We start from the raw sequence: 72,089 nt of genomic DNA on the forward strand, positions 1-72,089 counted from the left end.
CACATCTTTTGCTCATTCATTCACATTAGGATTAGGATTAGTTAGTTTTAGAGAGAGAAGCTCTCACTTCTCTCTAGGATTAGAATTAGGATTAGGTTTAGGTCAATAATCTTAGATCTAGGATTCAACTCATGCTTTCATCTTCTTCTACCTCTCAATTCCTTGTTGTTACATTCATCATTCTTATATTCTTTTGTTTTAATTTCCTTTATGTTGTTTCTGTGCTTTGTTGTAGATCTACTCTTGTTCCTTCTATTTTCTTTCAATTCAATTTGAGGTAATTCATAATAATTGTGTTCCTTTTGATTGTTGTTGTTAATTCTTTGTAATAATTATTGTTAGATTCTATTCTTGTTGTCAATTTGCTATGTTTTCCTTTTTGTGCCTTCCAAGTGTTTGATGAAATGCTTGGTTGGATTATAGTATAGATTTTTCTCCTCTTGGCCTAGGTAGAGTAATTAGTGACTCTTGAGTTATCTAATGCCTTTGTTGATTGAAGATTAGAAGTTGCTAGTTGATTTAAATGCCTCTAAAGCTAGTCTTTCCTTAGGAGTTGATTAGGACTTGAGGAATTAAATTGATTCATCCACTTGACTTTCCTCCATGGTTAGAGGTTAACTAAGTGGGAGCAATGGACAATTTGTCATCATAATTGATAAGGATAGCTAGGATAAGACTTCTAATTCTCATTCCTTGCCAAGAGCTTTTCTAGTTGTTAGTTTATTTTCATTGCCATCTACTTTTCTTGTTTCTTATTCCAAAAACCCCAAAACATACCTCATAACCAATAACAAGACACTTTATCGCAATTTCTAGGGAGAACGACTCGAGGTTTAAATACTTCGGTTTATAAGTTTAGGGGGTTTGTTTTAGTGACAAACAAATTTTTGTATGAAAGGATTATTGTTTGGTTTAGAAACTATACTTGCAACGAGAATTCATTTGTGAAATTCTAAACCGTCAAAAATCCATTCATCATCGCCCCTATTATCACTTAATCACTTCACTCACTAAAGCATCAGAAGCAATTCCTCAGCACATTCCCATAAAGAGAATTCTTTGTGTGTAGTTCTTTTTTTGCTTGGGAAAAGTAAGATTTAAGTTTGGTGTTGTGATGCGGGTGCATCATTGCCTGTTTTAGTTGTTATTTCAGTAGATTTTAGTTTAGTTTTCATACAAATTTTGTTAATAAATGAGTAATGGCATGAAGTATCATTGCATAAAACAAAATCTCAAGCATAGGTGAATTTTATCTAATATACAAGGGAAACATGATAAAATAGATCATACTAAGTGAACTTTTGATTTTTGAGTATTATTAGCACACTTAGTATATAAAGATGATCTTGTATATTACTTTGATGCATTTATTTGTTTGATGATAGGCAAAACAGAAGTAGAGGAAAGCGAGGAGGTAGAACCAACATTGGTGGCAAAATTGGAGAACTAATGTTGGTGGGAACATTGGTGAACGTTGGGGGTGAACCAACGTTGGTATGGAAAAATAATGAACCAACGTTGGTGGAAACGTTGGTGAACCAACGCTACCTCCAATGTGCTCGATAAAATGCATGGAAAAATCAGCAGCCACGCGTACGCATCACACACGCGTACGCTTGAGAAGTGAAAAATAACAATCCACGCGTGCGCGTCACCCACGTGTACGCGTTAGAAGTGAAAAATTGACAAGTCACGCGTACACGTCACCCACGCGTACGCGTGAGAAGTGAAAAATTGACAAGCCACGCATGCGCGTCACCCACGCGCACACGTGAGAAGAGCGTTGGCGCACCAACATTGTCTCCAATGCTCATACTAACACTAGCAACAAGGGTCACGCGTACGCGTTGTCCACGCGTACGCGTGACCGGGAAAACGTTGGTAGGAACGTTAGTGTGTTAACGCCAGCTCCAACGTTCCTTTCTTGGGAGCATTTTTCAACATGGGCAATACCATTAAAGGCCTTGATCATGCATTCACCTTTCAAGTAAGCAGATCCCATTAACATCAATCAATCCAAGGCACAAAAAGCATCCAGATTAGGAATTTTAATTCAATTATAATTTGCTCTTTTATTTCAGTTTATAAGGCTATATATAGGCATTAGTTTTCATAGAAAAAGGGGGGGGGATAATGAAGAATTGAAGGAAGGGGGAGAGAGTGAAGACCAATTTGAACTTCTATGAATTGGAACACTCCAAGGGGAGTGGGTTGATGCGTGAGCATCTTTCCTATCTTTTCCTGGTGAATTTGCATCTAATTTTTTGAGTTTAATAAAGAATTAATTATATTTTAGCCATATGGATGCTACTTTGAGTCTTTTGCAATTTTGTGTATTTTACGTAGCATTCGGCTGGATTTGATGGAGTTTCTGCAGCAAAAGAAGCAAAGGAGATGGCAGCGAGGAGCGACACTCATACGTGACTGACGCATTCGCGTGATTTAGAGCTTTCCATGGCGACGCATGCGCGTGACTGACGCGTACACATGATTTGAAGATTTGCTCAGCGACGCATGCGCGTGACCGACGCGTGCGCGTGACTCGCGAAAAGGACCATCGACACGTACGCGTGACTGATGCGTATGCGTGACATACGCTACGTGCAGAAAAATGCAGAAAACACTGGGGACGATTTCTGGGCTGTTTTGAACCAGTTTCCAGCCCTGAAAACACATATTAGAAGTTGCAGAATGGACAAAACAAGTGGTCCCCACCCATCAGCTAAAGACTTGTTAATTAATTCGAATTTAAATTCAAATCTTATTTTTAGGAAAAGATATTATTTTAGTTTTAGATATATTTTAAATTAATTAGGATTAGATATAAAAGGAATGCCAACAGGGTGATTCCAACACAACATTATTCCATTCCAATTTACAATCCTAGTTTTCTACTCTGAACCATGAGCAACTAAACCTCCATTGTTAAGGTTAGAAGCTCTGTCTATTTGTATGGATTGATTTTATTGCTTTTTCTATTTTAATTCATGTATGGATTTATGATTTAAGAATTGTTTTCACTCTTCATCTTATGAATTTGGGTGGAACGGAAGTATGACCCTCTTTCTATTTGAGTTCTTGTAAAACTTGGAAAAGCTCTTTACTTGAACAACAACTTGAAAACATATTCTCCTAAATTTTAATTATCTGGATATAACGGGATACGTGACATATAATCCTTTTATTTTTGGGTAATTAGAGTTTTTGTGGCATATAAACTGGAATTTGATCATGTAACTTCTAATTGGAATTAATTGACCAAGGAATTGGCAGTTAATAAATTTTAGAGGAGACTAGAAAGGTCTAAGGAATTAGGGTCTAGTCACATATAGTTTGCCATAAATTAAATCCTACATAATTAAAATAGTTAGTAAGAAAAGTAAATCCGAAAAAATAGATAACTCTGAAGCCTTAACTGCTTTCTCCATATTTTATTGCTTACCTATTCACCTGCCTGTCTTCAACTTTGAATTTACTTTTTAATGCTTTTGAACTTTCAAACACTATTTTCTGTTTGTCTAACTAAGACTATCACTCAATTATTGTTGCTTGATCCATCAATCCTCGTGGGATCAACCCTTACTCACGTAAGGTATTACTTGGTACGACCCGGTGCACTTGCCGGTAAGTTAGTGGGTTACAAACCCCGCACCAAGTTTTTGGTGCCGTTGCCGGGGATTGAAAGTGATTAACAACTATTAGTTGCTTGATTAATTAGATTAGGCATTTTAATTTTAATTTTTTTAATTCCTCCCTTATTATTTTTCGAATTTATTACTAGAATTTTTCCTAATTTCTGAAATTAAGTTTGGTGTCCCCTATTTGTTTTTATTTTAATTTTTCCTGTTTATTTTTCTTATTAATTTCAAATTTTTTTTGCTTTAATTCTACCTAAATTTTCGAAAATTATTTATTTATTTTATTTAGTATTTTTATTTTATTATTTTACACAAGTTACCTCACTGGGAGTTCTCTGCACTCTGATGTAGAGAATCCCATCTTTTCTTGCCTTCTGTCTGTTTATGAGCAGGAACAGAGACAAGAAACCTCTGTTAGACTTTGATCTTGAACCTAAAAGGACTTGTAGGCGATGTTTACAATAAGCAAGACTTTACAAGGCTACAGAGTCCACTATGCATAATAATAATGCTGTTAATGCCAATGTGGCAAATCCGAATGGGGATGATCAACAAAGGAGAGTGCTTGGCTCTTATTCTGCCCATACTACGGATCTTTATGAAAAAAGTATTGTGGTGCCTCCTATAGCTGCAAACAACTTTGAGTTGAAGCCACAACTGGTCACCCTGGTGCAACAAAATTGCCAGTATCATGTACTTCCTCATGAAGATACAAATCAATTTATATATGATTTTTTGCAGATTTGTGATACTGTGAAGACAAATGGAGTGAATCCTGAGGTGTACAGACTCATGCTTTTCCCGTTTTCTCTAAGGGATAAAGCAAAGTTATTGCTAGATTCTCAACCAAAGGAGAGTTTGAATACTTGGGAAAAGGTTGTTACTGAGTTTCTCACTAAATTTTTTCCCACCAAAGAAGCTGACTAAGCTTAGGTTGGAGGTTCAGACTTTTAGACAGAAGGAGGGTGAAACTCTTTATGAAGCTTGAGAGAGATACAAGCTACTGACTAGGCAATGCCCTCCGGACATGTTCTCCAAATGGACCAAACTAGATATCTTTTATAAAGGCTTAGGTGAGATGTCCAAGATGAGCTTAGATACTTCTGCAGGTGGTTCATTGCACAAGAAGAAGACACCAGAGGAGACTATTGAGCTTATTGAATTGGTGGCTAGCAACCAATATTTATACTCATCTAACAGGAATCCTGTGAACTCTGAGACCTCTCAGAAGAGAGGCGTGTTGGAAGTGGAAGCTGTTAATTCTCTTCTTGCTCAGAACAAGCTTATATCTCCGCAAATAAATCTACTTACTCAATAGATGGGTGGCATGCAAGTCTCAACTATCAACACACAAAACTCACCTCAAGAGATATCTTATGACATGACAGGTAATTTTGTGCAAAATGAAAATTATGATTATGCTCAACCCTCTTCTGAACAGGTCAATTACATGGGGAGTTCTCCTAGAAATCCCAATAATAATCCCTATTCTCAGACCTACAATCAAGGGTGGAGAAATCACCCAAATTTTAGGTGGAGAGACCAACCTCAGAGACCTCAGAACTTTAACAATAATTCTCAGGGCAGCTTCCAACAGAACAATTACAATAACCGTCAATTTTAGTCTCAGCAGCAACAACCACCTTCACAGGCAAATTCTAAATCCCAAGAAGATTCTAATTGGGAAATGATGAGGAGCTTTGTGCAGGAAACCAGAGCATCAATCAAGAATTTAGAGATTCATATGGGTCAAATAGCCACAAGAGTTAATGAAATTGATCAGAGGACCACTAATATCCTTCCTGGTAACACAATTCCAAATCCAAGAGAGGAATGCAAGGTTATCACCTTGATAAATGGACAAGTGGCAAGTATGGAAGCACAAATTAGTGAGGAGCCCGTTGAAAAAGAAGCTCCAGAAGAGAAGAAGGAAGAAGTAGAGCACGTCCCTCCAAAACATGCAGACAACCCGTTTCCTGACTCTCTTGACACTTATCCTACATTGCCAAAGGCTCCTGAGTACAAGCCTAAAATGCCATATCCTTAGAGACTTCAAAAGGAGACCAAGGACAAGCAGTTTTTAAAGTTCTTGGAAGTCTTCAGAAAGTTGCAAATCAATATTCCTTTTGCTGAGGTTTTGGAACAAATGCCTCTCTATGTCAAGTTCATGAAGGAGCTGTTGTCAAAGAAGAAGCCTTTAAAGGGAGATGAGACAGTGGTCCTGACTAAAGAATTTAGTGCCATAATTCAGAATAACTTGCCAAAGAAGATGTCAGATCCAAAGAGCTTTCAAATTCCATGCACCATTGGGAGCACAACTTTTGAGAAAGCCCTATGTGATCTGGGGGCAAGCATCAATTTGATGCCCTTGTCTGTGATGAAGAAGCTGCAAATCCAAGAGGCACAACCCACAAAGATAGCATTACAGATGGCAGACAAATCTATGAAGCCTACATACGGATTAGTGGAGAATATCTTGTTCAAAGTGGGTAAGTCCTTCCTCCCAGCAGATTTTGTGATTCTTGACACAAGAGAGGATGAGAATGCCTCTATAATTCTAGGAAGACCATTCCTAGCCACTGGAAGAGCTTTGATTGATGTAGAAGTGGGTGAATTAGTACTTAGAGTGCATGATGAGCAACTAGTCTTTCATGTCTTCAAGGATATACATTTAACAGGTGAAGAAGAGAGGTGCATGCAGACTAAGCTTATTGATCCAAACCTTTAAGAACCCCCTGATGACGCACAGCAGAAACTGCCGCTCAACCCTCCTTTGGTGACAATCAATAAAATTTCTCCTGACATCAAACCTAAGTTTGGTTTCAGGAATGCATCATCCACCAAGGAGGAAGTCCCCAAAAAGAAGAAAGTACCCAGGGGATGGAGAAACAAAAAGATCTCCACTAAAGGTTTCTCCCCAGGAATGAAGGTGGTGTTGACTAAGAATCCAGTATGGACTTATACATTAAATAGAATCCTCTCTCTGGAGCATATTGAACTACTTTATAGAGACACAGGAAAGAAGTTCAAAATAAGGGGTGAAGAGCTGAGCCCCTATGATTCTCCTCCTTAGAGGAGTTGACCGTCAAGCTAGTGACGATAAAGAAGCGCTTGTCGCGAGGCAACCTGATAATTTTGTATCCTTAGTTATTTTTTGTAGTCGTAGTTTTCTTAATTATTTGATTTTTATTGAGTTTTTACTATTTTTCAGATCGTCCAGCTATCTCAGAACAGAAGCCAGACACTATATATATATATATATATATATATATATAAAAGAGAGAAAGCACACGACGCGCAAGCGTTGCTGACGCGTACGCGTTAGATGGGTGTGTGTGAAAAATAAAAATGAATAGAGAGTTGCGCGGGAGTGGTGCAGGAATGATGCCTTTCGCACAAACAAGCCCACGCGTACATGTACCCTACGCGTGTGCGTCATTCGTAATTTTGGTATTCCACGCGTACGCGTCACTGACGCGTACGCGTGACCTTGAAAATCGGCGTAAATAGGTGTTTGGGCAGAGAATTGTGCTGGCTTGGGGCTGGAAATGTGCTTTTTACACAAAATTTGGTCACGCGTACGTGTCCACGACGCATGCGCGTCCTTTGCAGAAATGCCCTGCCACGCGTGCGCGTGCATGACGCGCACGCGTCACATGGGAATCTTAGTTCCCCAGACACGCCAACAGAAATTTGTGCGTGCGCGCGGCTGGCTTCGCACGAATCGCACAAAACCAAAGGCACGCGGACGCATGCCTGACGCTCACGCGTCATTAAGGAAAAATCGTGACTCACGCGTACGCGTGCTGTACGCGTACGTGTCGCCTGCGCCGCACAACTACACTACTTCACCGCCCAGTTTTAATTTTCTTTTTCTCTCTCCCAACTCCTAATCCTCTCTTGTTCTTTCATCCTTTTTTTCTTCTTTCATCTTACTATTTGTTCTTTTTATTTTCAGTTCTTCTTTGCTTGAGGACAATCAAACCTTTAAGTTTGGTGTTGACGCTTCGCTTAAGGGTTTTATATTTATTTTTATGGCACCAAAAGGGAGGCGAATCATCTTCACGAAGGAGCATAACCTAAAAAATAAAATGACCGTTAGGATAACTAAGGTGGTTGAATTCCTTTCATTCTACATTCCTTCCCGCTTTTACTATATTATGTTCCGGTTTTCTACTATTTTTCTTTATCTGTTGCATGATCTTTTATTAGTTAGAATCCTAGGTCTAGTTTAGTTTTCTCTTAATTGCTTTAAAAGATGTCTCATGTATTACTCACTGAGCTTGAATTCAAATAAAAAAAATACAAAAGTGATGTATTGCATGAGAAATTGAGTAAATTTTAAGAGTAGTCTTATTTACTTAGATGTGGTGGCAATACTTTTTGTTTTCTGAATGAATGATTGAACAGTGCATATTTTTTATAGTGAAGTTTATGAATGTTAAAATTGTTGGCTCTTGAAAGAATGATGAAAAAAGAGAAATGTTATTGATAATATGAAAAATCATTAAATTGATTCTTGAAGCAAGAAAAAGCAGTGAAAAACACAAAGCTTGCGAAAAAAAAGAGATGGCAAAGCAAGCAGAAAAAGCCAATAACCCTTTAAACTAAAAGGCAAAGGGTAAAAAGGATCCAAGCCTTTGAGCATTAATGGATAGAAGGGCCCAAAGGAATAAAATCCTGGCATAAGCGGCTTAATCAAGCTGTCCTTAACCATGTGCTTGTGGCGTGAAGGTGTCAAGTGAAAAGCTTGAGACTGAACAGCTAAAGTCGTGGTCCAAAGCAAAATGAGTGTGCTTAAGAACTCTGGGCACCTCTAACTGGGGACTCTAGCAAAGCTGAGTCACAATCTAAAAAGGTTCACCCAGTTATGTGTCTGTGGCATTTATGTATCCGGTGGTAATACTGGAAAACAAAATGCTTAGGGTCACGGCCAAGACTCATAAAGTAGCTGTGTTCAATAATCAACATACTGAACTAGGAGAATCAATAACAATATCTGAATTCTGAGTTCCTATAGATGCCAATCATTCTGAACTTCAAAGGATAAAGTGAGATGCCAAAACTATTCAGGATTGCAGTTGTAAACCCCACTATAAGAAGAGACATAAGCTTAATCGAACTCTCATTCTCATGCAAATTCACATCCTAAGCTTATATTAGTTCTGGTTGCTTGAGGACAAGCAACAATTCAAGTTTGGTGTTGTGATGCGTGAGCATCTTTCCTATCTTTTCCTAGTGAATTTGCATCTAATTTGTTGAGGTTAATAAAGAATTAATTATATTTTAGCCACTATGGATGCTACTTTGAGTCTTTTGCAATTTTGTGTATTTTAGGTAGTATTCAGCTGGATTTGATGGAGTTTCTGCAGCACAAGAAGCAAAGGAGATGGCAGTGAGGAGTGACGCGCACGCGTGACTGACGCGTGCGCGTGATTTAGAGCTTTCCATGACGACGCGTGCGCGTGACTGACGCGTACGCGTGATTTGAAGATTTGCTCAGCGACGCATGCGCGTGACCGACGCGTGCGCGTGACTCACGAAAAGGACCATCGACGCGTACACGTGACTGACGCGTACGCGTGACATACGCCACGTGCAGAAAAATGTAGAAAATGTTGGGGACAATTTCTGGGCTATTTTGACCCAGTTTCCAGCCCAGAAAACACAGATTAGAAGCTGCCGAATGGACAAAACAAGTGGTCCCCACCCATCAGCTGAAGACTTATTAATTAATTCGAATTTAAATTCAAATCTTATTTTTAGGAAAAGATATTATTTTAGTTTTAGATAGATTTTAAATTAATTAGGATTAGATATAAAAGGAATGCCAACAGGGTGATTTCAACACAACATTATTCCATTCCAATTTACAATCCTAGTTTTCTACTCTGAACCATGAGCAACTAAACCTCCATTGTTAAGGTTAGGAGCTCTGTCTATTTGTATGGATTGATTTTATTGCTTTTTCTATTTTAATTCATGTATGGATTTATGATTTAAGAGTTGTTTTCGCTCTTCATCTTATAAATTTGGGTGGAACGGAAGTATGACCCTCTTTCTATTTGAGTTCTTGTAAAACTTGGAAAAGCTCTTTACTTGAACAATAGCTTGAAAATATATTCTCCTAAATTTTAATTATCTGGATTTAACGGGATACGTGACATATAATCCTTTTATTTTTGGGTAATTAGAGTTTTTGTGGCATATAAACTGGAATTTGATCATGTAGCTTCTAATTGGAATTAATTGACCAAGAAATTGGCAGTTAATAAATTTTAGAGGAGACTAGAAAGGTCTAAGGAGTTAGGGTCTAGTCACATATAGTTTGCCATAAATTAAATCCTACATAATTAAAATAGTTAGTAAGAAAAGTAAATCCAGAAAAATAGATAACTCTGAAGCCTTAACTGCTTTCTCCATATTTTATTCCTCACCTATTCACCTGCCTATCTTCAACTTTGAATTTACTTTTTAATGCTTTTGAACTTCCAAACACTATTTTCTGTTTGTCTAACTAAGCCTATCACTCAATTATTGTTGCTAGATCCATCAATCCTCATGGGATCAACCCTTACTCACGTAAGGTATTACTTGGTACGACTCGGTGCACTTACCGGTAAGTTAGTGGGTTACAAACACCGCACCAAGGGTCTTTGGACCCCTCCCCTCATACACTCTTCTTCCTTTTCTCTTCTTTTCTTCCTTAGTAGTTGTTCAGTTTTTAGTTTGTAATTTTCATTTAAGAATTTTGATTTTTAAATTTCAGTTTGAATTCTAAATCTTTATCATTTTTTTCTGCACTTTAGTTTCATGCAATTTAGTTGTTATTTTGAGAGCTATGAACAACTAAACCTCTCTTCATTGGGTTAGGGAGCTCTGTTGTAATTCAATGGATCGATAATAGTTTTCATTTTTCTTCCTCTTTCTTTTCTCTTGATTTGCTTGAAAGCTTTTGATCTCTATCCAATTGAACAATTGTCTCGAAAGAGAAATTGTTTATGCTTGGATTTTCTCAGAACCTTGAAAGAGGAATGAGGAAATCATGCTAGAAATGCTTTCTCATTTTGGACTGGGTTGGGGGTTGGATGGATATAGTGACATGTAATCCTACCAATACTTTGATCTAGAAAAATATGTGGTATAATCAGTGATCGTACTTCATCTCTTCCTATGAGCAATTAGATCAAGACATTGGACAATTGTTCAAGCTTAGAGAGATTGGATTGCTAAGACATTGGGATCCAATCACCTAAGATTGCCAAGAGATCAATGAACATTGATTGAGGAAGAGATGAGAATGAACTTGATCCGGAGAATGCAATATCTTTTGATCCAAATGCTTATTTTATCTTTTATTTACTTTATGGTTATTTACACTTTCTGCACTTTACATTTCCAGCACTTTACATTCTTTTGATTTTACTTTTCTGCACTTTATTGCTTTCCTTTACTTTTATGTCATTTACTTTTCTTGTTGCTCATCATTATCACTCTAATATGAACCATCTAACTAGGATAATCAATTAACCATTGATTGCTTAATCCGTTAATCTCTGTGGGATTCGACCTCACTCTACTGTGAGTTATTAATTGACGACAATTCGGTATACTTACCAAGGGAAATTTGTTGAGAGATAGATTTCCGTGCATCAAGTTTTTGGCGCCGTTGCCGGGGATTAATTGTGATTGACAATCTACCGGTGGTTGATTACCTAGATTAGGCATTTTTTTCTGTTTTGGCTTGCTCATTTAATTGTTTTTGTTTTTTGTTTTCTATGCTCTTTGACTGTTTGTGTTAATGCCTCACCAAGAAGCCCCTGTTCGTGACACCTATGGCTCTTGGTGATTGTGTTATTAACACATACAACAGTTTCTTTTACTTAGCTTTCTTTCAAATAAAATTGGCATATGGTTACATTCTAAGTTTGGTGTTGCCCTGCAATAATCTGTTTTCAATCTTTCTGGATACTTGCATCAATTCCAAGAGAAAGTGTCACACTTGGTGTGCTACTTACTTTTCTATACAATGTATTTAGCAATACCACTTGTTTGTATAATCATAATGTCTTTGCTTCTTAGGCATGCAGTGTTATCTTTAACCAAGCTTGCTTAAATTCATGCATTACTTATATTGTGTTTCTTTTTGACATTCATGATTAATCACAATCCCAGCACCACTACTTCTACTTGTTGCTTGCTGGTAAAGCACACATTCTAAGATGGTGATTGGAGGGAGAAAATTTGCATGAAAGGATAACAAGGGTGAAGACAAGCTACAAAGGTTGTAAAGCTCTTTTTTTTCTCATTTACTCCCAGTATATTTAAATGCAATCATGAATGTCCTTTGCTTTGAAGTTCTCTGTTCTGTTCTATTTAGTTTCTTCTAGTAATAAGTATAATTCACTATTTATCATTGCACCTTCATCTTAAATCTGCTTGCACCCATTATACTTGAAGATGCATCAAAGAAATCATTCTTTTGAAAGAAAAGTGTTGAGGAATTTTATCAATTTTGAGGCAAGCTAAAGATTAAGAGAAATGGTCTGATTGTATGATTGAGCATTGAAGTTTCATGTTTGTGAAAACTTGTATGGGACCTCATAGACAGGAATTGAAGTTTGGAGAAGTATTATGGAAATTCTCAAAAATCTATTGATCCAAGAAGCAATAACAAAAGAAAACAAAAGAAAAAGAAAAACAAAGAATAAGTGCAAGGCTCTGAGCATCAATTACTAGGAAGAAAAAGGAGGATACAAAAACTCAAAGAGTTATTATCCTAGTTACATGCTTGTGGTGGATTTGTGTCAAAGAGAGAGGCCTGAGTGAGTAAATCCTAAGGGGTGCTTCATCACCCAATACCTTAACCCAACTGGGTTGGGAGTATTGATTGAAAACTTATCATAAAGGGCCGCTTTGAGACATGACACCTAGAGTCGAGGCCAAAATGAATAAGTGCTACTTCAAGGTGACAATCTATAAAGAGAACTCCATGATACCATCTGAATAACACACTTAAGATCTAAGACTTCCAATATGCAAGGACTAATGAGCGCTAGAACCCTTGCATAAGCATACAATTGGTGGTCGCACCCATTATCACTTAATTACTTCACTCACTAAGTGATGACTGGAATTCACTCACTAATAAATAAATTCGTTCCTTGGCAAGTGCACCAGAGTATCGTCAAGTAATAACCCACTAGGAGTGGGGTCGAATCCTATAGAGATTAAAGGATTAAGCAAACAATAGTTAATTGATTATCCTAGTTACACTTTTCAGATTGGAGTGAAGAGCAAACAGAAATATAAATGACATGAAAAGTAAAAGAAAGCAAATAAAGTACAGGAAAGTAAATAACAGAAATATAAAGTACAGGAAAGTAAAAGTGCTGGAAAGTAAAATGCAGAAAGTAAATAAAAGAAAGAAAAGATAAAATAAACATTGGGATCAAGAGATATTGCATTCTCCAGATTAATTGATTTCATCTCCTCTTCAATCATGCAACTCATTGACCTCTTGGCAATCATGATTGATTGAGCCTCAATCCCTTGGTGACTCAATCTCTCAAATCTTGATCAATAGCCAATTTCTTGGTCTAATTGCTCATGAGAAGAGATGAAGAATGGTCCCTAATTATACCACACACTTTCCTAGACCCAAATAATGGAGAGATTGTATGTCACTGTATCCCTTCCAAAACCCAAATCTATTCAAGTGTGAGAAAGAATTTCAAGCATGGTTTTATGTTTCCTCTTTCAAGGTTCCCATAAAACCCAATTACATTCAATCTCTTTTCCAAGATAATTGAATGCTAAGCTTGATGAACAAAATTCTTTCTAGTAAATCAAGAGAGATGAATAGAACAAGAAGAATAAAAGCAATTTAATCCATCAAATAACAATAGAGCTCTCTTTCCTAATGGAAAGAGTTAGTAATTCGTAACTAAAATATTTACAAAGTGAAAGTAAGAAAGAAAAGAAGAGAAGCTGATAGTGAACAGAGAGATCCGAAGACTCCCCCAATCCCCCATGACTAATTCTATGAAACTAAGGCCTTTATATAGGCAATCCTAAATTACAAACTTAAATGAAATTCAAAGCAAATTACAATTAAATAAAAATTAACTATTCTAGATGATTCTTGTGGCCTTTGATTGGTTGATAAATATGGGCTTGCTTGCTTGAGGTTTAAGTGGACTTGGAGTGAAAAAACATGATTCAAAATGAGGCTTCCAGGAGAGCATAGTGTTATTTTAGAGAACGGAGCGTTTTGGCACCCACGCGCACGCGTCACCCATGCGTGCGCGCCATCTTGCATTTTGGCACATGGTGCGGAATTTACAACCACAAACTAACTGACAAGTGCACCGGGTCGTACCAAGTAATACCTCAGGTGAGTGAGGGTTGATCCCACGAGGATTGAAGGACTAAGCAAAAATGGTTAAGTGATTCACTTAGTTAGACAAGCAGAAAATAGTGTTTGAGAGTTCAAAAGCATTAAACAGTAAATTCAGAATATCAAAAGACATGCAAGTAAATAAGTTGGGAATAAAATATGGAGAAAGAAGTTAAGGCTTCTGAGTTATCTATTTATCGGATTGACTTTTCTTATTAATTTATTTTAGTCATGCAAGATTTAATTCATGGAAAACTATATGTGACTAGACCCTAATTCCTTAGACCTTTCTAGTCTCCTCTAAATTTCATCAACTGCCAATTCCTTGATCAATTAATTCCAATTAGAGGGTGAAGTTTAATTCTAGTTATTATGCCACAAAAATCCTAATTATCCAAATATAACAGGATTATATGTCACGTATCCTGTTAACTCCAGATAATTAGAATTTAGGAGAAATTATTTTCAAGCTGTTGTTCAAGTAAAGAGCTTTTCCAAGTTATACAAGAACTCAATTAGAAAGAGGGTCATACTTCCGTTTCACCCAAATTCATAAGATAAATAATGAAAACAATTCTTAAATTATAAATCAGTACATGAATTAAAATAGAAAAATAATAGAATCAATCCATACAATAGACAGAGCTCCTAACCTTAACAGTGGAGATTTAGTTGCTCATGGTTCAGAGTGAAAAACTAGGATTGTAAATTGGGCTGAGGTGGAATGAAAAGTGGAATTCTCTTTTATATCTAATCCTAATAAATTTAAAATCTAATTTCTAAAAATAAAATAATATCTTTTCCTATCTTTTAAAAAACATAAAGTTTAAATCAGAATTAATTATAGCAATTAGCATGTCTTCAATTGACGGATGGGGACCACTTGCTTCGTAGGGTCCATGCCTAACTTGGGAAATAACGAAAAGTGTTCCACTGATTCCTTCATTCTTCAGCCTCTAATATGTATTTTCTGGGCCAAAAACTGGGTCAAAAACAGCCCAGAAATTGCCTCCAGCATTTTCTGTATTTTCTGCACGTGGCGCATGTCACGCGTATGCGTCAGGTACGCGCACGCGTCGCCGTGCGAATCTCCAAATCATGCGCTCGCGTCAGGTACGCGCACGCGTCGCTATGCAATTATCCAAACCACGCGCACGCGTCAGGTACACGCACGCGTCGCTCCTCGCTGGTCATCTCCTTTAATTCTTGTTCTGTAGAAACTCCATCAAATCCAGCCGAATACTACCTAAAATAAACAGAATTGCACACGACTCAAAGTAGCATCCATAGTGGCTAAAAGATAATTAATTCTTAACTAAACTCAACAAATTAGATGAAAATTCACTAGGAAAAGAAAGGAAAGATGCTCACGCATCATAACACCAAACTTGAATTGTTGCTTGTTGATGAGCGGATAATTTATACCCTTTTTGGCATTGTTTTTAGGTAGTTTTTAGTATGTTTTAGTTATTTTTATTACATTTCTGGACTTTACTATAAGTTTGTGTGTTTTTCTGTAATTTCAGGTATTTTCTGGCTGAAATTGAGGGACCTGAGCAAAAATCTAATTTGGAGGCTGAGAAAGGACTACAAATGCTTTTGGATTCTGACCCTCCTGCACTCGAAATAGATTGTCTAGAGTTACAGAAGCCCAATTGGTGCACTCTTAATTGCGTTGGAAAGTAGACATCTTGGGCTTTCCATCAATATATAATAGTCCATACTTTGCCAGATATTTGATGGCCCAAACTGGCGTTAAACGCCAGCCAGAGACCCTTTTCTAGAGTAAAACGCCAAAACTAGCACCAAAACTGGAGTTAAACGCCCAAACTGGCACCCAAGCTGGCGTTTAACTCCAAGAATGGCCTATGCACGTGAAAGCTTCAATGCTCAGCCCTAGCACACACCAAGTGGGCCCTAGAAGTGGATTTCTGCACTATCTGCACTTAGTTACTCATTTTCTGTAAACCTAAGTTACTAGTTTAGTATAAAAACTACTTTTAGAGATTCATTTTATAACTCATGACATTTTTTACATTTCATATTGTATCTTCTATGGCATGAGTCTCTAAACCCCATAGGTGGGGGTGAGGAGCTCTGCTATGTCTCAATGGATTAATGCAATTACTATTGTTTTCTATTCAATCACGCTTGACTCTGTTCTAAGACACTCACTCGTACTTCAATATAGAGAATATGATGATCCGTGACACTCATCATCATTCTCAAACTTATGAACGCATGTCTGACAACCACTCCCATTCTACTTGAGCTCAACGTAGTCATTGGGCGACATCTGGAGTGCGTATCTCTTGGGTCTCTAATCCACGGACCGAGTCCGTGGGATTAGAACCTTCGTGGTAGAGGCTAGAACCAATTGGCAGCATTTTTGAGATCCGGAAAGTCTAAACCTTGTCTGTGGTATTCCGAGTAGGATCTGGAAATGGATGACTGTGACGAGCTTGAAACTCACGAATGTTGGGCACAGTGACAGTGTGCAAAAGGATAGAGAGATCCTATTCCGACACAAGTGAGAACCGACATATGATTAGCCTTGCGGTACCTATACCTGGTATTTTTTATCCGAGACGAGAGATCCGACAGTTGATTAGTCGTACAGAAACCGTGCCTAGTATTTTTCATCCGAGAGGATCAGACAGCTTGCCATTGAAGGAAGCCATGCGTGTTTGGAGAAGAAGGCAGTAGGAAAGCAGAGATTCAGACGACAGAGCATCTCCGGAACCTCAACCTGTTCCACATTACTGAATCACAAGTACCGTTTATTTCATGTTATTTACTTTTCATAAACAAAAATCATTTTTATCATTAATCTCCTGACTAAGATTTACAAGATAACCATAGCTTGCTTCAAGCCGACAATCTCCGTGGGATCGACCTTTATTCACGTAAGGTATTACTTGGACGACCCAGTGCACTTGCTGGTTAGTTGTGCGGAGTTGTGAAAAGTGTAATCACAATTTCGTGCACCAAGTTTTTGGTGCCGTTGCCGGGAATTGTTCGAGTTTGGACAACTGACGGTTTATTTTGTTGCTTAGATTAGGAGAAATTTATCTTTTTGGTTTAGAGTCACTAAATTTGAGTCTTTTACTTTCTTTTCAAAAATCTTATTTTTATTTATTAATCTTTAATTTTCCTTTAAGTTTTCTGTTTGAGTTTAGTTTCATGCTTTAAGTTTGGTGTCAATTGCATGTTTTTATTGTCCTTCAAATTTTTTGAATTGTATGTTCTTTTTGTTCTTCATATTTTCGAGTTTTATGTTCCTTGTTCTTTCTTAATCTTCAAGTTGTTCTTGTTTATTTTCCTTGTTTGATCTTTAGTTTTTCTTGTTTTGTATCTTTCCTTGTTTTTCTTGTGCATTTTCGAATTATTAGTGTCCAAAGTATAAAAAATTTTTAAGTTTGGTGTCCTTTGTATTTTTATTTCCTTAAAAATTTTCAAAATTTGTTCTTGGAGTTCATCTTGATCTTCAAAGTGTTCTTGGTGTTCATCTTGACATTCAAAGTTTTCTTGTTTGTTTTCTTTGTTTTGATCTAAAATTCCTATATTTGGTGTCATTTTATTGTTTTTCTCTTTCCTCATTAAATTCAAAAAAAATATATCTTTTCCTTTATTTACTCATCCTTTTTGAATTCCTTAGGTTGATTTAGTCAAAATTTTAAAATTTGGTAGTTTCTTGTTAGTCAAGTTAAAATTTCAATTTTAAAAATTTATCTTTTCAAATATTTTTCAAAATAAATTCTTTTTCAATTTTCTTTTTATATTTTTCGAAAATCTTTTATAAACTTTTTCAAAATCTTTTATTTATTTTTATATATAATTTTCGAATTACTTGTCCTATTTTATTACTTTGATTGAAAAATTTTAAGTTTGGTGTTTCCTTGTGAAGAAAGTTTCAATCTTTAAAAATTTTAAGATCATATCTTTTTCAAATCTTCTCTTTTAATTATTTTCCTACAAGTATCTTTAGTTATAAGACATATTTTTTTCAAAACTTCCTAACCACTTTCTCTTCATTTTTCAAAAATCATATCCAAAATTTTCAAATCTTTTTAATTAATTAATCATTTTAGTATTCGAATCTCTTTTATTTCTTTTTCTATTAGTTTTCGAAACATATATTCTATTTTTCAATTATTTTATTTTATTTTCTTTTGAATTCGGTTTATCCTTAACTAAATAAAATAAAAACAAAAATATTTTATTTTCTCTTTTATTTATTTTTTTCAAAAAAAGGGGGGGGGGGATAAAATTTCTATTTACAATCCACATCATCTCCCTTTCTCCATCATGGACCCAAGTGGAAATGAACAGTCCAGAAGGACTCTGGGGTCATATGCTAACCCCACTAATGCTTCCTATGGGAGTAGTATCTGTATACCCCCCATCAGAGCCAGCAATTTTGAGCTAAACCCTCAGCTCATTATCATGGTGCAGCAAAATTGTCAGTATTCCGGTCTTTCACTGGAAGAACCTACTGAGTTTCTGGCACAGTTCTTACAAATTGCTGACACAGTAGGTGATAAGGAAGTAGATCAAGATGTCTACAGATTATTACTGTTTCCATTTGTTGTAAAAGATCAAGCTAAGAGGTGGTTAAATAACCAACCCACAGCAAGCATAAGAACATGGAAATAGTTATCAGACAAATTCCAGAATCAATATTTCCCTCCAAAAAGGATGATATAGCTAAGGCTGGACATCCAAGGCTTTAAACAAGAGGATAATGAATCTCTTTATAATGCTTGGGAGAGGTACAGAGAGATGCTAAGAAAGTGCCCCTTTGAAATGTTTTCAGAATGGGTGCAGTTAGACATTTTCTACTATGGGCTTACAGAAAAGGCCCAAATGTCTCTAGACAACTCAGCTGGTGGATCTATACATATGAGAAAGACAATTGAAGAGGCTCAAGAGCTCATTAATATAGTTGCCAGAAATCAGCACCTGTACTCAAGTGGTGAGACCTCCTTGAAGGAAGAGGCTGAGGCAATATCCACTGAACCTAGTCCTCCAGAACAAATTGCTGAAATTAATCAGAAACTATTTTCTTTAACAAAATAGTTAGCAGAATTTAAAGAGATGCTACAAAAAACCACAGTTGCTAACCAGAATATGGAAAAACAATTGAATCAGACAAGAGAGCAGTTATCTAAACAGATAATAGAAGAGTGCCAAGCTATTCATTTAAGGAGTGGGAAGACATTGAATGTCTCAACTCAAGTAAGCAGAAAGCCAAGAAAGGAACAACTGACAGAGGATGACCAAGCCACTACCCAAAATTCCTCTGAGGACAGTTAAGAGCCTAGAGAGGAATGATTCTGGCGTTCAAACGCCAGAAAAGGGTGAAAATTGGCGTTAAACACCCAGTGGATGGCCAATTCTGGTGTCCAAATGCCAGAAAAGCAATCTGGTATTAAACGCCCATACAACACCCAATTCTGGCGTTCAAACACCAATGAGGGATCAGACACTTGCAAGTGCTGATAACAACCCCCTTAAGCAGGCTTCTCCAACCATTTCTGTAGGAAATAAACCTGCAGCAACTGAGGTTAAAGAATATAAAGCCTAGATGCCTTATCCTCAGAAACTCTGCCAAGCGGAACAGGATAAACAATTTACCCACTTTGTAAACTATCTCAGGACTCTTGAAATAAAGATTCTGTTTGCAGAGGCACTTGAGCAAATACCCTCTTATGCTAAGTTCATGAAAGAGATCTTAAGTTATAAGAAGGATTGGAGAGAAACTGAAAAAGTTTTCCTCACTGAAGAATGCAGTGCAGTCATTCTGAAAAGCTTACCAGAAAAGCTTAAGGATCCCAGAAGCTTTATGATACCATGCACATTAGAGGGTGCTTGTACCGAGATAGCTCTATGTGATATTGGGGGCAAGTATCAACCTAATACCTGCATCCACTATCAAAAAGCTTGGTTTGACTGATGAAGTTAAACCAACCCGGATTTGCCTCCAACTTGCTGATGGCTCCATTAAGATTCCATCAAGCGTAATTGAGGACATGATTGTCAAGGTTGGGCCATTTGCCTTTTCCACTGACTTTGTAGTGCTGGAAATGGAGGAGCACAAGAGTGCAAATCTCATTCTAGGAAGACCTTTCCTAGCAACTGGATGAACCCTCATTGACGTCCAAAAAGGGGAGATAACCCTGAGAGTCAATGAGGATGAGTTTAAGTTGAATGCTGTCAAAGCTATGCAGCATCCAGACACATCAAAGGACTGCATGAGCGCTGATATTATTGACTCCCTAGTGGAAGAGGTTACTAAGCTACTAGAGGCTGGGATTATTTATCCTATTTTTGATAGCCTCTGGGAGAGCCCTGTCTAAGTTGTCCCCAAGAAGGGAGGCATGACAGTGGTTCATAATAAAAAGAATGAACTGGTTCCTACAAGAACAGTTACAGGGTGGCGTATGTGTATTGACTACAAAAGGCTCAATACAGCCACCAGGAAGGATCATTTTCCTTTACCATTCATAGACCAGATGCTAAAGAGACTAGCAGGCCATGAATACTACTGCTTTTTAGATGGCTATTCAACTTACAACCAAATTACAGTAGACCCTCAGGACCAAGAGAAAACAGCATTCACATGTCCATCTGGAGTATTTGCCTACAGAAGGATGCCATTTGGTCTGTGCAATGCACCTGCAACCTTCCAGAGGTGCATGCCCTCTATCTTCTCTGATATGGTAGAGAAATTTCTGGAAGTCTTCATGGATGACTTCTCAGTATTTGGAGACTCATTCAGCTCCTGTCTTGACCATCTAGCACTTGTTCTGAAAAGGTGTCAAGAGACTAACCTGGTTTTAAACTGAGGAAAATGTCACTTTATGGTGACTGAAGGAATTGTCCTTGGGCACAAAATTTCAAACAAAGGAATAGAGATAGATCAAGCCAAGGTAGAGGTAATTGAAAAATTACCACCACCTGCCAATGTTAAGGCAATCAGAAGCTTTTTGGGACATGCAGGATTCTATAGGAGGTTTATAAAGGATTTTTCAAAAATTGCAAAACCTCTGAGCAATCTGCTAGCCACTGACACACCATTTGTCTTTAACACAGAGTGTCTGCTGGCGTTTGAGACTCTAAAAGCTAAGCTGGTCACAGCACCAGCCATTTCTGCACCAGACTGGACATTACCATTCGAACTAATGTGTGATGCCAGTGACCATGCCATTGGTGCAGTATTAGGACAGAGGCATAACAAGCTTGTGCATGTTATTTATTATGCTAGCCGTATTTTAAATGACGCACAGAAGAATTACACAACCACAAAAAAGGAGTTGCTTGCAGTTGTTTATGCCATTGACAAGTTCAGATCTTATTTAGTAGGATCAAAAGTGATTGTGTACACTGACCATACTGCTCTAAAATATCTCCTCACAAAGTAGGATTCAAAACCCATACTCAAAAGATGGGTGTTGCTTCTGCAAGAGTTTGATATAGAAATAAGAGACAGAAAACAGATAGAGAACCAAGTAGCTGATCACCTGTCCCGGATAGAACCAGTAGCAGGAGCGTCCCTCCCTCCTTTTGAGATCTCTGAAACCTTTTTGGATGAGCAACTCTTTGCCATTCAGAAAGTACCGTGGTTTGCAGACATTGCAAACTATAAAGCTGTGAGGTTCATACCCAAAGAATACAGTAAGCAGCAAACAAAAAAATTGATTTTTGATGCAAAGTACTACTTGTGGGATGAACCATATCTCTTTAAGAGGTGTGCAGATGGAGTAATCCATAGATGTGTGCCTAGAGAAGAGGCACAGAAGATCCTATGGCATTGCCATGGATCACAATATGGAGGACATTTCGGAGGTGAGCGAACAGCCACAAAAGTTCTCCAATATGGCTTCTACCGGCCTACTCTCTATAGAGACTCCCAAGAGTTTGTACATAACTGTGACAGTTGCCAGAGAGCTGGTAATCTACCTCACGGTTATGCCATGCCTCAGCAAGGGATCTTAGAGATTAAGTTGTTTGATGTATGGGGTATTGAGTTCATGGGGCCTTTCCCACCATCATATTCAAACACTTATATTCTGGTGGCAGTAGACTATGTATCTAAATGGGTAGAGGAAATTGCAACACCCACTAATGATACTAAGACAGCGATGAAGTTCCTTCAGAAGCATATCTTCAGCAGGTTCGGTGTCCCTAGGGTACTGATCAGTGATGGAGGCACTCATTTCTGCAATAAACAGCTTGACTATGCTCTAATCCGATATGGAATTAACCACAAAGTGGCAACTCCATATCATCCATAAATAAATGGCCAGGCTGAAGTCTCAAATAGAGAACTAAAATGAATCCTGGAACGAACTGTAAGTACCCGTAGAAGGGATTGGACAAGAAGTTTGGATGATGCTTTGTGGGCATACAGAACTGCATTCAAAACTCCTATAGGAACCTCTCCATACCAGCTTGTGTATGGAAAAGCCTGCCATCTGCCAGTGGAACTGGAACACAAAGCCTACTGAGCAACCAGATTCCTAAACCTTGATGCTAAGGTAGCTCGAGAGAAAATATTACTCCAATTGAATGTGCTAGAGAAATTCAGACTCAATGCTTTCGAAAATGCTAAAATTTACAAGGAGAAAGCAAAAAGGTGGCATGACAGAAAGATGTCATCTAGAGTCTTTGAGACAGGACAGAAGGTTCTGCTGTTTAACTCTAGGCTCAGATTGTTCCCTGGGAAATTGAAATCCCGGCGGAAGGGACCATATATGATCATAAGTGTGTCACCATATGGATATGTAGAGCTTCAGGATATGGACTCTGATAAAAAGTTCATTGTCAATGGACAGAGAGTCAAACATTATCTTGAAGGCAATGTTGAGCAAGATTGCTCAAAACTAAGACTAAATTAAAAGCTCAACAAAAGTCCAGCTAAAAACAATAAAAAAGCGCTTGCTGGGAGGCAACCTAGCCATTATAAAAAATTATATGTTTATAACAATTGTATAAGTCTATTTAATTTTGTTTTTCATGTTAGTTAATACATTTCAATAAATAAATCAGGAAAATGGAGGTTCAGAACATAAGGCAGAAGAATCACAGAGAAAAAGAGCTCACTAGCATCAAAACGCCAGTAAAGGGGCGTTTTGGGTGTTAAACGCCAGAATGGCTACCATTCTGGGCGTTTAACGCCAGAAAAGGTATCATTCTGGGCGTTAAACACCAGAATGGACAGCATTCTGGGCGTTTAACGCCAGAAACAGCAGCATGTAGGGCGTTCAGCAAAAAAGCCCAGTAACAAAGGGTTTTTGGCGTTTAACGCCAGCCAGGGTACCTAAGTGGGCGTTAAACGCCCAAAATGGCCACCAGATGGGCGTTAAACGCTAGAATGTGTATCATTCTGGGCGTTTAACACCAGAACAGCAATGGGAAGTAATTTTGTTTCCAATTTAAATTTTTTTGAATTTTCATGTTTTAATTCATAATTTTCTGCATAAAAATATTACAAAAATTCATCTTTCAATTTCCAATTCCAAAAATTTTTAATAATCTTTTTAATCCCTTTTCAATATGCTTTTAAAAGAAAAACTCGTCTACCTTTCCAATTTCTTTCCAAATTTTTTTAATTCATCCATCTTATCTTTTAATTTTTAGGTGCATTATCAAAAAGTCAGAATTAACTTCCGCATATCTTTTTCAAATCTTTCATATTTTACAAATCGTATTTTTCTATCAATCATATCTTTCTATCTCATCTTTTTCAAAAATAATTCGAAACCCATTCCCTCCCTCCCTTTTAAATACACATTCGGCCAGCCCTCTTCACCCATCATTCGAATTATTCTCTCCATCTATACATCTTCTTTCTTTTTATTTTTGCTTGAGGGCAAGCAAATCTCTAAGTTTGGTGTGATTTTCGTGATCCCTGAGCTAAAACAAACAATCTCATGGCTCCCAAAGGAAGACAAACCACTTCAAGAGGCAAGAAAGAAAGCAATCCAAAACCACTTTGGATGTATGAGAATTTCTGCACCAAAGAACATGCAAACCATTATTTTAAAATTGTGTATAGAAGATCAGTGATCCCAGAAGTTAAGTTTAATCTGAAAGAAGATGAATACCCGGAAATCCAAGAGCAGATTCAAAACAGGGGCTGGGAAGTCCTAGCTAATCCTGAGATACATGTTGGAAGAAATATGATCCAGGAATTCTATGTAAATCTGTGGATGACGGATAAGCAAAGATTAGAGCAAACTGCTTTCCACTCCTTTCGGACTATGGTCAGAGGGAAGATTATTTACTTCCAGTTTGACAAAGTGAGAGAAGTTCTCAAGCTTCCTCAACTACAAGATGATCCAGAATCCTTTAATAGGAGAATGGCCAAAGATAAAAGGCTAGATCAAGTTCTAGAGGACATATGCCTCCCTGGAACCGAGTGGATTACCAATACAAAAGGTGTCCCAAACCAGCTAAAGAGAGGAGATCTCAAACCAGTTGCTAGAGGTTGGATGGATTTCATTGGTCATTCTATACTCCCAACCAACAACCGTTCTGAAGTCACTGTCAAGAGAGCAGTGATGATTCACTGTATTATGCTGGAAAAAGAAGTAGAGATTCATTAGCTGATTCCTAGTGAAATTTACATATTTGCAAACAAGGAATCAACTGATGCTAAATTGGCTTACCCAAGCTTGATTAGTCTGTTATGTAAAGATGCAGGGGTAAAGATAGGCATGGATGAATATATCCCAGTTGATTGCCCAATCACCAAAAAGGTGATGGATGGACCTCAAGTTCAAGACAACCCCATCAAGAGGAGGGCACATGAGCTCCTCCCAGAAATTCCTCAATTTGAATATTGGGTCCGCTTAGAAGCATCTGTCACCAAGCTGCAAGAAGCTATAGATCAACTCAAAGAAGAGCAGCAGAATCAAAACAGCATGCTCTGCAAACTGCTCAAAGAACAAGAGAAACAAGGGCGTGAGATACAGAAGCTAAAGCGCCAGAAGCTACCCCTTGAAAAGCTAGACATCCCACAAACTGAAGGAGCAAGTGTCTCTCAAAATAAAGGTTGTTGAGTCCTAACTGCTCTTTCTTTTATTGTTATTTGTCTGCTTTTATGTTTAGTTTATGTCATGTCTTTATCTTTATTACATGATTATTAGTGTTTAGAGTCTATGTCTTAAAGCTATGAATGATTTCATGAATCTCTCACCTTTCTTAAATAAAAATGTGTTTATTTGCAAAAGAACAAGAAGTGCATAGTTTCAAAATTTATCTTGAAATTAGTTCAATTATTTTAATGTGGTGGCAATACTTTTTGTTTTCTGAATGAATTCTTGAACAGTGCATAATTTTGATAGTGAAGTTTATGAATGTTAAAATTGTTGGTTCTTGAAAGAATAATGAAAAAAAAGAGAAATGTTATTGATAATCTGAAAAATCATAAAATTGATTCTTGAAGCAAGAAAAAGCAGTGAAGAACAAAAGCTTGCGAAAAAAATAAAGAAAAAGAAAGAAAAAGAAAAAGCAAGCAGAAAAAATCCAATAACCCTTTAAACCAAAAGGCAAGGGTAAAAAGGATCCAAGGCTTTAAGCATTAATGGATAGGAGGGCCCAAATGAATAAAATCCTGCCTAAGCGGCTAAACCAAGCTGTCCCTAACCATGTGCTTGTGGCGTGAAGGTGTCAAGTGAAAAGCTTGAGACTGAGCGGTTAAAGTCGTGGTCCAAAGCAAAAAGAGTGTGCTTAAGAGCTCTGGGCACCTCTAACTGGGGACTCTAGCAAAGCTGAGTCACAATCTGAAAAGGTTCACCCAGTTATGTATCTGTGGCATTTATGTATTTGGTGGTAATACTGGAAAACAAAATGCTTAGGGTCACGGCTGATGTGTGGAAAATGATCCAACACAAAACTCACCGGCAAGTGGACCGGGTCGCATCAAGTAATAATAACTCACATGAGTGAGGTCGATCCCAAAGGGATTGAAGGATTGAGCAATTTTAGTTAGGTGCTTGATTTAGTCAAGCAAACAAGTATTGATTTGAGTGATTTGTATCCAACAGAAGCTAAATTGCATGAAATTTAAAGGGAGAGGGATAATTGACAAGAATTTAAAGTGCAGAAGAATTAAAAGGGCTGAATCTTAAAGTGCAAGTAATGTAAATTGCAGAAACTTAGATTGCAAGAAACGTAAATAGCTGAAACTTAAAGTGCAAGAAATGTAAATGGCTTGAACCATAAAAGGATTTGGGAGTTGGATTTGCAGAAATTAAACAAAAGACAGTAAATAGCAATCAGCAGAAGAATAGAAGGTAACTTGAATTGAAACAATTCTCAAACAGAAGAGTAAAATTACTTGAAGAATCAAACAGCAAATGAATTAAACTTAAATTGCAGATTCTCACTAAGAGAATAAAGATCTCAGGGGTGGAGGAGACTAAAAAACAAGCCTAGATCTCAAGTCATTCCTTGATCCAACAAGAGAATAATTGTAAAAGAAATAGAAACAATTGCAGAAGAAGTAGAAGATGAAAGCAGTAAAGAGAATTCAAATCCAAATCACAATTCCTTGAATTATGCAGACAAATAAGCAGAGAGAGATCTCAAGGTGAGATTGAAACAAAATTTCTTCAATTCTCCACCCAAGATCCAAAACAAAGAGTAAGAAGTGCAGAAGCAAGAACAAGAAAGAAGAGAGATCAATTCTCCTTCCCAATTCCCAAAATAGAACTCAGAGATCCAAAGTAAAAATTCAAAAGAAAGTAAAAGTGAAAAATTCTCAATGAAGGCAAAAGTCCTCTCTAAATCAAACTAGCTTCTATTTATACACTTCCTATTTTTGGATTTTAGAATTTGGGTGGGCTTCTAAATTTGGTGAAGGAATGAATTAATTTGGCAATTTAATTTAATTTTCATCCCATGTGTTGCTCCCAGGGTTAAGCTCGGTTCATGGGGAGAGCTGAGCTTTGGTGTTGCTTGTGTGTTGCGCACCAAGCCTTGTCAATGTTGCACACTCCCTAGCGCTCGGTTCTTGGCAAGAGCTGATCCTTGGTGCTTGTTTCCTTGGCACTTTTAGTGCGTGAGATGCTTCATGTGACAAGGGAGGTAGCGCTCAGCTCTTGGCAAGAGCTGAGCTTCCTCCTTGTCCTTAGTGAGGTCCCAAGCTCGAACCATTGGGAGAGCATTTGCTGGCTCCTTTTTCTTGGCAACAAAGTAGCGCTTCCTCCATTATTTCCCTCACGCTCAAGGTTCGAATCCCAGGGAATGCAAACAAGCCAATTTTGGCTTGTTTTCTTGCAAGGTAGCACTTGCATCCTTCCCCCTTGTTCATGAATTTGAACATTGGTGAGTGCACTAGCAAGCTTTTTTTCTTTGGATTTTTCTTAGAATGCCCCTGATAAAGCTCTTGGCAAGAGCTGAGTTTTAAAACTTTTCCTTGCTCCCTCCTTTGCTTGTAGCGCTCGGTTCTCATGGAGAGCCTAGCTTTCCCTTTGCTTTGCCTTTGGCCTTGGAGTAGCGCTCCTTGTGAGAGCTCTAGGCTCTTGGTAAGAGCTCTAGGCTCTTGTCTTTGATTGCGCTACACTTTTCTCTTCCTTGGGCTACGCTTCTTAGGCCACGCTTTCTTGTTTTCCTTTTTTCCTCACCTACAAATAATCAAAACAACCAATCAAAGTATCACCAATTTCATGAAGTTTATAAATCATTTAAAGACCAAGTAATTTTAGCTTAAACCTCATGATTTTGTGTCAATTAAAGAGTGGTTGATTGATTCAATAAAACCATGCAATTCCACTCCAAATTACTTACTTACAATGCAAGAAAATACATAAAACCTAATGAAACAAGTGAAAAATACTTGCAAAGCTAGCATATAATGACTTGTCATCAACGGCCAAGACTCATAGAGTAGCTGTGTTCAAGAATCAACATACTGAACAAGGGGAATCAATAACACTATCTGAATTCTGAGTTCCTATGGATGCCAATCATTCTGAACTTCAAAGGATAAAGTGAGATGCAAAAACTGTTCGGAAGCAAAAAGCCACTAGTCCCGCTCATCTAATTGAAAATAATTTTCATTGATATTTTTTAAATTTATTGTATATTCTCTTCTTTTTATCCTATTTTGTTTTTAGTTGCTTGGGGACAAGCAACAATTTAGGTTTGGTGTTGTGATGAGCGGATAATTTATACCCTTTTTGACATTGTTTTTAGGTAGTTTTTAGTATGTTTTAGTTACTTTTTATTATATTTTTATTAGTTTTTATGCAAAAATTACATTTCTGGACTTTACTATGAGTTTGTGTGTTTTTCTATAATTTCAGGTATTTTCTGGCTGAAATTGAGGGACCTGAGCAAAAATCTGATTCAGAGGCTAAGGACTGCAAATGCTGTTAGATTCTGACCCTCCTACACTTGAAGTGGATTTTCTGGAGCTACAGAAGCCCAATTGGCGCGTTCTCAATTGCGTTCGAAAGTATACATCTTGTGCTTTCCAGCAATATATAATAGTCTATACTTTGCCCGAGATTTGATGGCCCAAACTGGCGTTAAACGCCAGCCAGAGACCCTTTTCTGGAGTAAAATGCCAGAACTGGCACCAAAACTGGAGTTAAACGCCCAAACTGGCACCCAAGCTGACGTTTAACTCCAAGAATGGCCTATGCATATGAAAGCTTCAATGCTCAGCCCTAGCACACACCAAGTGGGCTCCGGAAGTGGATTTCTGTACTATCTGCACTTAGTTACTCATTTTCTATAAACCTAAGTTACTAGTTTAGTATAAAAACTACTTTTAGAGATTTATTTTTTAACTCATGACATTTTTTACATTTCATATTGTATCTTCAATTGATTATTGCAATTACTATTATTTTCTATTCAATCACGCTTGATTCTGTTCTAAGATACTCACTCGTACTTCAATATAGAGAATATGATGAACTTGACACTCATCATCATTCTCAAACTTATGAACGCGTGGCTGACAACCACTCCCGTTCTACTTGAGCTCAACGTAGTCATTGGGTGACAGCTTGAGTGCGTATCTCTTGGGTCTCTAATCCACGGACCGAGTCCGTGGGATTAGAACCTTCGTGGTAGAGGCTAGAACCAATTGGCAGCATTCCTGAGATCCGAAAAGCCTAAACTTTGTCTGTGGTATTCCGAGTAGGATCTGGAAAGGGATGATTGTGACGAGCTTGAAACTCACGAATGTTGGGCACGGTAACAGTGTGCAAAAGGATAGAGAGATCCTATTCCGACACAAGTGAGAACCGACAGATGATTAGCCGTGCGGTAGCTGTACCTGGTATTTTTCATCCGAGATGAGAGATTCGACAGTTGATTAGCCGTACAGAAATCGTGCCTAGTATTTTTCATCCGAGAGGATCATACAGCTTGCCATTGAATGAAGCCATGCGTGTTTGGAGAAGAAGGCAATAGGAAAGCAGAGATTCAGACGACAGAGCATCTCCGGAATCTCAACCTATTCCTCATTACTGAATCACAAGTACCGTTTATTTCATGTTATTTAGTTTTCATAAACAAAAATCATTTTTATCATTAATCTCCTAACTAAGATTTACAAGATAACCATAGCTTGCTTCAAGCCAACAATCTCTGTGGGATCGACCCTTACTGACGTAATGTATTACTTGGACGACCCAGTGCACTTGCTGGTTAGTTGTGCGGAGTTGTGAAAAGTGTAATCACAATTTCGTGCACCACTTGTCCTCAAGCAACCAAAACTAATACAAGGTTAAGATGTGAATTTTCATGAGAAGTGAGAGTTCAATTATGCTCATGTCTCTTCTTAAAGTGGGATTTATCTATTGCAATTCTGAACAGTTTTGGCATCACACTTTCCTTTGAATCAGAGGAATGTCGATGTCATTCGGAATTAGAATCCCGATCATATTATGACTTCTCTGATCTTTATACCTCAGTTAAATCCTTGAACACAACAGATATCCCTTAATTAACTGGTGCTTTGCACCTTGAGCCTAGCCATGACTTTAAATGTTCTGTCTCAAGGGTTAATTGACACAAGAACACCACAAGCACTTAACTGGGAAACTCTTTTGAAGTTCTGATTTTTTTCTTTCAGCTATTTCAAGGATTAATTGTCACTAATTTTCAGAAAATTCATAATACTTCTCTAAATTCCTTATACGTCTACATTCCTTGATTCAAATTCAAACATGCACAGTTTATGTCATGCATTCAGAATCACAGAGAACACCATGACATTTGATTAAAAGAGACTACTCTAAAAAAAAATAAACTCAATTTCTCATGCATTACATCCCCTTTTCTTCTTTCTTTTTGATTTCAAGCTCAGTGGGCAATACATGAGACACCTTTCAGAATTAAAGCAACTAACAGAAATTTTGAAAATAATAGAACTAAACTAGAACCTAGGAATCTAACTAATAAAGGATCATGCAATAAACATAGCAAACTAGCAGAAAACCAGAACATAACATAGTAAGCGCGGGAAGGAATATGGAATGAAAGGAACTCAACCACCTCAGTTATCCTAGCTGTCATTTTATTCTTCAGGTTGTGTTCCTCTGTAAAGATGATTCGCCTCCCTTTGGTACCATAAAAATAAACAGAAAAACCATCAGCGAGCGAAAACACCAAACTTAAAGGTTTGCTTGTCCTCACGCAAAGAAGAACTGAAAACAAAACAAATAGTATGATGAAAGAAGAATAAAAGGATAAAAGAACAAGAGAGAATGAGGATTTGGGAGGGAGAGAGAGTGAAAAGCTAAACTGAGCGGCGCACTAGTGGAATCGTGCGGCACACTAGTGGAATCGTGCGGCACATGCGACGCGTACGCGTACAGCACGCGTACGCGTACAGCACGCGTACGCGTGGGGCGTGCAATTTTCATAGTGACACGTGAGCGTCAGGCACGCGTACGCGTGCCCTTGGTTTGTGCGAAGCGCGCGAAGGCAGCCGCGTGCACGCGCAACTCTTTGTTCGCGTGGCTTGGGAACCAAAATTCTCATATGACGCGTGCGCGTCAAGCATGCGCACGCGTGGATGGCCATTTGTGGAAAAGACGCGCACGCGTCAGGGACGCGTACGTGTGATCAAGTTTGTGCCTCTAGCACAGTTTCAGCCCCAAGCCATCACAACTCTCTGCCCAAACACTTATTGACGCCATTTTTCAGGGTCACGCGTACGCGTCAGGGACGCGTACGTGTGGGTGGCTAAAAGCGCAAACAACGCTCACGCGTGAGGTATGCGTACACGTGGGCTTGTTTGTTTGCAAAACATAGTTCCAACACCACTCCTGCTCAACTCTCTGTTCACTTCTTCGGTGTTGCATACTCCAGCATGACGCGTACGCGTCAGCGACGCTTGGGCATCGAACACCTCTTTTTTTTATTGAAAAAAATTTTCCGAAGTGTTCGGTTCTTGTTCTAAAATAGCTGCATGATCAAAACACACGTAAAACGAAGGAAAACAGTAAAAACTCAATAAAAATCAAATAAATAAGAAAACCACTACTACGAAAAATAACTAAGGATACGAAATTATCGGGTTGCCTCCCGACAAGGCTTCTTTACCATCACTACCTTGACGGTCAGCTCCTCTAAGGAGGAGGATCATAGGGGCTCAGCTCTTCACCCCTTACTTTGAACTTCTTTCCTGTGTCTCCATAGAGTAGTTCAATATGCTCCAGAGAGAGGATTCTGTTTACTGTATAAATCCACAATAGATTGCTAGTCACCACCACCTTCATTCCTGGGGGAAACCTTCAGTGGGGATCTTCTTGTTTCTCCATCCTCTGGGTACTTTCTTTTTAGGACCCTCTCCCTTGGTGGATGATGCATTCCCAACATCAAACTTAGGTTTGATGTCAGGAAGAATTTTATTGATTGTTACCAAGGGAGGTTTGAGCTGCAAATTCTGATGTGCATCATCAGGGGGTTTTTAAAGGTTTGGATCAATAAGCTCAGTCTGCATGCACCTCTCTTCTTCACCTGCTGAATGTACATCTTTGAAAACATGAAAGACTAGTTGCTCATTATACACTCTAAGCACTAATTCACCTTCTTCCACATCAATCAGAGCTCTTCCAGTGGCTAGGAATGGTCTTCCTAGAATTATAGAGGCATTCTCATCCTCCCCTATGTCAAGAATCACAAAATCTGCTGGGAGGAAGAACTTACCCATTTTAACCAAGATATTCTCCACTAATCTGTATGTAGGCTTCATAGATTTGTCTGCCATCTGTAATGCTATCCTTGTGGGTTGTGCCTCTTGGATTTGCAGCTTCTTTATCACAGACAAGGGCATTAAATTGATGCTTGCTCCCAGATCACATAATACTTTCTCAAAGGTTGTGCTCCCAATGGTGCATGGAATTTGAAAGCTCCCTAGGTTTGGCATCTTCTTTGGCAAGTTATTCTGAATGATGGCACTACATTCCTTAGTCAGGACCACTGTCTCATCTCCCTTTAAAAGCTTCTTCTTTGACAATAGCTCCTTCATGAACTTGACATAGAGAAGCATTTACTCCAAAACCTCAGCAAAAGGAATATTGATTTGCAACTTTATGAAGACTTCCAAGAACTTTGAAAACTGCTTGTCCTTGGTCTTCTTTTTGAGGTCTCTGAGGATATGGCATTTTAGGCTTGTACTCAGGAGCCTTTGGCAATGTAGGATAAGTGTCAAGAGAGTCTGGGAATGGGTTGTCCGCACGCTTTGGAGGGACGTGCTCCACTTCTTCCTTCTTCTCCTCTGGAGCTTCTTTTTCAACTGGCTCCTCATTAACTTGTGCTTCCATACTTGCCACTTGTCCACTTATCAAGGTTATAGCCTTACATTCCTCTCTTGGATTTGGAATTGTGTTACCAGGAAGGCTATTAATGGTCCTCTTATCAATTTCATTAACTTTTGTGGCTAATTGACCCATCTGAATCTCCAAGTTTTGAATTGTATTTGCAGACCTCTCAGGTATTTTCTTGCTCAGTTCACCCATTTGCACCTCCAAGTTTCTAATAGAGGCTCTAGTTTCCTACATAAAACTCCTCATCATCTCCCAATTAGAATCTTGTTGGGATTGAGAGTTTGTCTGCTGAGGTGGTTGTTGTTGATGAGACTGAAATTGGCAGTTATTATGATTGTTCTCTTGGAAACCGTCCTGAGAATTATTGTTAAAATTCTGAGATCTCTGAGGTTGGTCCATCCACCCAAGATTGTATGTCTTAGAGTATGGATCATTATTGGGGTTTCTAGGACTACTCCCCATGTAATTTACCTGTTCAGAAAAAGATTGAGTATAATCATAATTCTCATTTTGTACAAAATTATCTATCATGTCATAAGAGACCTCTTGAGGTGAATTTTGGGTGTTGATAGCTGAGACTTGCATGCCACCCATCTGCTGAGTAAGTAAATTTATTTGCTGAGACATAAGCTTGTTTTGAGCAAGAATAGCATTAACATCTTCCATTTCCAACACACCTCTCTTCTGAGAAGTCTCTGAGTTCACAGGATTCCTGTTAGATGAGTATAAATATTGGTTGCTAGCAACCAATTCAATAAGCTCAATAGTCTCCTCAGGTGTCTTCTTCTTGTGCAATGAACCACCTGCAGAATTATCTAAGCACATCTTGGACATTTCACCCAAGCCTTCATAAAATATATCTAATTGGGTCCATTTGGAGAACATGTCCGGAGGGCATTGCCTAGTCAGTAGCTTGTACCTCTCCCAAGCTTCATAAAGAGTTTCACCATCCCTCTGCCTGAAGGTCTAAACCTCCACCCTAAGCTTAGTCAGCTTCTTTGGTGGGAAAATTTTTTTGAGAAACTCAGTAACAACCTTGTTCCAAGTATCCAAACTCTCCTTGGGTAGGGAATCTAGCCATAGCTTTGCTCTATCCCTCAGAGCAAACGGAAAGAGCGTGAGTTTGTACACCTCAGGATTCACTCCATTTATCTTCACAGTATCACAAATCTGCAGAAAATTAGAAATAAATTGATTTGGGTCTTCGTGGGAAAGACCGTGATACTGGCAGTTTTGTTGCACTATAGTGACCAATTGTGGCTTCAAGTCAAAGTTGTTTGCAGCTATAGGAGGCACCACAATGCTTTTTCCATAAAGATCTGCAGTAGAAGCAGAGTAGGAGCCAAGTACTCTCCTTTGTTGCTCATTCCCATTCGGATTTGCCACATTGGCATTAGCAGCATTGTTAGGATCCATAGTGGATTTTGCAGCCTTGTAAAGTCTTGCTTGTTGCAAACGCTGCCTGAAAGTTCTTTTAGGTTTAGGATCAAAGTCTAAGAGATGTTCTTTTTCATTTATTTTTATATATTTTCGAAATTTTTTTAAAAAAAATTGATTTTCAAAATCTTTTTCCTATTCTTACTTCATATTTTCGAAAATCTCACTAACATTTAATTTTTAGATTCAAAAATTTCAAGTTGTTACTTGCCTATTAAGAAAGGTTCAATCTTTAAATTTTAAAATCATATCTTTTTGTTTCTTGTTAGTCAAGTAATCAACTTTAATTTTCAAAATCATATCTTTTTAATTTTCAATCATATCTTTTTGATTGCTAATTTCAAAATCTCTTTCAAAATCAAATCTTTTTAATTTCTTCTTCAATCATATCTTTTCAATCATATCTTTATTTTAATAAATTGCAATCATATCTTCTCAATCAAATCTTTTTCAAAATAATTTCAATAATTTCAATCATATCTTTTTCAAAAATCAAATTTCAAAATCCTTTCTAACCTCTTATCTTTTTAAAATTGATTTTCAAATCTTTTTCAAACTAATCCTATCTTTTTGTTTCAATCATATCTTTTTCAAAACTACCTAACTAATTCTCTCTCTAATTTTTGAAAATCACCTTCCTCTTTTTCAAAATTCCTTTTTAAATTAACTAATTGTTTTAAATTTAATTTAATTTGATTTAATTTTCCTTTCTTAATTTTCGAATTTTAATTTTAATCTTAAATTAAAAACAAAAATATTTTAATTTTAATTTATTTAATTTTCGAAATTCTCTCCCCTCATCTCTTTCTAATTATTTTATTTATTTACTAACACTTCTCTTCATCTAAAAATTTGAACCCTATCTTCCTCTCTGTGTTCGAGTTTTTCTGTTTCCCTTCTTTTATTCTTCTCTTCTACTCACATAAAGGAACCTCTCTACTGTGACATAGAGGATTCCTTTTATTTTCTGTTTTCTTCTTTTTCATATGAGCAGGAATAAGGATAAGAACATTCTTGTTGAAGTTGATCCTGAACCTGAAAGGACTCTGAAGAGGAAGCTAAGGGAAGCTAAAGCACAACTCTCTGGAAAAAATCTGACAGAAATTTTCGAAAAAGAAGGAGACATGGCCGAAAATAATAACAATGCAAGGAAGATGCTTGGTGACTTTACTACACCAAATTCCAATTTACATGAAAGAAGCATCTCAATCCCTGCCATTGGAGCAAACAATTTTGAGCTGAAACCTCAATTAGTTTCTCTGATGCAACAGAACTGCAAGTTTCATGGACTTCCATCAGAAGATCCTTTTCAGTTCTTAACTGAATTCTTGCAAATCTGTGATACTGTTAAGACCAATGGGGTTGATCCTGAGGTCTACAGGCTTATGCTTTTCCCATTTACTGTAAGAGACAGAGCTAGAATATGGTTGGACTCTCAACCTAAAGACAGCCTGAACTCTTGGGATAAGCTGGGCACGACTTTCTTAGCCAAGTTCTTTCCTCCTCTAAAGCTTAGTAAGCTTAGAGTGGATGTTCAAACCTTCAAATAGAAAGAAGGTGAGTCCTTCTATGAAGCTTGGAAGAGATACAAGGAACTGACCAAAAAGTGTCCTTCTGACATCCTTTCAGAATGGACCATCCTGGATATATTCTATGATGGTCTGTCTGAATTATCAAATATGTCATTGGACCATTCTGCAGGTGGATCCATTCACCTAAAGAAAACGCCTGTAGAAGCTCAAGAACTCATTGACATGGTTGCAAATAACCAGTTCATGTACACTTCTGAAAGGAATCCTGTGAGTAATGGGATGCCTATGAGGAAGGGAGTTCTTGAAATTGATACTCTGAATGCCATATTGGCTCATAATAAAATATTGACTCAGCAAGTCACTATGATCTCTCAGAGTCTGAATGGATTGAAGGAATCATCCAACAGTACTAAAGAGGCATCTTCTGAAGAAGAAGCTTATGATCCTGAGAACCCTGCAATAGCAGAGGTGAATTACATGGGTGAACCCTATGGAAACACCTATAATCCCTCATGGAGAAATCATCCAAATTTCTCATGGAAGGATCAACAAAAGCCTCAATAAGGCTTTAATAATGGTGGAAGAAACAGGTTTAGCAATAGCAAACCTTTTCCATCATCCACTCAGCAACAGACAGAGAATTCTGAGCAGAATCCATCTAACTTAGCAAATATAGTCTCTGATCTATCTAAGGCTACTCTAAGTTTCATGAATGAAACAAGGTCCTCCATTAGAAATTTGGAGGCACAAGTGGGCCAGCTAAATAAAAGAGTCACTGAAACTCCTCCTAGTACTCTCCCAAGCGATACAGAAGAGAATCCAAAAAGAGAGTGCAAGGCCATTACCTTACTTGGTGTGGCCGAACCCAAAATGGAGGAGGAGGACGTGAATCTTAGTGAGGAAGACCTCCTGGGACGCTCAGTGACCAATAAGGAGTTTCCCTTTGAGGAACCAAAGGAATCTGAGGCTCATCTAGAGACCATAGAGATTCCATTGAACCTCGTTCTGCCCTTCATGAGCTCTGATAAGTATTCATCCTCGGAAGAGGATGAAGACATTACTGAAGAGCAAGTTGCTAAGTACCTTGGTGCAATCATGAAGCTGAATGCCAAATTATTTGGTAATGAGACTTGGGAAGATGAACCTCCCTTGCTCACCAATGAACTAAATGCATTGGATAGGTAGAAATTACCTCAAAAGAAACAGGATCCTGGTAAATTCTTAATTCCCTGTAACATAGGCACCATGACCTTTGAGAAGGCTCTGTGTGACCTAGGGTCAGGCATAAACTTAATGCCACTCTCTGTAATGGAAAAACTTGGGATCTTTGAGGTACAAGCTGCCAGAATCTCATTAGAGATGGCAGACAACTCAAGAGAACAGGCTTATGGACAAGTAGAGGACGTGTTAGTAAATGTTGAAGGCCTTTACATCCCTGCTGATTTCATAATCCTAGACACTGGGAAGGATGAGGATGAATCTATCATCCTTGGAAGACCCTTCCTAGCCACAGCAAGAGCTATGATTGATGTGGACAGAGGAGAGTTGGTCCTTCAACTGAATGAGGACAACCTTGTGTTTAAGACTCAAGGATCTCCTTTTGTAACCATGGAGAGGAAGCATGAAAAGCTTCTCTCACTGCAGAGTCAACCAAAGCCCCCACAGTCAAACTCTAAGTTTGGTGATGGGAGGCCACAACTAAACTCTAAGTTTGGTGTTGGGAGGTTCCAACCTTGCTCTGATTATCTGTAAGGCTCCATGAGAGCTCACTGTCAAGCTATTGACATTAAAGAAGCGCTTGTTGGGAGGCAACCCAATGTTATTTGATTATATCTATTTTATTTTTTATTTTATTTCATGTTTTTTTTTAGGTTGATGATCATGTGGAGTCACAAAAACTACTAAAAAATAAAAAACAGAATAAAAAACAGCATTAAAAATAGCACACCCTGGAGGAGGAGCATTCTGGCATTTAAACGCCAGAAACAAGCATCTGTCTGGCGTTTAACGCCAGAAACAAGCAGCAGTCTGGCGTTAAACGCCAGGATTGCACAGCAAGGGCGTTTTACACGCCTAATTGAAGTAGGGATGTTAAGTCCTTGACCCCACTGGATCTGTGGACCCCACAGGATCCCCACCTACCCCACCCCTTTTTCTCTCCTCTTCACACCTTTTCATAACACTCTTCCCCAAATACCCTTCACCAATCACTTCCAAAACCATCATACAACCCACCTACACCCGCCCACTCAAATTCAAACCATCACTCCTTCCTTTTCACACATCACACCCCCTTGGCCGAATTCACATATCTCCCTCCATCTCCTCCATTTTCTTCTTCCTCTACTACTTTCTTCTTTTGCTCGAGGACGAGCTAACCTTTTAAGTTTGGTGTGGAAAAAGCATTGCTTTTTTGTTTTTCCATAACCACTAATGCCTCAGGGGATGCACCTTCCTCCACAAAACTATTGGGAGCAAATCAACACCTCCCTAGGAGAATTAAGTTCCAACATGGGACAACTAAGGGTGGAGCATCAAGAGCACTCCATCATCCTTCATGAAATAAGAGAAGATCAAAGAGTTATGAGAGAGGAGCAACAAAGGCAAGGAAGAGACATAGAGGAGCTCAAAAGCACCATTGGTTCTTCAAGAAGAGGAAGACGCCACCCTCACTAAGGTGGACTCATTCCTTAATCTCCTTGTCTATTCATTTTACTGTTTTTCGATTTTTGAGCTTTATGTTTTATTTATGTTTGTGTCTTTACTACATGATCACTAGTGTCTAAGTGTCTATGCCTTAAAGTTGTGAATGTCCTATGAATCCATCACCTTTCTTAAATGAAAAATGTTTTAATTACAAAAGAACAAGAAGTACATGATTTCAAATTCATCATTGAAACTAGTTTAATTATTTTGATGTGGTGACAATACTTTCTGTTCTCTGAATGAATGCTTGAACAGTGCATATGTCTTTTGAAATTGTTGTTTATGAATGTTAAATATGTTGGCTCTTGAAAGAATGATGAATAAGGAGACATGTTATTTGATAATCTGAAAAATCATAAAAATGAAACTTGAAGCAAGAAAAAGTAGTGAATACAAAAGCTTGCAGAAAAAAAGAAGAAAAAAAGTGGCAAAAAAAAAGAAAAAAAAAAGAGAGAAAGAAAAAGAAAAAGCAAGCAGAAAAAGCCAAAAGCTCTTTAAACCAAGAGGCAAGAGCAAAAAGCCAATAGCCCTTAAAACCAAAAGGCAAGGGTAATAAAAAGGATCCAAGGCTTTGAGCATCAGTGGATAGGAGGGCCTAAAGGATTAAAATCCTGGCCTAAGCGGCTAACCAAGCTGTCCCTAACCATGTACTTGTGGCGTGAAGGTGTCAAGTGAAAACTTGAGACTGAGCGGTTAAAGTCGAGGACCAAAGCAAAAAAAGAGTGTGCTTAAGAACCCTGGACACCTCTAATTGGGGACTTTAGCAAAGCTGAGTCACAATCTGAAAAGGTTCACCCAATTATGTGTCTGTGGCATTTATGTATCCGGTGGTAATACTGGAAGACAAAGTGCTTAGGGCCACGGCCAAGACTCATAAAGTAGTTGTGTTCAAGAATCAACATACTGAACTAGGAGAATCAATAACACTATCTGAATTCTCAGTTCCTATAGATGCCAATCATTCTGACTTCAATGGATAAAGTGAGATGCCAAAACTATTCAAGAGGCAAAAAGCTACTAGTCTCGCACATCTGATTGGAGCTAAGTTTCATTGATATTTTGGAATTTATAGTATATTCTCTTCTTTTTATCCTATTTAATTTTTAGTTGCTTGGGGACAAGCAATAATTTAAGTTTGGTGTTGTGATGAGCGGATAATTTATACGCTTTTTGGCATTGTTTTTACATAGTTTTTAGTATGATTTAGTTAGTTTTTAGTATATTTTTATTAGTTTTTAAATAAAAATCACATTTCTGGACTTTACTATGAGTTTGTGTGTTTTTCTGTGATTTCAGGTAATTTCTGGCTGAAATTGAGGATCTTGAGCAAAAATCAGATTTAGAGGTTGAAGAAGGACTGCAGATGCTGTTGGATTCTGACCTCCCTGCACTCAAAGTAGATTTTTGGAGCTACAGAACTCCAAATGGTGCGCTCTCAATTGCGTTGGAAAGTAGACATCCAGGTCTTTCCAGAAATATATAATAGTTCATACTTTGTTCGAGTTTAGAGGACGCAAACTGGCGTTCAACGCCAGCTTCCTGCCCTATTCTGGAGTTAAACGCCAGAAATAGGTTGCAAATTGGAGTTAAACGCCAGAAACAGGTTACAAACTGGCGTTCAACTCCAAGAGAAGCCTCTACACGTGTAAAGCTCAATGCTCAGTCCAAGCACACACCAACTGGGCCCCGGAAGTGGATTTCTGCATCATTTACTCATTTCTGTAAACCCTAGTAACTTGTTTAGTATAAATAGGACTTTTTACTATTGTATTTACATCTTTGGATTATCTTTTGATCCTTTGATCACATTTTGGGGGCTGGCCATTCGGCCATGCCTAGACCTTGTTCTTATGTATTTTCAACGGTAGAGTTTCTACACACCATAGATTAAGGTGTGGAGCTCTGCTGTTCCTTGAGTATTAATGCAAAGTACTATTGTTTTTCTATTCAATTCAAGCTTACTCCTATTCTAAGATATTCATTCACACCCAAGAACATGATGAATGTGATGATTATGTGACGCTCATCACCATTCTCACCTATGAACGCGTGCCTGACAACCACTTCCGTTCTACATGAAGACGAGACAGAATGAGTATTTCTTAGATATCTAATACAGGAGACCGAGTCCGAGATATTAGAGTCTTTGTGGTATAAGTTAGAACCCATGGATGGCCATTCCTGAGATCCAGAAAGTCTAAACCTTGTCTGTGGTATTCCGAGTAGGATCTGGGAAGGGGTGGCTGTGACGAGCTTCAAACTCGCGAGTGTTGGGCGTAGTGATAGACGCAAAAGAATAGTAAATCCTATTCCGGTATGATCGAGAACCGACAGATGATTAGCCATGCAGTGACAGCGCATTGGACCATTTTCACAGAGAGGACGGGATATAGCCATTGACAACGGTGATGCCCAACATACAGCTTGCCATTGAAAGGAGTATGAAGGATTGGATGAAAGCAGTGGGAAAGCAGAGATTCAGGAGGAATTAAGCAACTCTATACGCTTATCTGAAATTCTCACTAATGAATTACATAAGTATCTCAATCCTTATTTTACGTTTTATTTATCTTTTAATTATTAAATCCCCATAACCAATTAAATCCGCCTGACTGAGATTTACAAGGTGACCACAGCTTGCTTCAAGCCGACAATCTCCGTGGGATCGACCCTTACTCACGTAAGGTTTATTACTTGGACGACCCAGTGCACTTGCTGGTTAGTTGTGCGGAGTTGTGACAAAGTGTGTGAATTACGTTCCAAGCACCAAGTTTTTGGCGCCGTTGTTAAGGATCATAATTTCATGCACCAGGGTGCCATGAGATTGGTTTGTTTTAACTCAGGGATCACGGAAATCACACCAAACTTAGAGATTTGCTTGTCCTCAAGCAAAATAAAAAAGAAAGAAGATGAATAGATGGAGAGAAGGATTCGAATGAGGGAGTAGAGGTGATGGCCGAATGTATAAATAAAGGGGAGGGAGGGAATGGGTTCGAAATTTTAGAAAAAGATATGCTTTGAAAGATATGATTGAGATTTGAGGAAGTTAGATCTGAATTTTTGTTTATCCATCTATGAAATAAAAGATAATATGAATGAGTTAAAAAGATTTGAAAAGGAATTGGAAATATGAGTGAGTTTTTGAAAAGGAATTGAAAAGAATTGAAAAAGAATTAAAATGGATTTATAAGATTATAAATTTTTGTGAATGGAAATTAAAAAATGAATGTTTGTAATGTTTGGATGCATAAAATTTTGATTTAAAACATGAAATTCGAAAAAAAATTGAATTGGGAATGAAATTACCTCTCCCCTAGCAGTGCTGGCGTTAAACGCCCAGAATGATAGCCATTCTGGCGTTTAATGCCCATCTGGTGGCCATTGTGGGCGTTTAACGCCCAGCCAGATACCCTGGCTGGCGTTAAATGCCAGAAATCCTTCCTTACTGGGCGTTTTTCTGAACACCCAGAATGGTAGCTATTCTGGCATTAAACGCCCAAATTGCCTCTTTATTGGCGTTTTGATGCTAGTGAGCTCTTTTTCTATGTGATTCTTCTGCTTTATATTCTGAACCTTCATATCCTTGACTTGTTCACTGAAAAAGCATCAATAAACATGGACAACAAAATTAAATGACTTATATAATTGTTATAAACATCTAATTTGATTTAAAAATGGCTAGGTTGCCTCCCAGTGAGCGCTTCTTTACTGTCTTTAGCTGGACTTTACTGAGCTTTCCAATTTAGTTTCAGTTTTGAGCATTCTTGCTCAATATTACCTTCAAGATAATGTTTGATTCTCTGTCCATTAACAATGAATTTTTTGTCAGAATCAACATCTTGAAGCTCTACATAACCATAGGGTGACACACTTGTAATCACATATGGTCCCCTCCACCGGGATTTTAATTTCCCAGGGAACAATCTGAGCCTAGAGTTAAACAGCAGGACCTTCTGTCCTGGCTCAAAGACTCTAGATGATAACCTTTTGTCATGCCATCTTTTTGCTTTCTCTTTATAGATTTTAGCATTTTTGAAAGCATTGAGTCTGAACTCCTCTAGCTCATTCAACTGGAATAATCTTTTCTCTCCAGCTATTTTAGCATCAAGGTTTAGGAACCTGGTTGCCCAGTAGACCTTGTGCTCCAATTCCATTGGCAGATGACAGGCTTTTTCATACACAAGTTGGTATGGAGAGGTCCCTATAGGAGTCTTGAATGCTGTTCTGTATGCCCACAGAGCATCATCCAGACTTCTTGCCCAATCCCTTCTACGGGTACTTACAGTCTATTCCAGGATTCATTTTAGTTCTCTATTCAAGACTTCAGCCTGCCCATTTGTCTGTGGATGATATGGAGTCGCCACTTTATGGTTAATTCCATATCTAACCAGAGCAGAGTCAAGCTGTTTATTGCAGAAATGAGTGCCTCCATCACTAATCAGTATCCTAGGGACACCGAACCTGCTGAAGATATGCTTCTGGAGGAACTTCATTACTGTCTTAGTATCATTAGTGGGTGTTGCAATCGCCTCTACCTATTTAGATACATAGTCTATCGCCACCAGAATATAAGTGTTTGAATATGATGGTGGGAAAGGTCTCATGAAGTCAATACCCCATTGATGGGAAGCAGAAGCTGGTGAATTAAAAATTTTCTAAAATGGTTACGTTGCAAGTATAGTTCTTAACTCACCGAAAATCTGCCTATCAATTTAGAAATATGTCACAGAGAGTTTAAATTAAAATTACTGGGAGTTTTAAGTCCCAGGTCGTCTCCCAACGAGTTGCAGAAAAGTGTGCTGTTTTATTAATCAGATGTTCCAAGAAGTTGAGCTAAGTAAATTGGAATTTAAATTGAGGAATTTTAATTAATATAAATAAAAGCCTTGACTGGGAATTGATTAGTTAGAATCTCTATCATTGATGGAGTGATTTTTAAGATTGATTTATAATTAATGGTTACTTTGTTTGGTTATCCTTTACTAGGTAAGGGAAAGTCAAACAAGTTGGAATGCCAGATTTGTTCACGAGTTACAACCCACTTAATTCAAAGGGATTGGCGTTGGTGACAGGATAGCAATCCAACATTTAACCCAACTACAAATTTTTCCTTCAATCCTTCCAACTCAAGAGTTCCTTTTAATCAACTCCCCATCAAGTAATGAAACTACTCACACATTGTAACTAAAGAATCCATGAAACATGAAAGGGAATTAAAAGAAGACATGATTATTGGAATTGAAATTGAATTAAAAAGAAATCATCCTTGCATCAATTAATCATAAAAGTATCTGAATGACAAAATTGAACATAACAAAGAACATGGAAGAATAAAACAAGTTAAGAGAACAAACTAGAATGATGAAGTCTTGATGAGGAAATAACTCTTCTCAATGTTCCAATGCTAAGACCAATTAAAAATCAAAATTCTAAAAAAAAACTAGAGAGAAAAACCTAAGAGAGTGAAAAACTATATCTAAAACTACTGAATGAATGTCTGTGTTATTTCTGCATATTCTCTGACTCTAGTCTGCTGTTCCGGGCCGAAAACTGGGCCGAAATAAGGTCCAAAATCGCTCCCATCGAATTCTGCAGATTATGCAGATCGCGCATGTCACGCGATCGCGTCATCCATGCGGACGCGTCGCTTGCGCTTTCCAAACCGTGCGGCCGCGCAAGCCATGCGACCGCGTCACTGCGATTTGTGCCCCTTCGTGCGGTCGTGTGAGCCATGCGACCGCATCACTTCTCGCTATTTATCTCCTCAAATTCTTGTGTTCCTTCCATTTTCTCTAGCTTCCTCTCCAATCTCCATCTCATTCATGCCCTATAAAGCCTGAAACACTTGACACACAGATCACGGCATCGAATGGAATAAAGGAGAATTAAAATTAAATAATTAAAGTCTCTAGGAAGCAATTTTCAAACATGTACTGAATTTAGGAAGGAAATCTAAATGCATGCTAAATTGATGAATAAGTGGGTAAGGATCATGACAAAACCACACAATTAAACACAATATAAACTATAAAATAGTGGTTTATCACCCATACATCAAACAAATCAATCTCTAGGATCCCTTGCTGAGGCATGGCATAACCGTGAGGCAGATTACCAGCCCTCTGGCAACTGTCACAGTTACGTACAAACTCTTGGGAGTCTCTATAGAGAGTAGGCCAGTATAAACCACATTGGAGAACCTTTGTGGCTGTTCGCTCACCTCCAAAGTGTCCTCCATATTGTGATCCATGGCAATGTCATAGGATCTTCTGTGCCTCTTCTCTAGGCACACATCTGTGGATTACTCCGTCTGTACACCTCTTAAAGAGATATGGTTCATCCCACAAGTAGTACTTTGCATCAGAAATCAATTTTTTCATTTGTTGCTTACTATACTCTTTGGGTATGAATCTCACAGCTTTATAGTTTGCAATGTCTGCAAACCATGGTAATTCCTGAATGGCAAAGAGTTGCTCATCCGGAAAGGTTTCAGAGATCTCAGTAGGAGGGAGGGACGCCCCTGCTACTGGTTCTACCCGGGACAAGTGATCTGCTACCTGGTTCTCTGTCCCTTTTCTGTCTCTTATTTCTATATCAAACTCTTGCAGAACAACACCCATCTTATGAGTCAGTGTTTTGAATCCTACTTTGTGAGGAGATATTTTAGAGCAGCATGGTCAGTGTACACAATCACTTTTGATCCCACTAAATAATATCTGAACTTATCAATGGCATAAACCACTGCAAGCAACTCCTTTTCTGTGGTTGTGTAATTCTTCTATGCGTCATTCAAGACGTGACTGGCATAGTAAATGACGTGCAGAATCTTGTTATGCCTCTATCCCAGTACTGCACCAATGGCATGGTCACTGGCATCACACAATAGTTCGAATGGTAATGTCCAGTTCGGTGCAGAAATGATTGGTGCTGTGACCAGCTTAGCTTTCAGAGTTTCAAACGCCTACAAACACTCTGTGTCAAATACAAATGGTATGTCAGCAGCTAGCAGATTGCTCAGAGGTTTTGCAATTTTTGAAAAGTCCTTTATGAACCTCCTATAGAATCCTGCATGCCCCAGAAAGCTTCTGATTGCCTTAACATTGGCAGGTGGTAGTAATTTTACAATTACCTCTACCTTAGCTTGATCCACCTCTATTCCCTTGTTTGAAATTTTATGCCCAAGGACAATTCCTTCAGTCACCATAAAGTGACATTTTTCCAGTTTAAAACTAGGTTAGTCTCTTGGCACCTTTTTAGAACAAGTGCTAGATGGTCAAGACAGGAGCTGAATGAGTTTCTAAATATTGAGAAGTCATCCATGAAGACTTCTAAAAATTTCTCTACCATATCAGAGAAGATAGAGAGCATGCACCTCTGGAAGGTTGCAGGTGCATTGCACAGACCAAATGGCATCCTTCAGTAGCCAAATACTCTAGAAGGACATGTGAATGCTGTTTTCTCTTGATCTTGAGGGTCCGCTACAATTTGGTTGTAGCCTGAATAGCCATCTAAAAAGCAGTAGTATTCATGACCTGCTAGTCTCTCTATCATCTAGTCTATGAATGGTAAAGGAAAATGATCCTTTCTGGTGGCTGTATTGAGTCTTCTGTAGTCAATACACATACGCCATCCTGTAACTGTTCTTGTAGGAACCAGTTCATTCTTTTCATTATGCACCACTGTCATGCCTCCCTTCTTGGGGACAACTTGAACAGGGCTCACCTAGGGGCTATCAGAAATAGGATAAATAATCCCAGCCTCTAGTAACTTAGTGACCTCTTTCTGCACTACCTCCTTCATGGCTGGATTCAGCCGCCTCTGTGGTTGCACCACTGGCTTGGTATCATCCTCCAATAGGATCTTGTGCATGCATCTGGCTGGGCTAATGCCCTTAAGATCACTTATGGACTATCCAAGAGCTGTCTTGTGTGTCCTTAGCACCTGAATTAGTGCTTTCTCTTCCTGTGGCTCTAAGGTAGAGCTTATGATTACTGGAAAAGTGTCATCTTCTCCCAGAAATACATATTTCAGAGATGGTGGTAGTGGCTTGAGCTCGGGTTTAGGAGGCTTCTCCTCTTCCTGAGGAGTTTTCAGAGGTTCTTCTGTTTTCTCTGATTCCTCCAGATCAGGCTGAACATCTTTAAAAATGTCCTCTAGCTCTGATTCAAGACTCTCAGTCATATTGACCTCTTCTACCAGGGAGTCAATAATGTCAGTGCTCATGCAGTCTTTTGATGTGTCTAGATGCTGCATAGCTTTGACAGCATTCAACTTGAACTCATCCTCATTGACTCTCAGGGTTATCTCCCCTTTTTGGACGTCAATGAGGGTTCATCCTATTGCTAGGAATGGTCTTCCTAGAATGAGAGTTGCACTCTTGTGCTCCTCTATTTCCAGCACTACAAAGTCAGTGGGAAAGGCAAATGGGCCAACCTTGACAATCATGTCCTCAATTACGCCTGATGAAATCTTAATGGAGCCATCAACAAGTTGAAGGCATATCCGGGTTGGTTTAACTTCATCAGTCAAACCAAGCTTTTTGATAGTAGATGCAGGTATTAGGTTGATACTTGCCCCAAGATCACACAGAGCTGTCTTGGTACAAGCACCCTCTAATGTGCAGGGTATCATAAAGCTTCCGGGATCTTTAAGCTTCTTTGGTAAGCTTTTCAGAATGACTGCACTACATTCTTCAGTGAGGAAAACTTTTTCAGTTTCTCTCCAATTCTTCTTATGACTTAAGATCTCTTTCATGAACTTAGCATAAGAGGGTATTTTCTCAAGTGCCTCTACAAATGGAATCTTTATTTCAAGAGTCCTGAGATAGTCTGCAAAGCGGGTAAATTGTTTATCCTATTTTGCTTGGCAGAGTTTCTGAGGATAAGGCATCTTGGCTTTATATTCTTCAACCTTCATTGCTGCAGGTTTATTTCCCACAGAAGTGGTTGGAGAAGCCTGCTTAAGGGGGTTGTTATCAGCACTTGCAGGTGTCTGATCCCCAATTGGCATTTGAACGCCAGGATTGGGTGCTTTTTGGGCGTTTAATGCCAGGTTGCCACCCTATTATGGCGTTTGAACGCCAGAATTGGCTATCCTTTGGGCGTTTAATGCCAATTCTTCATCCTTCTCTGGCATTTGAACGCTAGAATCATTCCTCTCTGGGCTCTTACTGTCCTCAGAGAAATTTTGAGCAGTGGCTTGGTTATTTTCTGTTAGTTGTTCCTTTCTTGGCTTTCTGCTGCTTTGAATTGAGACATTCACTGTCTTTCCACTCCTTAATTGAACAGCTTGGCATTCTTCTATTATTTGTTTAGATACCTGCTGTTTTGTCTGATTCAATTGTTTTCCATATTCTCATTAGCATCTTTGGTTTCTTGCAACATCTCTTTAAATTTTGCTAACTGTTTTGTTATAATAAGCAATTACTGATTGAGTTTAGCAACTTGTTCTTGAGGACTAAGTTCAGTGGATACTGCTTTAGCCTCTTCTTTTATGGAGGACTCACTACTTAAATACAGATGTTGATTTCTAGCAACTGTATCAATGAGCTCTTGAGCATCTTCGATTGTCTTTCTCATATGTATAGATCCACCAGCTGAGTGGTCTAGAGATATTTGGGCTTTTTCTGTAAGCCCATAGTAAAAGATGTCTAACTGCACCCATTCTGAAAACATTTCAGAAAGGCATTTCCTTAGCATCCCTCTGTACCTCTCCCAAGCATTATAAAGGGATTCACTATCCTCTTGTTTAAAGCCTTGGATGTCCAGCCTTAGCTGTGTCATCCTTTTTGGAGGGAAATATTGATTCAGGAATTTGTCTGATAACTGTTTCCATGTTCTTATACTTGCTGTGGGTTGGTTATTTAACCACCTCTTAGCTTGATCTTTTACAGCAAATGAAAACAGTAATAATCTGTAGACATCCCGATCTAGTTCCTTATCATGTACTGTGTCAGCAATTTGTAAGAATTGTGCCAGAAACTCAGTAGGTTCTTCCTCTAGAAGACCGGAATACTAGCAATTTTGCTGCACCATGATAATGAGCTGAGGGTTTAGCTCAAAACTGCTGGCCCTGATGGGGGTATACAGATACTACTCCCTTATGCAGTAGTAGTGGGGTTAGCATATGACCCCAGAGTCCTTCTGAACTGTGCATTTCCACTTAGGTCCATGATGGAGAAAGGGAGATGATGTGGATTGCAAATAAAATATATTTTTATTTTTATTTTATTTAATTAAGAATAACCGAATTAAAAAGGAATTAAGATAAATTAAAATAAAATAATTGGAAAATAGAAGATAATTTTCGAAAACTAAAAAGAAGAAATAAAATAAAAAAATTTGAATACTAAGATGACTAATTAATTAGAAAGATTTGAAAAATATATGATTTTAAAATTTGAAGATTGAAACTCTCTCAACAAGGAAACACCAAATTTAAAATTTTTACATCAAAATAATAAAATAGTACAAGTAATTCGAAAATTATGAATAGGAAAAGAAAGAGTTTTTTTTAAAAAAAAATATTAAGGATTTTCGAAAGAAAGAAAATAAAAAAAAGATTTAAAAAGATAAAAAAAATTTTAAAATTGAAATTTTAACTTGACTAACAAGAAACTACCAAATTTTAAAAATTTTGACTCAGCCAACCTAGGTAATTCAAAAATAATGAGCAATTAAAGAAAAAGATATTTTATTGAATTTTTGAATTTAATGAGGAAAGAGAAAAATAATAAAATGACACCAAATATAGAATTTTTAGATCAAAACAAAGAAAATAGACAAAAAAAACCTTGAATGTCAAGATGAACACCAAGAACAAATTTTGGAAATTTTTAAGAAAATAAAAACACAAAGGACACCAAACTCAAAAAATTTTATACTTTGGACACTAATAATTCGAAATGCACCAGAAAAACAAGACACAAAACAAGAAAAACTAAAAATCAAACCAGGAAAATAAACAAGAACAACTTGAAGATTAGGAAAGAACTAAGAACATATAATTCGAAAAATTGAAAGAAAAATAAAATCATGCAATTGACACAAAACTTAAAATATGAAACTAAACTCAAACAGAAGACTAAATTATGAAGTTATTGGTTTTAAAAATTTTTCGAAAATAATTTAGAAAAATAAAATAAGGATTTTAAAATTTTAACTAAAAACAATAATAGAATACTCAATTTTAGTGACTCTAAACCAAAAAGATAAAATTTTCCTAATCTAAGCAACAAAATAAACCGTCAGTTGTCCAAACTCGAACAATCCCTGGCAACGGCGCCAAAAACTTGGTGCACAAAATTGTGATTACACTTTTCACAACTCCGCACAACTAACCAGCAAGTGCATTGGGTCGTCCAAGTAATACCTTACGTGAGTAAGGATCGATCCCACGGAGATTGTCGGCTTGAAGCAAGCTATGGTTATTTTGTAAATCTTAGTCAGCAGATTAACGATAAGAGTGATTATATTTATGAAATTAAATAACATGAAATAAATTGTACTTGTGATTCAGTGATGAGAAACAGGCTGAGGTTCCGGAGATGCTCTGTCATCTGAATCTCTGCTTTCCTACTGTCTTCTTCTCCAAACACGCATGGTTTCCTTCAATGGCAAGCTGTATGATCCTCTCGCATGAAAACTACCAGGTACGATCTCTGCACGACTAATCAACTGTCAGATTTCTCGTCTCGGATGAAAAATACTATGTACAGCTACCGCACGGCTAATCATCTGTCGGTTCCCACTAGCGTCGGAATAGGACCGTTGTCCTTTTGCACACTGTCACTGCGCCCAACATTCGCAGATTTGAAGCTCGTCACAGTCATCACTTCCTAGATCCTACTCGGAATACCACAGACAAGGTTTAGACTTTTTGGATTCCAGGAATGCTGCCAATTGGTTCTAGCCTATACCACAAAGGTTCTAACCTCCAGACCCGGTCCGTGGATCAGAAACACAAGAGATACGCACTCAAGCTGTCGCCCAATGACTACGTTGAGCTCAGATAAAATGGAGTGGTTGTCAGGCACGCGTTCATAGGGTTGAGGATAATGATGAGTGTCTTAGAATAGAATCAAGCGTGATTGAATAGAAAACAGTAGTAATTGCATTAATTCATTGAAACACAGCATATCTCCTCACCCCACCTATGGGGTTTAGAGACTCATGCCATCAAAGTTACAATATGAAGTGTAAAAATGTCATAAGGTACTAAATGAATCTCTGAAAGTAGTTTTTATACTAAACTAATAACTTAGGTGTACAGAAAATGAGTAACTAAGTGCAGATCGTGCAGAATTCTACTTCTGGGACCCACTTGGTGCATGCCTGGGCTGAGCTTTCAAGCTTTCACATTCATATGCCCAAAGTTGGCGTTAAACGCCACCCTGAGTGCCAGAATGGGCGTTTAACGCTGAAAAAGGTGCTAGTTCTGGCGTTTTACGCCAGAAAGTTTTAGGTTGACTTTGGACGCCAGTTTGGGCCATCAAATCTCGAGCAAAGTATGGACTATTATATATTGCTGGAAAGCCCAAGATGTCTACTTTCCAACGCAATTGAGAGTGTGCCAATTGAGTTTGGGTAGCTCGAGAAAATCTATTTCGAGTGCAGGAGGGTCAGAATCCAACAGCATCTGCAATTCTTTTTCAGCCTCTGGATCAGATTTTTGCTCAGGTCCCTCAATTTCAGCCAAAAAATATCTGAAATTACAGAAAAATACACAAACTCATAGTAAAGTCTAGAAATGTGATTTTTGAATAAAAACTAATAAAAATATAATAAAAATTAATTAAATCATACTAAAAACTATGTAAAAACAATGTCAAAAAGGGTATAAATTATCCGCTCATCAGCTTTGCACTTGAGCCTATCCTTGAATCTAAGTGTTTTGTTCTCAAGAATTTTACTTGAAACATAAACATCACAGGTACTTAACAAATAAATTGTCATTGGTACTCAAAACCTTCAGCTTTCTCATTCTTTTCCTTTTTCTTTTTCTTGCCTTATTTGCAATTGCTTCTTCTAGGTTTTCATGATTTCAAAAATTTCATAAAATTTCCTAGATGAAAACTTTAATTAAACAAATTCAAATGCAATTGAGCAACAATAATCATGCTAGCTTCCCAATACATATAAGCTCATGCTAACTTTTTCTTTAATTACCTTGTTTGTTTATGATCATGAAACTAAATTGCTTTAAACTCACAAAATTCAATATGGTAGTCATAATATCACAGTAACATGTTACAATTTAGCAATCAAGCTATGCTTATTCACAACACACATGCATATAGAAAAACTATAAGACAATCATGTAATTTAAAATGCTGGAAATAAGTAGGAGGAAAAAGGAACGTTACCACCTTGGAGTTTATCTTCATTATTGTTATCCTTTCCCTCCTATTCTTCCCCTTCCCACACCAAATATAGAATGATTGCTTATCCTCAAGTAACAATTAAAACAATGGTGATGGGGTCTATGATGGTTCATGAATGTCTTAGAACAATAAGATGGGAGTAAGACATGTGGTTAAGCAAGCAAAATTAATGATATAATAAAGGCATAAGAGATAAAAACAGAGACAATGTGATTGCATAAACAAGTGGGATATGCATGATACATTGCATGAAAGATAAGTGGCACACCAAACTTAGTGTGATACTTTTACTTGGAATTGATGCAAGTATCCACTGAAGATAGGAAATCAAATTGTTGCATGGCAACACCAAACTTAAAATGCAATCATATGTCAAATTATTGAAAATAAACAAAGCAAAAGAAAAGAAATGTTACCTACGGTTGGGTTGCCTCCTAACAAGCGCTCTTTTAGTGTCATTAGCTTGACATGTTGTTATTAACTTTCTTTCTCTTCTTCCAATTTGTCAAGAGAAAAGACCTCAAGGGGAGAGAAGAGTGAATTGATGTCCCCTGTTTTGGCCTCTTCGCAACAAGCTTTTCTTGACCTGTCATTAGCCTTGCTTGTTGGGGCAGAAGTTGGATTGTTTGCAGTTGACCTTTTCTTCTTCATGAATGTTGTCCTTATTTTCTTGGTCACAATCCTCTTTTTGTTGCTTTTGTTTATTGCCTTGACCATTTTGATTTCAAGGCTTGGTTGCTGTGTGCTGGTTGGAGTGTCTTCTTCATCAAGAGCTTCTTGAATTGGTGGTTCAATGAACTCACTCTTTATGCAACTCTCTATTCCTTCGGAGTGTGGACTCCCTTGATTAACTTCCTCCCTTTCCTCTCCATGATGTTGCATTGCTTCCTTTGGGAGTAAGTTTGCATGTTCATTTGTCACTTTCAGTAGCCTCTGTGGGTATGGAGCCCTAGGCTTATATACTCTCACAACCTCCTTCTTCATTGGAATCTCTCTTGGTACAGGGGCTTCTTTTTCTTGTTTTTCCACTTCTTCCTTTTCACCCACCATTTGATCTTCATCTTCCTTGCTTAGCACTTCTCCTCTTGTGGTATTATCTTCTTCCCCTAGCCAAGGAGAGAAAATGATTGGATTTTCAGCATGGAATTGTGCTAACTGTGCCAGTGCAGCTTCTAATCTTGCAAGATTGTCATTGCCATCACACGGTTGTGGTGATTGGTTAGAGTTGGCTTGTACTTGTCTCTCTGCCCCTACTAACCGTGCAACTATGGCTTCTAATTTTGCAAGATTGTCCTCAAGTGATGAAGAATTTAGACTTGTAAAACTAGGAGGTAAGGTTGGATAATTAAAATGTGATGGCTCTTGATGAATGGGGTATGAATGAGTAAACCTCTTTGATTTTGATCTTCCCAGCCACAACATGAGTATTGATTGCACTCATCAAAATATGGACCATTTTGTGGCCCTGGGAAGCATCCCATTTCATGTTCTTGATACTCTCACCAACCATGAGTATAATAACGTACATTATTATGTGGTGGTGGAAAGTTTCCCATGAAATTTGATTGATCATTTTCTCTAATTCCTTGGTGATATTCCCAGCCACCATTAGGATAATGACTTGAATCATTTTGCGATGGTGGGAAATATCCCATATGATATGAGTGACCAAAATGTGAAGTGAACTCCATTTGAATTTGGTAAAACACAATCACCAAGAAAAATTAAAATTCCTTATATCAGAGGATAAGTATTTCTTAGTGAGGCAATAACACAAACACCTAGCAGCAAGAGAAAATTAAAAGAAATTAAATGACAAAAACAAAAAGAAAGAAAAAATGTCTAATCTAGGTAATCAACCAACCGGTAGTTTGTTAATCACAATTAATCCCCGGCAACGGCACCATAAAACATGATGACCAGAATTCACTCACTAATAGATGAATTCGTTCCTTAGCAAGCGCACCAAAGTATCATCAAGTAATAACCCACTAGAAGTGGGGTCGAATCCCACAGAGATTAAAGGATTAAGCAAACAATAGTTGATTGATTATCCTAGTTAGACTTTTCAGATTGGAGTGAAGAGCAAACAAAAATATAAATGACATGAAAAGTAAAGGAAAGCAAATAAAGTACAGGAAAGTAAATAGCAGAAATGTAAAGTACGGGAAAGTAAAAGTGCTGGAAAGTAAAATGCAGAAAGTAAATAAAAGAAAGAAAAGATAAAATAAACATTGAGATCAAGAGATATTGCATTCTCTAGATTAATTAATTTCATCTCCTCTTCAATCATGCAACTCATTGACCTCTTGGCAATCATGATTGATTGAGCCCCAATTCCTTGGTGACTCAATCTCTCAAGTCTTGATCAATAGCCAATTCCTTGGTCTAATTGCTCATGAGAAGAGATGAAGAATGGTCCCTGATTATACCACACACTTTCCTAGACCCAAATAATAGAGAGATTTCATGTCATTGTATCCCTTCCAAAACCCAAATCTATTCAAGTGTGAGAAAGAATTTCAAGCATGGTTTTATGTTTCCTCTTCCAAGGTTCCCATAAAACCCAATTACATTCAATATCTTTTTCAAGATAATTGAATGCTAAGCTTGATGAACGAAATTCTTTCTAGTAAATCAAGAGAGATGAATAGAAGAAGAAGAATAAAAACAATTTAATCCATCAAATAACAATAGAGCTCTCTTTCCCAATGGAAAGAGTTAGTAATTCATAACTAAAATATTTACAAAGTGAAAATAAGAAAGAAAAGAAGAGAAGCTGATGGTGAACAGAGAGGTCCGAAGACTCCCCCAATCCCCCATGACTAATTCTACAAAACTAAGGCCTTTATATAGGCAATCCTAAATTACAAACTTAAATGAAATTCAAAGCAAATTACAATTAAATAAAATCAACTATTCTAGATAATTCTTCTGGCCTTTGATTGGTTGATAACCGTGGGCTTGCTTGCTTGAGGTTTAAGTGGACTTGGAGTGAAAAATCATGATTCAAAATGAGGCTTCCAGGAGAGCGTAGCGTTGTTTTAGAGAACGGAGCGTTCTAGCACCCACACGCACGCGTCACCCACATGTGCACGTCATCTTGCATTTTGGCACATCCACGTGTACGCGTCCTTCACGCGTACGCATCCTTCAATAATTTTCACTTCCACGCATACGCGTCGATCACGCGTACGCGTGACCTTCAGCGCACTCCAAGAGAGCGTAGCGTTCTTCAAATGAGTGCTCTCTTCCACGCGTACGCGTCACCCACGCGTACGCGTGGCCCTTTAGGTTTGCCACTTTCACGCATTCGCGTTCTTCACGCTTACGCGTCCATCTTTAAAAATACATTTCACGCGTATGCGTCGCCAGCTGAATTTTTCCACTCCGTTTATCGAAGGCACTCTTTGTTGAAGAGCGTAGCGCTCTTTTGGGTAGAGCGTAGTAGTGCTCTTTTAAGAAGAACGGAGCGCCCAGCTTCCTTAATTTAATCATGGGCCACGCTTTTAAAAGTGTGGCCTAAGGTTCCAAAACATGCTGAAGCTTCAAAGTGTATCCAAATTCTTCTTTTCTTCTTTCATGCTACTTTTGTGCTTTTTACTTCTTTTTCCATCATTTTCTACAAAATAGATAAAAATCAAAAGGGGTGAAAGTAATCTATGATTTAAACACAAAACACTCAATAATTAAGTATGATTAATAAAAATTAAAGGTGAAAAAGCATAGAAAAATATGACATGATGCGCAGTCATCACTAAGGCATCATAAGAAATTCTTCAGCACATTCCCATAAAAAGAATCCTTTGTCTATAGTTCTTTCCTTGCTTTGGACAAGCAAGGTTTAAGTTTGATGTTATGATGCGGGTGCATCATTGCCTATTTTTAATTGTTATTTCAGTAGATTTTAGTTTAGTATTCATATAAATTTTGTTAATAAATGAGTAATGGCATGAAGTATCTCTGCATAAAACAAAATCTCAAGCATAGGTGAATTTTAGCTACTATACAAGGGAAACATGATAAAATAGATCACACTAAGTGAGGTTTTGATTTTTGAGTATTATTAGCACACTTAGTATACAAAAATCATCTTGTATATTACTTTGATGTATTTATTTGTTTGATGACAGGCAAAACAGAAGTAGAGGAAAGCGCGGAGGTAGAAACAACGTTAGTGGCAAAATTGGAGAACCAACGTTGGTACGGAAAATGATGAACCAACGTTGGTGAACCAACGTTACCTCCAACGTGCCCGACAAAATGCATGGAAAAATCGGCAGCCACGTGTACGTGTCATCCACGCATAAGCGTGAGAAGTGAAAAATGACAATTCACGCGTGCGCATCACCCACGCGTACGTGTGAGAAGTGAAAAATTGACAAGTCACGCGTGTGCGTCACCCACGCGTACGCGTGAGAAGTGAAAAATGACAAGCCACGCGTGCGCGTCACCCATGCGCACGTGTGAGAAGAGCGTTGGCACACCAACGTTATCTCCAACGCTCATACTAATGCTAGCAACAAGGGTCACGCGTACGCGTCGTCCACGCGTACACGTGATTGGGAAAACATTGGTAGGAACGTTAGTGTGTTAACGCCAGCTCCAACGTTCCTTTCTTGGGAACATTTTTCAACATGGGCAACACCACTAAAGGCCTTGATCATGCATTCACCTTTCAAGCAAGCAGAGCCCATTAACATCAATCAATCCAAGGCACAAGAAGCAGCTAGATTAGGAATTTTAATTCAATTGTAATTTTCTCTTACATTTCAGTTTGCATTAGTTTTCATAGAAAAAAAGGGGGAATAATGAAGAATTGAAGGAATGGGGAGACAGTGAAGACCAATTCGAACTTTTGTGAATTGGCACACTCCAAGGGGAGTAGGTCTTCGGACCCCTCCCCTCATACACTCTTCTTCCTTTTCTCTTCTTTTCTTCCTTAGTAGTAGTTCAGTTTTTAGTTTGTAATTTTCATTTATGAATTTTGAAGTTTAAATTTCAGTTTGAATTCTAAATCTTCATCTTTATTTTTCTGCACTTTAGTTTCATGCCATTTAGTTTTTATTTTGAGAGCTATGAACAACTAAACCCCTCTTCATTGGGTTAGAGATCTCTGTTGTAATTCAATGGATCAATAATAGTTTTCATTTTCTTCATCTTTCTTTTCTCTTGATTTGCTTGAAAGCTTTCGATCTCCATCCAATTGAACAATTGTCTCGAAAGAGAAATTGTTCATACTTGGATTTTCTCGGAACCTTGAAAGAGGAAGGAGGAAATCATGCTAGAAATGCTTTCTCATGTTGGACTGGGTTGGGGGTTAGATGGATATAGTGACATGTAATCCTACCAATACTTTGATCTAGAAAAACATGTGGTATAATCAGTAATCGTACTTCATCTCTTTACATGAGTAATTAGATCAAGACATTAGGCAATTGTTCAAGCTTAGAGAGATTGGATTGCCAAGACATTGGGATCCAATCACCTAAGATTTCCAAGAGATCAATGCATGCATTGATTGAGGAAGAGATGAGAATGAACTTGTTCCGGAGAATGCAATATCTCTTGATCCCAATGCTTTTTTTTTATTTACTTTATGGTTATTTACACTTTCTGCACTTTACATTTCCAGTACTTTACATTCTTGTTATTTTACTTTTCTGAACTTTATTACTTTTCTTTACTTTTATCTCGTTTACTTTTCTTGTTGCTCAACATTATCACTCAAATATGAACCGTCTAACTAGGATAATCAATTAACCATTGATTGCTTAATCCGTTAATCTCTGTGAGATTCGATCTCACTCTACTGTGAGTTATTACTTGACGACAATTCGGTATACTTGCCGAGGGAAATTTGTTGAGAGACATATTTCCATTCATCAAGTTTTTGGCGCCGTTGCCGGGGATTAATTGTGATTTACAATCTACTGGTGGTTGATTACCTAGATTACGCATTTTTTTTCTGTTTTAGCTTGTTCATTTAATTGTTTTTGTTTTTGTTTTCTATGCTCTTTGACTGTTTGTGTTATTGCCTCACCAAGAAGCCCCTGTTCGTGACACCTCTGGCTCTTGGTGATTGTGTTATTAACACATACAACAGTTTCTTTTACTTAGCTTTCTTTCAAATAAAATTGGCATATGGTTACATTCTAAGTTTGGTGTTGCCCTGCAACAATCTATTTTAATCTTTCTGAATACTTGCATCAATTCCAAGAGAAAGTGTCACACTAAGTTTGGTGTGCCACTTATTTTTCTATGCAATGTATCCAGCAACACCACTTGTTTGTATAATCATAATGCCTTTGCTTCTTAGGCCTTCAGTGTTATCTAACCAAGCTTGCTTAAATTCATGCATTACTTATATTGTGTTTCTTTTTGACATTCATGATTAATCACAATCCCAGCACCACTGCTCCTACTTGTTGCTTGCTGGCAAAGCACTCATTCTAAGATGGTGATTGGAGGGAGAAAATCTGCAAGAAAGGACAACAAGGGTGAAGACAAGCTACAAAGGTTGTAAAGCTCCTTTTTTTCTCATTTACTCCCAGTATATTTAAATGCAATCGTGAATGTCCTTTGCTTTGAAGTTCTCTGTTCTGTTATGTTTGGTTTCTTCTAGTAATAAGTATGATTCACTACTTATCATTACACCTTCATCTTAAATCTGCTTGCACCCATTATACTTAAAGATGCATCAAAGAAATCATTCTTTTGAAAGGAAAGTGTTGAAGAATTTTATCAATTTTGAGGCAAGCGAAAGATTAAGAGAAATGGCCTGATTGTATGATTGAGCATTGAGGTTTCATATTTGTGTCATTCAAATCAATTAGCAATTTCCAATTATACAACCCCTAAGCCAAGAGTGAAGAACTACTCCATAGCTATAGTTGACATTTTATCAAGCATTTGGTGAGCAATAATGGAAGACATCATGAAATTAAGAAGAGATTGTCAATTAAAGCTATCTATTGCAAACAATTAATAACAATCCAACAATTGACAACAATTAACATGAGATTCCTCAATTCATTAACGGAAATCCAAGTAACAAAGTCTAGATCCAAGATCTACAATGCTAGAACAACAATAACACTAAATTGAGAGTAGAAGAAGAGGATCTACAACTAGAACAATATAGAATTGAATCAAATTCAGACCTCACCAAAGAATCCAAGTACAATTGGGAGTGAGAAAGCCAAAAATATAGAGAGAAAGGGGTGTTTCTCTCTCTAAAAATGTAACTTCCACAAGTAACTAACTAAAAAATGAATGAAAGATGTGTTCTCCTTCAATCCATGGTTCTTTTAATCTTTTCCTGCCAGAATTTCACTTAGAATTGGGCCACGAGCTTCACTGAAATCACCAGGCACGTTTTCATTAAAGAGGTCACGTGCGCGGGTCACGAGTACGCGTGGGCCACGTGTACATGTGGGCCACGCATACGCGTCGATGGCTTTTGTGTTCCACGTGTACGCGTTAAGCGTGCGTACGCGTCGATGATAGTTCTGCCCATTCACGCGTATACATCCAGGTTTGCGCGCCTATCCCGGATTTTAGCTTCCACGCATGCGCGTCGATGACACTGCTCCAAAACTCCATTTTTCATACTCCTTCCACTTATGCATGCTTCCTTTCCCTCTTCTGGACCATTCCTGCCCCTATAGGCTCTGAATTCACTCGACAAATAGATCACGGCATCGAATGGTAATAAAGAGAGATAAAAATATAGCTTATTTAGGGCCTACAAAGCATGTTTTCAACCAATAAGCAGAATTAGGAAGGAGACACAAAACCATGCATATTATGTGGATAAGTGTGATGGAAGTTGATGAAATACTCTAAATTACACACAAAATATACCACAAAATAGTGGTGCATCAAGTATACCGAATTGTCGTCAAGTAAAAACTCACAATAGAGTGAGGTCGAATCCCACAGGGATTGATTGGTTGAGCAACTTTAATTAGAGGAGTGTTCTAGTTGAACTAAGCGAAATTGAATTGAGAATTGTAGAAATTTAAATGGCAGGAAACGTAAATAGCAAGGAATGTAAATAACTGAAAATAAATTGCAGAATGTAAAGTGTAGAATTTAAATTGCAGAAAATTAAATGGGAATGGGGATGATTGAGCATAAATGTAATCAGCAGAAATTAAAGAATGGGAAAGATCAGAAAAGGGAAGTTCAGTGGGCTTAGAAGATATTGCATTCTCCAAATCAAGTTCATTCTCATCTCTTCCTCAATCAATGCATTCTTTGATCTCTTGGCAATCTTAGGTGATTGGATCCCAATGTCTTGGCAATCCAATCTCTCTAAACTTGAACAATTGCCTAATGTCTTGATCTAATTGCTCATGGGAAGAGATGAAGTACGATCACTGATTATACCACATGTTTTTCTAGATCAAAGTATTAGTAGGATTATATGTCACTATATCCATCTAACCCCCAACCCAGTCCAACATGAGAAAGCATTTCTAGCACGATTTCCTTATTCTTCTTTCAAGGTTCCGAGAAAATCCAAGTATGAACAATTTTTCTTTCGAGACAATTGTTCTATTGGATGGAGATCGAAAGCTTTCAAGCAAATCAAGAGAAAAGAAAGAGGAAGAAAAATGAAAACTATTACTGATCCATTGAATTACAACAGAGCTCCCTAACCCAATAAAGAGTGGTTTAGTTGTTCATAGCTCTCAAGAATTCATAAATGAAAATTACAAACTATAAACTGAACTACTACTAAGGAAGAAAAGAAGAGAAAAGGAAGAAGAGTGTATGTGGGGAGGGGTCCGAAGACCCACTCCCCTTGGAGTGTGCCAATTCACAGAAGTTCGAATTAGTCTTCACTCTCTCCCCCTTCCTTCAATTCTTCGTTATTCCCCTCTTGTGTCTATGAAAACTAATGCCTATATATCGGCTTACAAACTGAAATGAAAGAGCAAATTACAATTGAATTAAAATTCCTAATCTAGATGCTTCTTGTGCCTTGGATTGATTGATGTTAATGGGCTCTGCTTGCTTGAAAGGTGAATGCATGATCAAGGCCTTTAGTGGTGTTGCCCATGTTGAAAAATGCTCCCAGAAAAGGAACATTGGAGCTGGCGTTAACACACTAACGTTCCCACCAACGTTTTCCTGGTCACGCGTACACGTGGAAGAAGCGTACATGTGACCCTTGTTGCTAGCGATAGTATGAGCGTTGGAGACAACGTTGGTGCGCCAACGCTCTTCTCACGCGTGCGTGTGGGTGACGCGCACGCGTGGCTTGTCAATTTTTCCCTTCTCACGCGTACACGTGGGTGACGTGCACGCATGACTTGTCAGTTTTTCACTTCTCACGCGTACAGGTGGGCGACGCGCACGTGTGACTTGTCATTTTCCACTTCTCACGCGTACGCGTGGGTGACGCGTATGCGTGACTGCAGATTTTTCCATGCATTTTGTCGAGCACGTTGGAGGTAACGTTGGTTCACCATCATTCCCACCAATATTGGTTCATCATTTTTCCATACCAACATTGGTTAACCCCCAACGTTCACCAACGTTCCCACCAACGTTGGTTCTCCAATTTTGCCACCAACATTGGTTCTACCTCCTCGCTTTCCTCTGCTTCTGTTTTGCCTATCATCAAAGAAATAAATGCATCAAAGTAATTTACAAGATGATCTTTATATACTAAGTGTGCTAATAATACTCAAAAATCAAAACTTCACATAGTGTGTTCTATTTTATCATGTTTCCCTTGTATATTAGCTAAAATTCACCTATGCTTTAGATTTTGTTTTATGTAGAGATACTTCATGCCATTACTCATTTATTAACAAAATTTGTATGAAAACTAAACTAAAATCTACTGAAATAACAACTAAAAATAGGCAATGATGCACCCGCATCACAACACCAAACTTAAATCTTGCTTGTCCCAGGCAAGAAATGAACTACACACAAAGAATTCTCTTTATGGGAATGTCCTGAGTAATTGCTTATGATTCTTTAGCGAGTGAAGTGATTAAGTGATAATGGGGGAGACCTCCAATTGTATGCTTATGCAAGGGTTCCAGTGCTCCTTAGTCCTTGCATATTGGAAGTCTTAGATCTTAGGAGTGTCATTCAGATGGTATTATGGAATTCTCTTTATAGATTGTCACCTTGAAGTAGCACTTATTCATTTTTGGCCTCGACTCTAGGTGTCATGTCTCAAAGCGGCGCTTTATGATAAGTTTCAATCAATACTCCCAACCCAGTTAGGTTAAGGTATTAGGTGATGAAGCACCCCTTAGGGTTTACTCGCTCAGGCATCTCTCTTTGACACAATTTCACTACGCTATGTAACTAGGATAATAACTCTTTGAGTTTTTGTATCTTTCTTTTTCTTCCTAGTAATTGATGCTTAGAGCCTTGGGCTTATTATTTTTTTTCTTTTTCTTTTGTTTTCTTTTGTTACTGCTTTTTGGATCAATAGATTTTTGAGAATTTCTAGAACACTTCTCCAAATTTCAATTCCTGTCTATGAGCTCGCATGCAAGTTTTCACAAATATGAAACCGCAATACACAATCATACAATCAGACCATTTCTCTTAATCTTTAGCTTACCTCAAAATTGATAAAATTCCTCAACACTTTCCTTTCAAAATAATTATTTCCATTTTAAGTGTAATGGGTGCAAGCAAATGCAAAAGCAAGGTGCTATGAGAAGGAGTGAATCATGCTTATTACTAAGCTAAAAGAAACCAAACAGAACAGAAAATAGAACAGAGAACTTCAAAGCAAGGGACATTCATGATTGAAATTAAGTATACCGGGGGTAAATAAGAAGAAAAGAAACTTTACAACCTTTGTAGTTCATCTTCACCCTTGTTGTCCTTTCTTGCAGACTTCCTCCCTCCAATCACCAACTTGGAATGAATGCTTTTCCGGTAGCAACAAGTAGGAATAGTTATGCTGGGACTGCGATTAATCATGAATGTCAAAAAGAAACAAAATATAAAGAGTGCATGAATTTAAGCAAGCTTTGGTTAAAGATAACATTGCAGGCCTAAGAAGCAAAGGCATTATGATTGTACAAACAAGTGGTGTTGCTGGATACATTGCATAGAAAAATAAGTAGCACACCAAACTTAGTGTGACACTTTCTTTTGGAATTGATGCAAGTATCCAGAAAGATTAAAAACAGATTGTTGCAGGGCAACACCAAACTTAGAATATAATCATATGCCAATTTTATTTGAAAGAAAGCTAAGTAAAAGAAATTGTTCTATGTGTTAATAACACAATCACCAAGAGCCAGAGGTGTCACGAACATGGGCTTCTTGGTGAGGCATTAACACAAACAGTCAAAGAGCATAGAAAACAAAGAACAAAAGTAATTAAATTAACAAGCCAAAATAAAAAATGTCTAATCTAGGTAATCAACCACCGGTAGATTGTCAATCACAATTAATCTTCGGCAACGGTGCCATAAACTTGATTCACAAAAATCTGTCTCTCAACAAATTTCCCTCGACAAGTATACCGAATTGTCGTCAAGTAATAACTCACAATAGAGTGAGGTCGAATCCCACAGAGATTAACGGATTAAGAAATCAATGGTTAATTGATTATCCTAGTTAGACGGTTCATATTGGAGTGATAATGATGAGCAACAAGAAAAGTAAATTGCATAAAAGTAAAGGAAAGCAATAAAATGCAGAAAAGTAAAATGACAAGAAGGTAAAGTGCTGGAAATATAAAGTGCAGAAAGTGTAAATAACCATAAGGTAAATAAAAGATAAAATAAGCATCGGGATCAAGAGATTTTGAATTTTCCGGATCATGTTCATTCTCATCTCTTCCTCAATCAAAGCATTCATTGATCTCTTGGCAATCTTAGGTGATTAGATCCGAATGTCTTGGCAATCCAATCTCTCTAGGCTTGAACAATTGCCCAATTTCTTGATCTAATTGCTCATGGGAAGAGATGAAGTACGATCACTGATTATACCACATGTTTTTCTAGATCAAAGTATTGGTAGGATTACATGTCACTATATCCATCCAACCCCCAACCCAGTCCAACATGAGAAAGCATTTCTAGCATGATTTCCTCATTCCTCTTTCAAGGTTCCGAGAAAATCCAAGTATGAATAATTTCTCTTTCGAGAAAATTGTTCAATTGGATGAAGATCGAAAGCTTTCAAGCAAATCAAGAGAAAAGAAAGAAGAAGAAGAAGAAGAAGAAGAAGAAGAAGAAGGAAAACAATTTAATCCATCAAATAACAATAGAGCTCTCTTTCCCAATAGAAAGAGTTTGTAATTCATAAGAAAAATATTTACAAGTAAGAAAGTGGAAGAGAAGAGAATGGTGGAAAGGCAGAATGTATAAAGTATAGAAAAATAAAGATGAAGATTAAGAACTCAAAACTGGAAATGAAAGTTCAAGAATTCATAAATGAAAATTACAAACCATAAACTAAACTACTACTAAGGAAGAAAAGAAGAGAAAAGGAAGAAGAGTGTATGAGGGGAGGGGTCCGAAGACCCACTCCCCTTGGAGTGTGCCAATTCATAGAAGTTTGAATTGGTCTTCACTCTCTCCCCCTTCCTTAAATTCTTCGTTATTCCCCTCTTGTGTCTATGAAAACTAATGCCTATATATAGGCTTACAAACTGAAATGAAAGAGAAAATTACAATTAAATTAAAATTCCTAATCTAGCTGCTTCTTGTGCCTTGGATTGATTGATGTTAATGGGCTCTGCTTACTTGAAAGGTGAATGCATGATCAAGGCTTTTAGTGGTGTTGCCCATGTTGAAAAATGCTCCCAGGAAAGGAACGTTGGAGCTGGCGTTAACACACTAACGTTCCCACCAACGTTTTTCTGGTCACGCGTACGCGTGGGCGACGCGTACGCGTGACCCTTGTTGCTAGCGTTAGTATGAGCATTGGAGACAACGTTGGTATGCCAACGCTCTTTTCACGCGTGCGCGTGGGTGACGCACATGCGTGGCTTGTCAAGTTTTTCCTTCTCACACGTACGCGTGGGTGACGCGCACGCGTGACTTGTCAATTTTTCACTTCTCACGCTTACGCGTGGGTGACGTGAACGCTGACTTGTCATTTTTCACTTCTCATGCGTACGCTTGGGTGACGCGTACACGTCGATGCCGATTTTTCCATGGATTTTGTCGAGCACGTTGGAGGTAACGTTGGTTCACCAACGTTCCCACCAACATTGGTTCATCATTTTTCCATACCAACGTTGGTTCACCCCCAACATTCACCAACGTTCCCACCAACATTAGTTCTCCAATTTTGCCACCAACGTTGGTTCTACCTCCTCGCTTTCCTCTGCTTCTATTTTACCTATCATCAAACAAATAAATGCATCAAAGTAATATACAAGATGATCTTTATATACTAATTGAGCTAATAATACTCAAAAATTAAAACTTCACTTAGTGTGATCTATTTTATCATGTTTCCCTTGTATATTAGCTAAAATTCACCTATGCTTGAGATTTTGTTTTATGCAGAGATACTTCATGCCATTACTCATTTATTAACATAATTTGTATGAAAACTAAACTAAAATCTACTGAAATAACAACTAAAAATGGGCAATGATGCACCCGCATCATTGTGCATACGCACAACAACCCCAAATTCCCCTTTTTGTACGTACGTACGCACCCACGCATGCGTACGCACACTCATTTGCATCCTTTCTGTTGGGAGCGTGATGAATCCCAATTTTGTGGTTTATCTTGTGTTGATTTTAGGGGACTTTATCAACTTTTCTCACATTTATTCAATGAAATAGCATGGTTTTGTGAATTTCTCCTAATTTGTGCTTAAGAGTAAAAACATGCTTTTTTATGCCTTAAAATTGCTAATTTTAATTCACTTTAATTCCATTCGATGCCTTGATATATTTGTTAAGTGATTTCAGGATTAGAAGGCAAAGATTAGGTTAAAGGATTGAAGAAAATGCATGCAAAAATGGAGAATTCATGAAGAATTGAGGATTTGCTGAACTGAAGGCCACGCGCACGCGTCACTCACGCGTACGCGTGAGATGGAAATTCGCAAGTGATGCGCACGCGTCACCCACGCGTACACGTAACCAGAAAATCATCAAGCGACACGCACGCATCATCCACGCGCAAGCATGATGTTGGTCATGTGACTCACTTAAAGGCAAAATGCTGGGGGCAATTTCTGAGCTTAAGGAGGCCCAAATCCAACTCATTTCTGATGCTTTTGAACCCAAGGATGGCAAGGGATTGAGGGGGGAGAAGCCATAGTGTAGTTTTCACCATGTTGTAGGTAGAATTCTAAGGAGAGAAGCTGTCCATTCTCTCTAAAATTTAGGATAGTTTAGGTCAAATTCTTTTAGATTCAACTTTTAATTCTTGTTTTGATTTAGTTTTCCCTTTAATTTCTTGTTGTTACATCTTTATTCTTCCAGTTTTACTTGTCATTTCCTTCATTTTGTTGCTTTTATGTTTATGAACCTTTGTTAGATTTTAATTTCCTTTTAATGCAATTTTATGTTTTCATGTTCTTTTTACGTTAATCTTAGTTACTATTGTTGATTTCTTGCTTTTGTTAGTTATGGGTTTCATTAATTCTTGCATTTTGTGATGTTTACTTTTATTGCACAGTAGGTGTTTGATAGAATGTTCTCACTAGTTTTTGGGTAGTTTTCTTTACTCTTGGTCTAGGCTAAGGGGATTGAGTGACCTTGAGTCATTGGGTCTCAATGGATTGGTGATTTGAGAACCCTTAGTGGTCAATTTGATAACCATTGACTCTAGCCTACTACTAAGTCAATTAGTAGCTAGGTTAGGACTTATGGATTGATGTTGATCAAACCTATTTGACGTACTTAATGCATTGAGGTAGACATTATACTTATTTCAAGCATAGAAGTAGACTAAGTTGGTTGGTCCTTCATGATTATCAATGTATGGTTTGTAGACAAGGATGGTGATCTCAATCACCTATGTCTAGCCAAAAGTTCTTTCCTTTCTTTTATTAGTTCTTGTCATTTACTTCCTTGCTTTTATATTTTCTTTCCAATTATAAAATCAAACCCCCTTGCATCTTCACAGCCAATAATTGATCACTTCATTGCAATTTTCTGTGAGACGACTTGAGGTTTAAATACTTCAGTTAATTTTTATTGGGGTTTGTACTTGTGACAAAACCAAAATATTTTAAAATTTGATGTGAGAATTATTTGGTTGTTTAGAACTATGCTTACAACGAAGAATTTCCTTTTCTATAAGAGAAAATTCTAGACCGACATAATTCTCATCATCAGAGCGCTTGCATGCCCTTGTGCATATTTATCCCTGACATTTTTTCCCTCTGTGCGTACGCACACATTCGTGCACACGCACACATGATCCTTTAAAAAAAAAGAGTCTTCTGTGCATACGCACCCCACTGTGCGTGCGCACATTTCTTAATTCCCTCTCTGCTCGGAGTGTTCGCACATGTTTGTGCGGTACACACCTTCCATTTTCCACCTTGTGTGCGTATGCACACCTGGACGTGCGTATGTGATAAACCCATATTTCATGAGTTATTTTGTGCTTAGTTTGAGTGATTTATTCAATTCTTCACCCACTTATTCATATTAATTGCATGGTTTTACTTTCCCTTCCTTATTATGTGATGTATGTGAAAAACATGTTTCCAAAGCTTTAAAATTAATTATTTTAATTACCTTTATTTCCATTCGATGCCATGATTAGTGTGTTGAGTAGTTTCAGATCTTCTAAAGTAGGAATGACTTAAAGGATGGAAAGGAAACATACAAAAATGGGAGGAAAGCACGAAACGGAGCTTCTGAAGAAACTGGCATCCACGCGATCGCATGGACGAAGCGATCGCGTGCCAAGCGTGAATCAGCAGCGACGCGGCCGCATGACTGACGCGACCACGCGCCTTAAACAGAACGCACATGACGCGGTCGCATGACTGACGCGACCACGTGGCAAGAAAAGCTCCGAATGACGCGACCGCGTGACCCACGCGGACGCGTGACAGAGGCCACGCACCAGAAATTGCAGAAAACGCTCATAGCGAATTCTGAAGCCCTTTTTGGCCCAAATCCAAGTCCAGAAGGCATAGACCAGAGATTATGAAGTGGGGGAACGCATCCATTCGAGGAGAGCTCGCCAATTTTCACTTTCCATGATTTAGATTTAGTTTGAGAGGGAGATTCTCTCCTCTCTCTCTCTCTCTTAGGATTAGGATTAGGATTTAGGACTTCTCTTAGTTTTTAAGAGTAACTCTTGATCCAGGTTTAGCATTTACTTTAATTTATGTTTCTATGCTACTTTCACTTTAATGCTTTTATTCATATCTATAAATGTTGCCAACTTGACTTATGAACCCTTTCCATGTTATGATTTGAATTAATGATTATTTGAGGTATTTCAGTTATTGATTGCTTTCTCTTTAATTTGTGTTACCATTGCTTTCCATCTAAGGACATTTTTATTCCAGCAATTTTACTTTTTCCCCTTTTGGTCTTGGTTAAGAAATCAGTAACTCAACATTATCAAACTCAACATAACTGATAATCGTTATCTGGCTAATTGAACTGAACTTCAATAATCCCAACTTTTTCTTAGGAAATAACTAGGATTCGAAGGTCAAACTAATTAGTCCCTTGACTTTCCTTTGCTTTAGTAAAGGTTAACTAAGTGGAATTTAGATTCAACTTTCATTATTGTTGAGAGAGATAACTAAGTTGGACTTCCAATTTCTCTTACCTTGCCAAAAGTTGCTTTACAGTATTTACTTATTTCAATTGCCATCTACTTTACTTGTCATTTAAATCACTTGCTTCTCACATTCTAAACCACGATTACAACCTTTATAGCCAATAATAAGAACATACTTCCTTGCAGTTCCTTGAGAAGACGACCCGAGGTTTGAATACTTGGTTAACAATTTTAAAAGGGGTTTGTTACTTGTGACACCCAAAGAGGGATTTTTGTTGGTTTAGAGACTATATCTACAACACGACTATTTTTATGAACTTCTTTACTGGCAAAAATCACCAACGTCAAAATGGCGCCGTTGCCGGGGAACTGCTAACGTATGCCTTATTATTGGTTATTGTAAATATTTTTCTTTTACTTGTTTATTTATTTTTGTTTTTCCCTTTTATCTTCATTTGCTACCATGAATTCTCACCCCTCTCGCTTTGAGTTTGGTTCTAATTTTGTTGAAGGAAATAGAAGTTACAGCAGGAATATGCATCAAGGTCAGACCAATCAAGGATAGATAGAGCCAAGAGGATCTAATCAACCCTTTAAGCAGCAACATCCTCCGAGATATCCTAGACAAAGACCATTCTACCATGCATACCTAGCTGAAAGATATGGTGGACAACCTTGTAACTACCAACAAGCCCCACCCCGTGCATATAAACCATCCTTTCAACATAACCTCAAACCACCACACTCACGAGCTTCTCTTCACCATTCGCCACCATATGATCCTTCCTTACCCCAGTACCAATCCAATCACTCCCAATCACCACCACTTTCCTATGTATCATGCCCAAGTCCGGCAACCCGAGAAGCAGAGGTTCGCCTAAAGGAAACAGTAAATAAATTTCAAACAACCATTCGACAACTGGAGCAAGTAGTAATTCAATGGATTTCTAGGCGCTCAAATACACAAGGATCAGCCATATCCCCATGTGAATAGTCTAACGAAGAGCGTAACATAAAGGAGATACCAGAAACTCCTGTGGACAAGACAGAGAATGAATTCGTACTAGAACATGTAGAAGAAGCTGTCATTGTTCAAGAAGAAGAGTTGGTTGAAGATCTAGGAGATGCTGAACCTCCATGGGAATCCAGAACTGAGGAGAACTCCGTCAAGGACGCTACAGTTGATGCTAAGGAGGATATTGTACAATCTCCAAGGCAAGTTGTTTATGAAGAATCAGACGGAATAACCTAGGACACAAATTCCCTTGATGATGATAGTCACAAGTCTAGCTCTCTTAGTAATGAACTTGCATCCGCAAGTGAATTCTCTGAGATTGAAGAATCTTCCCCAGATGAATACGAAGATGATGCAGAGGTAGATTTCTCTCGACCTCCAATCTATGACTCGAGTGATGAGGAAGACATAGAGAACTTTGACCAGGATGATACTACATTTGAAGACTCTTGCAAGGAAGTGGAGAAATTCACAGAAGAACCCAAGGGAGAAGAACTTACAGAACCACCAGAAACACCTACCCTAAGGCCATTGCCACCTAATACAAGCTTCAAGTGGGTACAATCCTTAACCTTTAACTTTACTTATTCACTTGAATATGGTTTGCTTGAAACAGATGGCCAGCTTAGAGCTCTTTGCGGCTTTAAGAGTAAGAGGGAAATGGCTCGTACTCAGAGCTGGTACACAAGGTTCAATAAGGTTCCACGCTTCACCTCGAAGTACATGGATTGGTATCATGCTCAATTGCATGGATCATGGAGAACATTTGGTCACCATGGTGAAATTCTACTTTTTAAACCGCCCGGATGGAAACATATAGATCAAGACGGAGGCAGATTTAATAGCAAAGCTTGGGATCCTGGAATCTATTCTGACATTCGTCACCCCGGGAACCTGAAAATCTGTTTGAAGCTGCTCAGAAGCTTTACATGCCTAGTTTGGGACCCCGGAGGCTATTGGCATTCCAAGCACTAGTGGAGATTTCTGGATGAATTTAAACACAAGCCACCATAACAGGAAGCCCTTCCAATGTCCAACTTAAGGACTTTAACTAAAAGTGCTAGGTGGGAGACAACCCACCATGGTATAATCGTTCCTTTTGCAATTTTAATTTTATTTCGTTTTGTTTGTTTTTGAATTTTATTTTTTATTTTATTAAACCTGGAATCATGCATAGCATTCACATTAAGCATTGCATCCTGCATTCAGTTAAAAAAAATAAAAGGGAGATGCGCGACGCGACCGCATGCCCCATGCGATCGCGTCACATGGCGAACTACACTTCCCATGCGACCGCATCATCCACGCGATCGCGTGACCTGGAGATCGGCGTAATTATCCAATGTCCAGAAAGTTAGGCTGGAATCGTGCGGCCCTTGTGCGTTTTGCACAAATTGGCCCACGCGATCGCATGCCCCATGCGATCGTGTCACATACACAAAACCAATCCCACGCGACCGCGTGAGCGACGCGATCGCGTCGCATCGATTCCACAACACCCTCGAAGGAGACAGGGAGTTGCGCTGAAACGGTGCTAGAGTCGTGCGTTTAGCACAATTTCCAGCGACGCGATCGCGCGACCCACGCGATCGCGTCATCCCCTCTTCCACCCCTCTCATGCGATCGCGTGCCCCACGCAATCGCGTCACTCCCATTTTCACCCCAACCACACGACCGCGTGCCCCACACGGCCGCGTGGATTCAAAATATAACACCCCCTGTCACGCGAAACCCTACATTCGCGCAGCCCCCCCCCCAATTCCTCTTCTCCCTCCCTTCTTCCCCAACCCTCAACCACCACCACCCAGCCACCACCGCGCCACCACCTAGACGCTGCCGCCACCTGCCCCCCTTCCTCCCTCCCCTTCTTTCTTCTTCTTTCTTCCTCTCTTTCCCCTTCTCCACCACTGCCCTCCGCGGATTACCACCCACCACCGCCGGCCATCCCAGCCGCACCACCCCCCCTCTCCCCTATCCAACCCCCTCCCCTATTCCACCCATTACCCCTCCCTTTCCCCTGACTGAACTGCCACGCTGCAGCCTCCACGCCGCCGTGCCCACCACCGCGCCGGACGTTGTCGCCGTCACCACCCAGCCGCTTTTCTGCCCCGTTCTACTTCTTTTGCCTTCCAGGTTCCGCAGCATGCAATCCCTTTTATCCGTTCGTAGTTCTTCTTCATTTTTTTCCGTTTCTGTTCATAATTAGGATAGATAGATATGCATGCTGTAGTGGATTTTTAGGTTGTTAGGTAGCTTAGGCTGTGGTTAGTGGATTTAGGTCTGTTTAATTGCACCGTTCTTGTTTATTGCTCTATGTTTTTGCAATCCTGATGCTGTTATGATATTAGTTCATATGCTGTAATTTCTTAATTCCTGCTGCTCTTTATTCTGTTTTTCATGTTTATATTCATTATATGTAAATTGCAAGCTTCAATTTTAATTCATATGAACTATTTG

General features: G+C 38.3%; 1 non-coding gene across 1 annotated transcript; it reads right to left on the reverse strand.

Annotated features, from left to right (window-relative positions):
* Positions 1–35,791: 35,791 nt before the first annotated feature.
* On the reverse strand, positions 35,792–35,898 carry LOC112724698 (small nucleolar RNA R71). Its single transcript, XR_003163848.1, has one exon. It is a non-coding gene; the product is annotated as a small nucleolar RNA R71 (small nucleolar RNA).
* Between the last annotated feature and the right edge of the window lie 36,191 nt (positions 35,899–72,089).

Source organism: Arachis hypogaea, chromosome 11, assembly GCF_003086295.3.
Source record: "Arachis hypogaea cultivar Tifrunner chromosome 11, arahy.Tifrunner.gnm2.J5K5, whole genome shotgun sequence".
Taxonomy (NCBI): Eukaryota; Viridiplantae; Streptophyta; class Magnoliopsida; order Fabales; family Fabaceae; genus Arachis; species Arachis hypogaea.